The following is a 72089-nucleotide window of genomic DNA, read 5'->3' as shown; positions in this document are numbered from 1 at the left end:
GTCTTTGATAGTCTTATTGTTTTTTCATTTAAAAAGAACCTCTTCCAAAGTTCCATAGGAATAAAAGCAACACTTAAATCAAGATCTTAAAATAACTTCTTTTCCTCAAATTTTAAGTAATGTTTGTTATTGTTGTTATTGTTTGTTTGTTTTTAATTACCTAAAAGATGAAAGAAAAAATATTCTGGATAACTCATGGTAGAATGATGTTTGTGTACTTTTATATCTTGCATTTGGAAGAGTCTTTGGTTCATATAGAGAAAGACCAAGCATCCTCAACAGCTCAAGTGTGGGAAATGAATAACAGAAAACAGGACACAGTGATGTGAAGTGGAGCAGTGGGAATGAGCCCTCACCTCCCTAGGATGCGTCAAGCAGCGGAATGCAATGTGCACTCTTAAACAATATAGTCTTAGCAGCCACCAATGCACTGTAATCAAGTAGCAGCTGTGTGACAGTCAGTGTTAACAGTGGACTTTTGATCATCTTTATCTTATTTAATCTTTAAAACTCTGTGCAAAGTTATCAGAATGTTTTCCTTTCCTAACAAATGAGGAAGCTGAAGCTCAGAAAGGTTCAACAGCTTAGCGAAGGCTAAGTAGTAAATGTCCAGGTCAGAATCCACACCCAGGACTGCTTTCCATGTCCGTGTATGCTCTCTTTATGCTATAATTCCCACACTTATGCCTTGAGAAAAACAAAGTATGTTTTATAATTTCATTTTTTAGAATATTATATACTTCAAAATAATTTACAAATAGAGGGTCAAAGGGTATTTATCACCTCAAATGATGTGGAATAGAAGTAAACAGATATCCTGTCTATGACCCACTCATCCTTTGTCTGTAAGATGCAGGAGCCAAATTATAATCAGGTTTTTGTGGGCATTGAATAAGATTAATTAGCTCTGTTATTACTATGTGACCTTGGAAAATAAGCACTTTTTTTCTCAGTTCACACAACTAAAAAACGGTGATAAAATAGTAATAACGCCTACCTCTAAAATTGTTATGAGAGCTGAATGAGTTAATGCATGTAAAATGCTTACAATACTTTCTTGCACAAGTAGATGCATGACAATAAGATAACATTATTTGAACATTTGATGACATGATTTATAAGTTTCTGATGTATACAATACACAGCACAGTTATAACAGCCAAGAGACTAGAGCTAGTGGATTTATTTATTCATTCCTGTAGTCATTCCTCAATATGTATTAAGCACCTAACATAAGTCATTCACTGTACTTAGTGTTAATGATATAACAGTCAAGCAATCAAACCAATGTCTCCCATTAACATAACTCACAATCTAATGGGAAATTTATCAAATAATTACAACAAGATGTAATGGCTGTTATTGTTTGGAGCAGGATAGGGGGAGAAAACTTCTTCCTACTCCCGATATTTTTTTCAGCGTTTCTAACTAAAATTTAAAATAGCACCTACAACACTGTCATTATAAAGAATAATTGATTGTAGTGTGGATGCCAGCATTTATCTCCTTGACACTTTATTTGACTGAAAGCATTACAGTGGATGAGAGGCTATACCCATTCTAAATATCACAAATGGGCTCATAAATATCCCCTATATTCTGAAGCCTATCTGAGACATGTGTACGTTTAAGGAAAGTATGCCAAAAGGGAGGATTAGAAGAATTAAGGAATTCATTTTACCAACACAGTGACTCTAGACTGGAGAGAGAAAAATAAACAGTGGCTCTCTGTATCAGCTTGTCTTTTTGTAATTACAACAATCACTTTCAAGAACTGCCTGGATATTAAAGTGGTAAAACTAAAATCAATCTAATTATCCACAGTGAATCTTCCTTTCATCAATTTCCATTACAAAGGAAACAAAATTGGCCATTACTTACCATTTCAATATTAATGCTGGCTGCAGCCCCAGTAAGAGGTACTTAGATGCACACCATTTGTTAGAAATCTGAAAACAATTCCTTTGACTATTAACACATGAATAGCAAGAGAGAAGAGACAGGGAGAAATTACTAATTCATTTTTTTCTTTCAACCAGTAGGCAAGGGGCTTAGCCCTCAGACTATAAACTGAATTCAAGGAATTCTGAGTGTGTTTTGGAACAGAAACACATAAATAGATAATAATGAAACAATGCGGTAAATCCAATGATTCGGACAATACTGAGAACCAGTAATTAGCCAAACCAGGATTTTATAAAAATAGGGAGAGGGGTATTAGAGATATATGGCTGAGCCATTTCTTGGGAGAACCTAGAGGGAGGAAGAAAACATTTCCTCTAGAAGGGAAGATTTGAACCAAAACATGGAGGTGAGAATACTAAGAGCTTAATATGAAAGCACAAGAAATTTGCATTCTGTAACATGGTAAGCCCGGCAGAGGCTGCCACAGGGGTAATGAGGAAATACAGAATAGCTTGTGTTTCATTTTAAAGAACAGAAATTTTGCCTACCAGGAGATGGGGAAGTCCAAATATTTATAAGCAATGAAGTTACACTGTAAGATTTGTGTGCTGGATTGTTCTACTGTCTTCCTATATCCATTCTCTATTTTTCTCAGTTCTGTGCTCTGTCTAGAGACTAACCAGTACAGACTCTACCAAGGGGTTCCCATGCTTTCTGATTTTCAGTCGGGTTTGGCTAATAGGCACTCCAGCACGGAGTTCAGAGGGAGAGTGGGAATGAGAACAGGTTATTTATCTGGTGTGCTCTGAACGCACTTTGATGTGGGGTGTCCCTCAATCAAAGATCTCTACTTCTTTTAAATCAGCCAGCACTACCCACTTAATTTTTCAGTATTCTAGTAACAAGTCCCTCACCTCATCCCATGAAACTAAAAGGTGACAACGCCTTGACTAGATTATTATACCATCTGTTGTGTTTGGTTGTTACACACACAAACCTATGACAATTGTTCATTGTGAAAGAAAAACTTCCTTGAATTATCTTATTTTGAAAATGCCCATTATTTCCTGTTGGTACCTGCACTGATATACTTTGTTTTTAGAAAAGCCAAACAGTGGGCTGTAAATGAAATGGTTTTAAAAGAAGAGAGAGAAGGTGGTGCACCTGAGACATGGTGCAGGATAGCCTGAACCAATGGTCGCTGAATCAGAGAAGCAGAAATGTTTAAGAAATACATGGGGGTAAATCTGTTGAATGTATTGACTGAACGGTTGGAGAAAGGGGTAAAGTAGAGGAGACATTAAAGATCATTTCCAGTTTTCTAACTTACAAATTTTTAACTTTAGTGACTGAGTAGTTGATGGTGCTACCAATGGAAAGTACAGATGAAAGAGCAGGTTTGTGGGGAAAGATGATAAGTTAAGTTTTGCAAGTGTTGACTTTGGGGTGTCTGGGTCTGCTGGTTATATGAAAATAAATGGTCAGAACAGATATAATACCATTGAAAGCTGTCAGTGCATCAGTAGCTGGTACTTAAACCATGAAATTGAGAACAGTGAGCTGGGAAAGAAACTCTAGAAAGGTCTAACATTTAAGGAAATGGTTCTCAAAATTTAATACTTCTGAAGTTTCACTCAGAAAGTTTGTTAAATGCACCATCCAGGGTCCCTAATCTAGTGACTGATTGACCAGGTCGAGTGGTGGATACAGAGAAAATATATTCTCAAAGCATATCCCAGGTGATTCTGATTACATAAGTTTCAGACTATACTTAAAGATATATTCATAGGAGGTAGAAAAATGCTTAGAAAAAAGAAAAAATAGAATATACAAAATACATGGAGAAATTCTGCCACTCAACAATAACAAAAACAAGCAACTTCATTAAAAAATGGGTAAAGGACTTGAATAGACGTTTCTCCAAAGACATGTGAACAATTAATTAACACATGAAAAGATGCTTAACACATCACTAACTGTTAGAGAAATTCAAACAAAAACTACAATGAGATACCACCTCACACCCATTAGAATGGCTATGATAAAAAAAGTAAAGGAAAGTAACAAGTATTGAGAAGGATGTGGAGGAATTGGGACACTTGTACACTGGTGATGGAAATATAAACTAAGATAATTGCATGGAAAACAATATGGAAGTTCTTCAAAAACTTAAAAATAAAATTACCATATGATCCAGCAATTCTACTTCTGGGTGTACATCCGAAAGAATTGAAAACAATGTCCTGGAGAGATATATGTTTACCCAGTTTCTACAAGCATTATTTATAATAGCTAAAGCAGTAAAGCAACCTACGCATCCACTAATGCAGAATGAATAAGTATGTGATATGTGAAGTCTGTCCAGAAGGTACCCAGCATGTAATGTGAAAAATAGAGACATTTGTAGAAGAAGATACAAAAAACATTGTGCACAAGACAGTGATGCCTCAGTCCCCTCACACACTTCTCCCAATTGCCATCAGTTGCCCCACTGTATTTTACTGAATGTCATTGACAGTCTGAAATCTCTTCCCTTCCAAAGGTGATTTTAGTTTTAGAAAAAGGCAGACATCACAGGATACCAAATCTGGGCTGTAGGGGGCTGAGTCACTTGAGTGATTTGATGTTTCACCAGAAACTCTGTACCAATGTGATGTGTGAGTGGGCACTTGCTGTGATGAAACCATCAATCTCCAGTTGCCAATAGCTGCAACCCACTGAATCATCCGTATAGTTTCCACAGAGGGATGTTCAAGCTTAACATAAAATTTGATGCAGATTCATTACTCTACTTGCTTAGTCATTTTGAATGTGACGGTCACAGAGTAAACATGCTCACTCAGTGGCGTCTACCACCCCCACTTCCTAGTACAGTGAAGTCATCATTGTTCATACATCCACATTACAGTCCATTCTCCTTGTCTGCCAGATTACATTGATGCTGCACAAACCATTCCCATTATATTAACAATGGCTGGACTTTTTCTGGACATAATTCATATATGTGTATATGTGTGTGTATAATATATACATATTATTCTGCCTTAAAATTAACATGTTGTGTACCGGGGTATTTAAATGCTTTATAGAAGTGATGAGAATTCTCATCACCCATATGCAATGTGTTAAAGAATATTGTGTTATATTTTATAACATGGACAAATCTTGAAGATATGCTACATGAAATAACTTAATCTCAAAAAGACAAATATTATATGATCTACTTATATAAGATAGTTAGAATGGTCAAAACTATAAAGATAGAAAGTATATGGTAGTTCACCAAGGGCTGAAAGGAGGGGAAAATGATAGTTATTGTTTAAGGGATTAAATTCAGTTTTACAAAATGATAAGAATTCTAGGGGTGGATGGCAGTGATCATTGCACAACTACATATATATCTATATTTATATTTATATTTAATATATTTAATATCACTGAACTGCACTCTTAAAAATGGTTCTGATTATAAACACTATATTATGTGTACTTTATCAAAATTTAAAAAACTAAAATTAAAATTAATATAACATTTCCTCCCAAAGGAAGTGAAAAGAAAGGAAGAGAGAGAAATGGTCTGTGAAAACAAGAAAATTTTTAGATGGAGAGAGCAATCAACAATGAAATCAAATGAAGTAGATGACTATATGCTCTAAATGATTTACTTCAATATAAATAATAAAAAAGGCCCTAATTTCAACCGTTTTCTATATGCCTCCCAGTAAAATCTCATGCCCTCATTGAATACAATCTTAAATGTTGTTCGTGTTCCCAAGAATTAGATTTATCCACTTAGAAATTACATCTCTGTTCTTTATGAGTTAGGTGTTCATTGATTTTTTTAAAAAATAGGCATAGAAGAAACATTTTCTTAATATGAAATAAAACACCAGGACATAAAACAGCTTAAGATTACAGAATTACTAGTTAGCTATACGTCTACTCCAACAGGCCACATTCCCCCTGAGAATATGAAAATAATACATAAATAACGATAACATCAAGACTTTAAGCCTGTTTTCCAGAAACATATAAGATTGGTATTAGACAGATATGGTTTTAGACTGGTTTGGTAAGTCTCTTAACATCTTGGAAGCTTAAGATTTTTGAGAAACATGCTGAACTTACATTTATTTCACATTAAACATCCCCTAGATCCAGAGGTTGTATTTACCATTCATTTCTCAGAATCCATCTGAGGCATAGAAATGTAATGTATCACTGGGAATATTTAGTTCTTCCAAAGGCACTTATCTTCCTACGTGTTCATAGATCCACTTCCTCTACGCCTTTAAGTAATATTTATCTGTCCTCTATACAGCTTCATTTTTTGAGTCTTCAGATATTTGAAAATAACTACTCCTTGAATATACATCTTGCCATTTTCACAAGATTACATGTACCCAAGCAAATACAAATCTTAATTGTCTAGATATAAATAATGATGAGGATTATCCAAAAGACTGATTACAGCCCATTAATTTCTTTCTTCTTCTTCTTCTCTTCTCTTTTGGTTTTTATGCTTTCATGAAAGTGCAGATTTATCTCCCTAATTGTACTTATCCTGGACTGAAGCCAATTCTTATGCTGATTTCACTCCCTGGAAACAAATGGCATCCTTCTAACCTCACCACCCTTCTTACTTCTTTGCTATTGCTGAAATTGCTTTTGCTCACTGTGTATGTACCCTGACACAATCTGTTTCACATTGCCTGTTTTCACAGTTTGTCTGTATGGAGAGCAGGACCAATTAATGGCATTGGTCCAATCAAGATAGCATAAAGTATATAAAACAAAGTGGAGTCACTCGTGCCAACCAAGATGGCTGCCAGTCAGCCATAACACTTTGGGAAACTACTAAGTGAGAGCAGACACATCTGGAAAGGAGACATACATAAGATATCTGCACATATGATCAGAACAGCCATGTCTGCAAGGAAGGACCACCCATAGAGAGGCTCCTGGGGAAATTCCCCACTTGGCACCAGGGGTGCCAAGACACTTATCAAAAGACCCATGAGGGTGAAGTACACCACTTTCAAGGTATAACTGAGGTAGGTTCCAGTCCACTGCTGAGGCAGCCCAGCCCCACACCAGAGTGCTGCTCCATGCCACACTAATCTCCTTGGCATTAGCCACCGGAGGCTTTGCCCTGCTGGACTGAGGATGTCGCCTGCCCTGCTGCCCACCTCACTCTGTTGATCCTTCCTTGCAAGATGCTGCCAACTCCTTTGCCCACCATGCTGTCTCCCAGGCCTGCAGACTGAGACTCTGGGACTCAGGGTTTGTTATCCCCCACTGATTGCTCTGTGTGTGCGTGTGTGCGTGTGTGTGTGTGTATATTTCTCTTAAATGGTACAGTGTGAGCAGGATAGTAGGATATTAACATATGTTGATGTTCTACTTTGAGCGAACCTGTATTCAATGAAAGCTGAGTGAATAGCATAGTTACTGTGTGTGACTCTTGTCTATTCCTTGGTGCCGGGCTGCGCAGCAGGCAGCTAGCCAAGCAGTTGCCTGGCTGACTTATAGAAAAGATATATCATGAACCTACGCTTGTGACAGTCTGTTTGTTTTGACCTTACTCACTTATCCTCCATTAGAGCTTGGACCAAATGATTTTAAAGCTGTTGTCCAAACCGTTTGGCCACTTTGATATTCTATTTTGCTACCATATCAATCTTGTTTCCTGGAGTAATTGCTGTAAATAAGACATGTGGGTTGTATGCACTGCAAATTTAAATTATATATACTATTTTTTTTATTTCAGAGACATTATGTGGTTAAGTAGCCATGTGACAAGTAAGCTGGATCTCAGTAATCATCTGAATTTACTGAGTCTTCATTTCCTGATCCATAAAAGAGAGATAATAGAAGACGTCCAGGTAGCTGTGCAGTTGTCTAAATCCAAATCTCTCTCATCACTCCCCAAACTACACAGACAATCAGTACAACTCCTACTTTATCAACATAACAAATTGAAAATGATTTGTAAGTAAAAAAATTTTTAAATAAAATAAATACCAATTTACAGCATACCTATTTATCAAGTCCCTGATGGAAGTCTTTGCAGAGAAGTAGGAAAGTCCAAAAAAATCATGCAAAATAAAGAACAAAAGAGTGAAGTAAAACCACTTCCAGGAAAAGAAAGTCTTCCTTACAAACAAAAGTCCTGAAAGAGTTCTGGTCCACTAGAACACTGACTACAGAAAAGGGGTGTAAGTGAGCGCATAGGGCTCAAGGAGGCAGTCTTGAAAAGGTGCTACTTCTGGGACAGCGAAGGTAAAAAGAAAGGGAGACCGAGAGACACTCTGAAGACTGGGTGGTAAACGGTAGAAGAGGGGGAAATTTTTAGAATCTTTCAAGACATAAGTAAAGCTAAAGAATTTTTTAATGACCCTCTCCTCATTTATGAAAGAAAAGAAAAGAAAAAAGAAAAAGTCCTCTGCTAAGGAGACTGCAGTCTTTTAATTTAACAGAATATGTTCTTGAATTATAATTGCACAAAGAACCTTAAACTACTACAGAGGTCCAGGGAATTTAGAAATGCAAGCAATTTCCATTATACAAAGCTACTAAAAATAATAAAATAGAAAATGGGAATTAAATATTTATGCTACTAAGCACCTTCTACCCTCAAAACAGTGTAATAAAACTGTAAAACAACACTACATATTGAATTAAATATCTATAAAAATTCAGCTGAATATATGAAACTAAAAGACTGAAATCATACCTTCAAAAATTAAAAACAAAAATATATTTAAAAAACAGGAATAAATAAATGATAAATTATTGAACTCAGAAAAGAAATGGAAGAGAAAAACAAAATAATACAAGAAATGAATTTAAATTTACAAGATAGTTAAAGGAGAATGAATTCAAAGAAAATGCACAACAGTTACTGACTAAAAGGAAGAAAACAATCAAAAGGATGAAAATTAAGTCATTAAATATGTGAAAGAGAAAACAGAAAGAGAAAAAAACAGGACTATCAAACAAAATTCAAGACATATAATTATTTACTCCTGACAAAACAATGAAGCAGGACTAACACTTAAAAATATGATCTAAGAACTCATTTCAGAAATAAAAGAAGACTTCAGTTTATATATTGAAAGGTCCTACCACATTTCTGGGAAAATTTTCCTTCAGCAACCAACTCAGTGATATATACTATTAAAATATTAAATTTTAATGTTAAAAAATCTTCAATATGTGTGGACCACATTACCAAAGAATTTACAAGAAAGAATAAATTAGACTGGCATTAGACTTTCAAAGAAGCCTTACAAGTAAGTCAACAATGGAGCAGTGTTCTCAAGAAACTCAAGGATAAGAAGTGTGAACCAATGATTTTTGTTCCCAGATAAGCTGTTCTTCAAGTATCAAGGCCATAGAAAATCAATATTAAACATTCAGTAACTGGAAGATTTTTGTACCCATGAGCTCTTCTTGGGTAAGAGTAGAGACTGAACTTAATATAACCAAGAGAAAATTGGAGAAACTTTAGCAAAAGAAATTGTGGTGAAGAAAGCATATATTTAATTACATATCTAAGATAAAAACAAAGGCTGAAGACAAGCTTAAAAGAATAATACATAAATGTTAAACATTTTCAAAAGGAAATATTTCAACTAAAAATTGAGAAGAGATGAAAAAGGAAAAAGAAAGTTGAATAAATCCATTGATTCATTGTATAAGCAATAGGTGGACGTCACTGAAAATTGGCACTAAACACTAACAACCCAGAATGCAATTGGTCATACAAGAAAACATGGTAAAAAAAAGTTAAAAGCATACAAACTTCCAAATAGATAAAGAAATTCAGAGAACATAATATATATATATATATATATGAACTTATAAAATGATATGGAGAGGTCAGTTCAAAAATTTCAGTTATAGCAATAGATAAGAATCAACCTATACCATTGTTATGATCAAGTGGAGCAAAAATGTTGAAATATATGCACAATACTGATAATCATTAAAGTGTATTTTATAAATGTATATTGAAATTTATACTTTAATAATAAAGTGCACAACTTTGTCTCAAGAAATATTCATAAAGGTCAATCTTATATTATACCACAAAGAAAGCACTGGTAAGATTCATAAAGTAGAATTGCTACAAATAGTACTTTCTGAATATAATACAATAAATCAAGAAATTAATAATAAAATAAACCAAGAAATTAATAACAAATGAATGAGTGAATGGACACAAAGCTGATTAACACCAAACAATATCAAGAAATGTTATAGGCTATTTAAAAACAATAAGAAGAAAAGTGGCTAATGGATTGTAACCATTTGAAAAATGATCAAAGTGGGATAAGCGCTGAGGCAGGTGACTTCTTTAAGTCTCCTCTGTGTTGCTTTGACATTATGTAAATAAAGTATTTAGTTTGAAGGCTATTTCCTTAATCAGAATGTATTCCCATTGCTACATTTCTTTTTAAACAAAACACAAGACAAAATAACCAGAACTGAATTGAGGAGAGGGCAAGGAGTAATGAGGTAATATAAGATCTGACACCTCCAAAGAAGGAGCTGAGCTTACTCTTGATAACCCTGCCTAAAAGACAAAGTGCTTAAGAGAAAGCAGTTAAGGATGATTGGCAAGTATTCTATTTAAAGAGGGATCACATCTTATGTTCTGCAAACCTATCCCATTTAGAATGATGGCAACAGCATCTTTATCAAGATGAAACAGGAAAGATGGAGTAAATACAATCATAGCTAAAGGATATCATGTGCTTCCTTTGGGTATTGTTAAACTATTCTACCCTGAGGTGGGAAAAGTTTTCTAAATCCAGCAGAAAGACAGTGAAGGATGGATGATCATAGTTTGAGTATTTCCCTTTTTAGCACTATTGGCTATATTCCTCTAGCTGCACAGGAGAATATTGCTTCCTTCAGATAGTTATTCATACAATTTTATGATAATAGTTGTAACTTTTTACATTTATTTAATAACCTACTCATTGACTTTTTGATGACTTGAAGTTTTTCTTAAATATTCCTAGGAAGTAGATTTTCCTTCTCTTTTTTCTCATCAGCTGTCAAAAGTTTACAAGCCATCAAGAGAATGTTTTTAAGAATGCAAACTATGTCATGCATCTGCTTCACAGTTTCAGCTAACACATGGTAATTGATGAGCATGGTTGACTTTGCTTCCAAAGAAAGAAAGGCTGCGCAATTAGAACCAACAGGATCTGTGTCAAAGAAGCCAAAATCAGTCACTTAACACCTCCTACCTTACTTCTGTCCTGTCCTTGGTGCTGCCCCATACAGCTGATCAGGTTGTTCACTGAACACAGGAACTTGGCAAACAGGTAAGTGGAGGCTGAAATCTAAGTCATCCTCCATGCACCAAGGTATGTACTCCAAGGTATGTCTGCATTCCCTCAGCATACCGCCTTTTTCAAATTCTCACAAAGATACATGATGGGCTCACAACAGTTTCGCCTGTCCATTTCTATTATGAGATTGATAAAATTGTTTACTTAATGTTAGGCACCGGTGATCTTTCTTATATGAGAAATAAGATCCGTGTTGAAAACTGCTTAATGATGACCGAATATCCCTCTCTCCTTCCTAAGAAAACCTGTTTTTCTTTATGATGACAAGATGAACAAAGCGTTATTCTACCAAGGAGGGCTCATCAAGAAGATAAAAGGATCTAGGACATTACCAAGCATAATGAAGACATTTCACAAATACTGATGTCCCACCTTCAGACAGCTTGCTATGTGTGAAGAACAAACACTCTTGTTAGGCCTCTGTATACTGGTTACTGTTCTACGCAACAAAAAATGGTCCTACTGACATGTAAATCTGGCTGCTCCCTTAGAAAAAGACATATGGAAAGCTTTTACTAGCTTTCATGTCCAGAATACTTATTGTATATTATATTTATCCAGTTTAAAAGTTTCATCATTAATTACCAAGGCAAAATCTAATTTATGGTTTCTACCTCACAGACAAGAAATTTAAGTGGGTTTTTTTTTTAACAGCACAGATATATTGCTAATGATAAATTATGCTTTCCCAAAGTTTCAATAAGGATTCCAAGGAAAGAAGAATAACAGTTAATATTTGGCAGAGCTCTGCTGGTTATTTTTCTTTTCTGTTTACTGTGCTCAGGATGTGGAATTAAAAAAAATAGATTCTGGTACATGCTTAGTAAATAGTGAATAATGTTTACAATGGTGGCAAAATATCAACTGTTTTTAAAAACTTTCAAAAGAGCACTTTATAGTATAGATACAAATAAATTAGATAAAGTATAGGTCCTGATTTTGTAACTCCTACAATAGAACATCTTTCTTCTGCTTTACAGGACAGAAAACTGGAGTATTTTATCAGAAATTTACTCGTAGTAAAGTTTTCTATAAATCTAGATGATTATTTTTATAGAATAAAATTTTTTTATATCATTTAAAAGAATAGTTCTGCAGAGTAGATATTGATGCAAGATGTTTATGCCTTGTTGGCTGGTATTATGTGTAAGGAATGAATTAATCACCTAGCAGACATGCTCTGTGCCTTATTTTCTCAGAGTGTAGACTCCAGAGGACACTGGTTTTCACTCTATAACACTTTAACCCTAGAATATTGGCCATTCACCAAGGTTGGAATTATAATGTCATTGAATTTAAAGAAGATATTGATGACACAAGAAGGATGAGGGGCATAAGAAGGTGACTTCATCCATGGTTTATAGATTCTGGTGGGGATCAAAAGATTGTTGGAGTCAAGTAACTAGTGAAAGGAAGATAGAAAGAAGAGGAAGTGATAATGAGAAAACATATTTCAAATATTAATGCATATGAAAACATCAAGAGAAAAACATATGCAAACATAACTAAGTGTCAAAAAACTTAGTTTTTAAAAGTAGAAATAATGCATTTTCTAAAATAGATGATAAAAAGACATATTTCAAACCAACATTTAACACCATGTTGAAGGGTGATATCTAGGAGCATGTCTACTGCAGTTAGGAATAAAAGAGTTCTTTTCCTTAGCCTCAATATTATTTAACATTGTTCTGGAGGAACTATTTAAAGCAACTGAATTTTAGCTTCTGTCCCAGAATGTTTCTCTATATTTTAAATTCCTTTCACCACTCTCAATGATAATCAATTTTCCTCAGAGTTAATGACCTTTCTCTTTATCTCCCCAGACCTTTGCATTAATAGAAACTGAACCACCTCCAAAGTCTCAATTTCTTACACTATACCCTCTGCACAATTCTTTTGAGTCCTCCCACTCTCTTGCCCAACTACTGAAAAGAGACTTGACCAAGTTTAAAAACAACAATAATACACTGAATTACTGAGCTTAAAACATTTATGTCATTCTAAATCATAGTTTTGCTGTTCCTTTTCTCATCATTTCCTTTACCCTGAACAAAAAACTTTTGACCCATTGATATGTTGCAATACAACAGAAAACAGTAAAGCTTGCAAACTTAATGAATGTGAACATTAATATGCAAATCCTGTGAAAATCATCTCTCCAAGAATTAGACTTTTAATTTAATGTAAGTTGAAACAAGTCACGAACATAGCCCTTATGTACATGCATTAAATTAGAGAGCATTAATTTTTATTAAGAACATAAGATTTTTGTAAAAATCATAATCAATCTTAGTGGTTAAATTTATATTATGTTTAAAAACAAATTAATTTGATTTATTTTCTACTGTAAGTGCTAACCTGTCCAGGAAACCACCAGAGATCCAAAAACACTCATTGTGTAACATTGCTATAGATTTCTTGACATGTAACTACATCCTATAATCATTTCCTTTAAAAAGGTGATAAAGTAGCATGTTTATGTGGGCATATTGACATGAAATTATATAATATATGGATAAAAAACATGAACATATTTATATATGCAAAAAAGATACTAAATGATAAAATTGAATACTTCTGAGTGATGGAGTCTGGCTTTTTATGCTTTCCTCCCCATGTTATAGACTATTAAAAGTTATATGAGGTCTTTCCAAAAAGTATTCAGCCATGTAATATGAAAAATAGAGATATTTATTGAAGATAGAAGATACAAGAAACATTGTCCATGGAACAATGATGCCTCAGTCCCTTTTAAAGTGGGCACCTTGGGACTTCACACAGTTCTCCCAATCTGCCCTTTCATAGTTTTTGAATCTCACTGACAGTCTGAAATCTCTTCCCTTTCAAAGGTGATTTTAGTTTGGGGAAAAGCCAGAAGTCGCAGGGTTCCAAATCTGGGCTGTAGTAGGGTGCGGTGACTTGATGTTTCACCAAAAAACTACACCAGAAGTGATGCATGAGCAGTCACGTCATCATGATGAAGCTATCAATCACCAGTTGCCCATAGCTGGGACCTTCTGAATCATCTGAATAGTTTCCACAGAGGAATGTTCAAGCTTAATGCAAAATTTGATGTAGATTCATTGCTTTACTCACTGAGCCATTTTGAATGTGACTGCCACATAGTACACATGCTCACTCAGTGGTGTTTACCATCCCCACTGACTAATACAATGAAGCTGTCATTGTTCACACATGAGCTTTCCAGTCCACTCTCCTTGGCTGCCAGATTACAATGATGTCACTCAAACTGTTCTCATTAAATTAACAATAGTTGGACTTTTTTGAGACAGCATAGTGTTATATCACTTTATGTCCACAGTAAATACTTGTTAAAAGGATAAGTTAACAAATTGATGGCAAGATTTTGTTTTTAAGCAAATTTATTTATCAGCAAATGTGTAATCCCAATCACTTCCAAACTTCAATGGTCAAACTGCAATTGATGAATCGGTGCTTTTTCATAACTGATGTACCCTATGGTAGACTGTCTCCAAATACGGCCACCATTTATTCCTTTCCTCCTCATACTCACATGTTTCACATACATCAAATAGTTGAGTCTAATCACCCTCTTCTGGAATTAGGCCAGATTCTATTGCCTGCTATTTGGAAGTGATATTTGGAAACTTCTGAAGCTAAATTTCTTCCTGGGCCTCTTGGAATGCTCATTTTGGGTCTTATCCTCTTGAAACTCAGCTATTCTGCTATGAAAAGCCCTCACTACAACATTAGTCCATGTGCAGGAGGTCTGGTCTTGAGCAACCAATTGGCAGACAGCATCACCCACCAGCCTTGTGAGTGAGCCATCTTGGCAATCAAGCTTAGGTGAGGCTTGAATGACTCCAGCCCCACCTTGTGAGATGCCCTAAGTGAGAACTTTTAAGTTGGTCTCAGGCAACCCACAAACCTGTGAGGGATAAAAATAACATTTTATTTTAAGCCATTGTGTTTGGGGGAAATTTTTTACACATTAACAAAAAACTGAAAGATAATAAATATTCTTGTAAATTTTTATAAAACTAATATATTTTAAGGACCCTGGAATATAGTTTTTGCTCAAATATTTTTCTCAGCGCCTTCAAAGTTGTCTGTTGAAATTCATTATTTTTGTTTGAACTTAATCTTTTCAATACCTAGACAAATAACATATTGAACTTATTTTATGGTTGTATAGGAATTTCAATAAAGATACTTTGAAATTTTTAATCAAAGAGATAGTAGGAGTGAGTGATACAGGCCAGAGAGTCATTCTGGGAAAGTCCAGACATGAAGTTGCAGAAGGAAACTGTGCCACCTGTACTAGGGAGAGAGAGATGAAAAGGGATGGATGTGTGTGTGTTGAAAAAAGAAAGAGCCCTAATTAAACTAAAAATAGGATGACCCTTTAACTTTATACTCAGCTTGGGGATTTCTAACGTTTTCCATTATGTCCTAATATACAAATAGATTTTCTGCATTCTCCCATTGTTCAAGTTATTCAAAGAGTTCCTCATTCATTCATTTATTCGTTCATTCAAGTATTTATTACATACCTGCTTTGTCCAAAGCACCATAGCAGTGACAAATAAGATATTCAACTAAAATTCCTGGGATATGTTGAAAAAGCATCCCAAATGTTGGTTTTGGAGAATTTACATCAATAGTAGGATGGTAGTTTCATTCATGAAATGAAAGAGTAAGGTTGAGTGAGATATTAAGGAATAGCCAGGACAATATACTTCAGTAATATGATCAACAGCCCATCTAGACATGCTGTTCCAATCCTTGGTGTTAGACCTGCCATTTGAGCAACACTGCTTCTAGGTACTTGACATGAACAACCAATAGTAGAATGTTATTTCTCATTAGTTCTTCCTTGGGACTAGAGATTCCATAACTTCTAAGGCCATCTTTCGTGCCTATAAAACTGTACTCCTTTTTCTGGCTCAAGAAACATCTGAATCTCCCAGTTTATCATCTTATCAAGAGGTCCCCATTCCTCATCTTCCCTGGTCCCTTGCCTATGACTGTTTCTTTCTTTAAATCTTACAATTCAAACCTGCATTTAGCTTCCTTACTTTTAAAATAAAGACCAATTAAAAGTTGTTATCAGAAATAATCTTTAGATCCTAACAACATAAAATTTTCATTTAATTCTAGTCTGAATTTTACGTCAAAGAATGGGGAGGGATATAATATAAGGTGAGTAATTTAGCTGTAACACACTGGTTAAAAAAATATGTGCTAGAGTCTTCAGTTTTTGCAAAACACTAAGTTAAATAATGCTAGAAGAGTAAAGCAATCATATAAAACTAAGAAGAAACACTGATATAATAAAATATTTAAAACACTCTTACTCTTTTTGAAGTAAATACAATTATGTTCTCCTTTTGCTCACAACCATCTTAGTCCACAGAAGAGGTAATGGGAAAATTATTATAATTTAGACAACAGAGTCAATAAAGCTAACCTATTGTCTCTGAAAGCTTCCCAATCCATATAAACTAAGGAAATAAAACACTCAGAGCTTTTGGCTATAGCTGTAATGATAAACGAAACAATGACATTATGTTAAGTGGCTGAGGAAGAGAGAAAATCTAATCTTAAAGACTAGAAATAATAAAAATATACAAACTAATTTTTGTTTGCATATTTATACATAGAAAGAACAAAGAGAGGAAATAGATCCAGGCACTTTACCTGGAATGATTTAGTACAAATCTTCGTCACTGAAGACAGAAAGTCCCAATGTCATATATTACAAAAAAAAGTTTATTTGTGTATTTGTAATTAAATTCAATGTACTTCCAAAGAAGCACAAGAATTGCAGGCCAATGTTAATCAAAGGAGATCCTTATAACACCAAAATAATTAAATTACAGTATTTCAGGAAATGGAAGCTGAGGCATTTAGAAAAAATGGTTAGAAATAAAAGCAGTAGCTAACATTCTGATAAATTATAATTTTTAAGTGCCAGGGAGAAAATTAGTTTATCTGTAAAGAAACCCACAGAAAGCTTTGAAATTCAAAAACATCTAAGGTTCTATTCCCCATGTAATGTCTACAAGAAGAGAACAAAGGAAAGGAGCAAAACGGAGCCTAGTAACAAACAAACTGGGATTGGAAAATTTTTGTTTTTTGAGCAAACTCAGAAGTATGTAATATTTTTTGACATTTCTGGCTCACTACCATTACAAAAATACCCAGGTTATAAAATTTGATTCCATTTCCTGTCATGCTTTTTTTTTTTTCCTTCTCTCTCTTATTATGTCTATTACAATGAGTGAGTTCTACTTGCTTTGGCAGATACATTATAAGGAACCAAGAGTATATTTACACATTTTTAAAGGCACAGAATTATAACTAAATATTTATAGTTATTGAGCAATTGATTTACAGTTTACCCTTGCTATCCAAAAGAAGTGTTCCTATGAAAATTTTGTAAGCTGAAATGATATCATTAATTTATACGAAAAGCATTTTTTGAATGTTCCCAAGTCCAAAATTCAATACATGCATAATATCTTTTTTCTTTCATGATGACCATAACAATTACATCTGGTTTTTCACTAAGCATAACACCCTATGAGCTCTTAGGCTTTTCTGATACATTAGGATACAACTTGCTAACAGATGCATAAAATAAAACTAACTAAAGCACAGATGCTCACAGACTCAGTTCAAAGCTATGGTGGCTTGATGCTGAGATGATAAGTGTAATTGCTTTTTGCTTTTTAAAAAAAATAAAAGTAAAAGCCTTTTTGGATTTCTTTCAGTTAGTGAAAACAGGTATTAATGTAGGTCTTCCACTTAAGGAATGTGTCATAACATGACCTTTTGAAAAGCAGGGGATATCTATATTTATTAAGCTTCTAATATATTTCTTTTGCAAGTGTATGCATTTCCAAAGTCTAACTGATGGTTTTTCTTTAAAAAAAAAAAGAAGCAATAAAATTTTAAAACACATACTTTAATTTACAAAAATCTCTAGGCATTACACTAACGTATGCTAAGCTATATGAAGCATAGTTTTCAAATACAAAACTACAAAAATAACAATACACACATGCTTCAAGAAAATCAAGAAAAACTCACTTGTCAGGAATCTCAAACTTTAGGTTATTAAATGACAAAATTATTGCAAAGCATTAATATTACACCAAACTGAGGCTATCAATGGGTAAAAATGTGAGTTTTTAAAAACAAAACTTCTAATATTAGCAATTCACACAGACTTGAATCAAGATGAATAAATATTCTTCATCTTTAAAAAGTAAGAAACAGTGTGGTGATTGCCGTGGGGGCAGAGGGCATGGGGAGGTGGAGGAGGATGTAGGGGGTAAATATGATGGACAGAGGCTTGACTTGGGGTGACAAACACACAATACAGTGTAGAGATGACATGCTGTAGAACTGTGCGCCTGAGACCTATATAATTTTGTTAACCAGTGTCCCCCTAATAAATTTAATAACAAGGAAAAAAGAAAAGAAAAATTAAGAAACAGAGTCACAGAAGCCATGCTGCTTATGTGACTTGTCCACTAGCAGCAGCAGGGGCTTGACGTGACTCTACTAACCTCATTCTCTGATTCTAGAACATCCCTTCACTCTCCACCTTTCCCAGTCCCAGCCGTTTGTGTAACACACTTTTACTCGGCTCTAGCATCATCTCCTTAGCAAGTCTCACCTGTCCCCTACCCCATTGTTTCCTGCAAAACTGAGGGCTAACGTGACCTTATATTGTCTCATTTTCATGCTACTTATGATCCTGCATTATGCTGCCTGTGTGCCTCCAGGTGAGAAGTGATGTCTTAGTACCTTTCTCACTGAGTCATGTGCCTGACATTTACCAGGCCCTTAAGAAATAGTTGTTCTATTAAATTGAATGGAATTAAAGTTTTCCCAGTTCAGTTTAACAATTGTTAAAGCTCTATTAACATGGGCAAAAAAGTTGAGAAGAATCGAACATTGTTATGGAATATGTAGTCTTAATCATGGCAATAATAACAAAAAACACCAAAGCAGTAAGGCTATTTAGTATATGGTTTTAGTATGAATGATCAATCCTTCTACTAAGAATTTCTCTGTCCCAGGTCTGGTCCAGATCTGTTTCTGTTATTTTTATCTTTTTTTAAACCACCCACTAACCTTGTTCTGTTCCTAAACTGGTTCATGTCAGGCTAATTACTTCCCTTTATAAAAGCTTCTATACCAATCTCAGAGAATTCTCATTCTCTCCTGTACTTGACCCAAGCTGACTTTAATGTAGAAACTTTTTCAACTGTATTCCAATAACCTGAACACAGATATGTAGATTAGCAAAATTTCCATGTGCCGGCCTTCTCCTTTTCAGCCTCTGCCAAATGTCCCCCAGCCTCTGCTTGAAAATTCCCAGAAATAGTTTCTCTTCTTATTGCTGAAGAGCCCTCTGGTATTTGGCAGAATATTAAAATATCAGTAAATTACTTCTAAGCTAGCTAAAACTCTTCTCCCAATATTGAAAAAAATCTATTTTTACATGACATTTTAACATTCAAATGCCTCAAATTTATTAATGCTCTACATACATTTATGTTAGCTACTTATACACACTGCATTTTCCAGTACTTAGCATAGTGGACAAAACATTTATAATAAATCATATAGTTTCTTTCTATTTAGATATAAATTTTATTCAATGTTCAGTTATATTTTAATGTGATAATTTTATATAAGTTATAGGTATCAGCTAAAATAGGAGCCAACTCACATCATACATGTGTCTCCTGCAGACTTTTTGTTTCAAAACAAAAAGGCTTAAAAATACAGTGTTTTTACAGAGACAGTAGTAGCAACACTTACTATTGCAATTACTGTACCCTTTCATCATAGCTATTTATGTGGATACTCAAAAGATATTGCTTTCAATGCACTTGAAGGAATAGTTAGGAGAAGATACATTAATGATGTTACAGTCTGAAGAGCAAAGAGACTTAGAAAAGTATAATCACTAGAACACCCCAAAACAAGAATAGAGAGATAATCCATAGCCAAGTAAAGGAAAAGAACATTAGAATTTTAGTGGTAGAAATCATATGTTAAAAAAGCGCACAATTAAAATAGGAAGCAAAAACTTTTATGAGTTGGGTTAAAGTTATTAGCCAGGTATATTTTAAAATTAACTCAAAATCATGCACCTGATAAAAATAAATACAGGTTGAAACCTCAAGCAAAACCAGAGCTAAGCACACAAAATATCTGTCAGTAATAATACTGAGGAAATAACTTTCATAATATGGAAGAGCTAGCTTTTATAAAGTCAGACTTATAGCTGTTCTAACATAATAGATGCTTATCGAAAGTTTGAAAATTAAAACAAGTCAACAAAAACAAACACTCCTAATTCTATTTCTCAAAAAGAATTGCAGGCCCTGGCTGGTGTGGCTCAGTGAATTGAGCACTGACCTGCCAACCAAAGTGTCACCAGTTTGATTCCCAGTCAGGGCACGTGCCTGGGTTGCAGGCCAGGTCTCCAGTTGGGGGCACACAAGAGGCAACCACACAGTGATGTTTCTCTCCCTCTCTCTCTCTCTCCCTTCCCCCCTCTGTAAAAATAAGTAAATAAAATCTAAAAAAAAGAAAAAGAAAAAAGAATATCAGTTTAAAAAAAAAAGAATTACAGTTTTGCTTTTCTTTGCATATGCTTGACCATTTGAAATATATTAGAAATTTAAAAAGTATATGGTTTTTTATCATGTGATATTATTTATGTATTTTCTGTGTCCTTGATTGTTTTTCAAAGAATTGAGACCTTATTAAAAATGATTTAAGCAAATAAAGGTAAATTTTGGCTTGTATAAATAGAAAAGTTACTGAAAACACCAGGGATAAGCTTGTTTGGGCTTGCGTGTTCAAATGAGTTAATTGAAAATCCATCTTTACCCAATGCATTTCCCTGTGTTGTTTTCATTCTTAGTCAGTTCTTCCCACAAGATAGCAAAAAACCCCAAGATGCTTTTCATTTACTTTTCATTTAGAAACTTCCATGGAAAGTTTCTGCATCTCTAGCAAAACCGCCAGGGAGGGCTCTCCTTGGGATCTTTTGCTCAACAAAGGGGATATAGCATTGATTATCCAGCCCCTAATCTTCTAAAACACGGGAGTCATTGGCTTCAAGCTGAATCTAAAATTCCTCACTGGATGAGGTTACTGCCTTGGGAACAAGTATTAGCTACAGAAGGAAAAAGTCTAAAAAATTAGCTTGAGGTCATACAAACATATTTGTAAACAGATTAAAATTTGCTGCAGAACAAACGCCATGAGTTCTCTTTTATAGAAATTCCACAGCCTCAACAAATAGTCAGAAAGGCTATGGTCTGAAAAGTCTATGTATTCTAACATAGAGAGGTTAGGCCCAAGATAACAAATTTTCAGAAGAAAGTATTTTAATAATACATCACTGGGAAATCAATATCATAGTATCTAAATAAAGTATAATAAATGGTTAAATGAAAGCCAAATTAGTATCACAGTATACAAATAAAATTTAATAAATCGCTTAAATGAAAGCTTACATTCAACTTTTAAAAAATAATAATAGTGCCCTGGTCACATGGGTCAGTTGGTTGGAATGTGTACTGTACACCAAAAGGTTACAGGTTTGATTTAGGTTAGGGTACATGCCTGGATTGCAGATTCAGTCCTGCGTCAGGGTGCACACAGGAGGCAATAGATCAACATTTCTCTCTCACATCAATTTCTCTCTCTCTCTCTTTCCCTCTCTGAAATCAAGAAACATATCCTAGGTGAGAAAAAAGATGCATTGCTCTGTACTTAATGACTACAAATTCTTTCCTAGTCAATTAATGGAGTAAGACAGCCTGCTCATCTTCAAAATCAAGTTCAGTAATATGTGGCAAGCCATGGTAAAAGACAAACTGTCATCTAAGATTAACATGTACTTTGGCACTCAACATAAAACTGCCACTTCTGAGAATATTTGATGTCTTTTGAAAATTTTATCAAACTGCACAAGAGCAGAATTTTTTAAAGTATTTATTCATATTCTATAACAATTTTCAAAGAATTTGGTTGACATGACAAAAAACAAAATGTTAATAGCTTTACTAGTGTGTCCAGATCATATTCTAATGAACAATTTTTAATACTTTATTTGAAATTTTTAAATAATATAAAGCAAATTGCATTAAAATGTTATACGATATAAGTATATCTAAATATTTTTATAAGGTTTAGAACATAGCATGATGCATAATTTGTTATTAATGGAAGGATCCATAAACTGTACAGAAGAACTTATTCTAATTTTTTTATTTCTCTGTGAAAATAAAAAATTATTGTATATGTTTATAAACCAATTCTTGTTCTTTAACATCATATAGTCCCAATTTGTAAGACATAATCAAAATTTCAGTGTGATAAAAAACATGTCGTGAAGAATTCAAAAAAAACTTATTAATAATAGTTTTTAACCCCAAAGAAGGAACTGAAACATAACTTCCACATTTATTTTATTTTTTAAAATAATTTATTTATTTGTTTATTTATTTTATTTATTAGAGAGAGAGGAAAGGAGAAAGAGAGGGAGAGAAACATCACTGTGTGGTTGCCTTTCACTTGCGCCCTCAACTGGGGACCTGATATGCAACCTAGTAATGTGCCCTGACTGGGAATCGAACCAGCGACACTTGGTTCACAGGCCGACGCTCAATCCACTGAGCTACAGCAGCCAGACCTTCTACATTTATTTTTATATATGCTGATTTGGATGACTTTTAAGAAAAAACAATCTCCTTTTCTAATTATTTAAAAAGTAATTCGTAGTCTAAATGGAGTACTAGAAGGATATGTCAACTATGCCAAACTGTAATATGCAAAATGATCAATCCTGTTTCTTGATTTCAACAGGAAGATTACTTGAGTCTCTCCTTGAAATCTAATATAATAAAATAAGTCTAGGGCATGGCTACAGGGTTCTACATTTTGTGTAAGCAAACCCAGATGATTTGCTCAGGTTGTCTGCAGACCACTATTTTAAAACACTGATGATTGAGGAATATTTATATAATGCTATAGAAGAAGAGACTATTCTGAGCCTATTAGAAAAAGCGAAATCTAGTAAGACATGATGGATAGATTTAACAAATAAAAATTTAAACTAAAGTATATATCAAGAAACACTGATCAAAATTTAAAAAAACATAAATAATAAATTGGGAAACTATTTTTAAATATAAACCCATATTAATGCTGACATATTAAAATGTTTACATATCAATAAAAAATTAACATCCTAATACAAAAGCCCTGTAAAATTCTAAATCTCAAGAATTGTATCTGTTAAATACCAAGAAAAATTAGGCAATTAACCATGAGAATGAAAGCTGTTAACAAGAAGGAGAAGCCATGAAGATCAGATGGGACCAAGAAGTGTTTCGAGTTAGGTCCTTAAGGGTCAGAATGAGCTGAAGTTTTGAGACAGCTGAGTTAGAAGACAGAGTAGCGGAAAGAATACAAAAGTCAATACGAAGAACATGGCGCTGCTGTCAAGCTCCTGAGAATTCATGAACTTCTGCTGCCGAAATTATTAGTGCTGCCTTGGATCAGGTTCCATTTGTATGATGGCCAGCTGTACCACAGTTTCCATTCTTGGAATCCTATTTCATCTCTGTCTCTCTAATTGCCCTAAATGTTTCCTTACTATCAATCTTTCATTATTAAGACAACTTGAGTGAGTTTCTGTTTCCTTCAACTAAAAGGTCCTGACTAGAACATCTGCAGGTCTACCTAATATATCAATCTTGGTGAATAAACTAATACATATTTGGCCTTGAAAGTCAGAATGTTCTTCATTTTTCCCTAGGAATAAGTAACAGCAAGGTCATGATACACTGTTATATTTTATACAACCAACTAAATAGATTCATTCTAGAGAAAAATGGGAAAAAACTAGGTTTGCAGTTGTAAGTACATGAAACACAGAGTTTATTCTTATATTATTATTTATTTATTATTGTATTCTTTTACATAGGAACAACTGTAAACCTACCTTTGGCCCACTGTGCATTATAAGCGAAATTCCACCACATGAATTGTAAGTCTTTAAAGGGAAGGAGCTATGTCATTTTTCTTTAAACCCCCAACTCACACATAATTTTGTATAGTGATAACACATATACCTGGGTTTATCATGATCGCTCCATATTCTCTCCCTTGTCCTATCATCACTGGAATCAAATACACAAATTCTGAAAATAGGATATAAAATTTGCATATTTACCTTTTCTCTTAAATTAACAGTACCATTATTTTAAATCAGTACTCTCATTTTTTAAATGCTCTTCAATGACATAATCAAAAGTAACTTGATTTTATTCATTATCAGTGACACTCATGTAATAAATTACATTCCAGAAATGTTCCAGCATGTGTATATGTTCTTAAGTTTAAAACATATATATTTAAATACATATTTTTTATTTTATATGTACAAGTTGTTATCAATCATTGATATCCTATCGTGTGGCTATTATATCATGGTGCTTCATAACCCTTCAGTTGCTTCAGTTAATACTTCAGTGTGTGACTTTGAAAAAAGATAAAACATGATAGATATATACATACACACACACACAGATACACACACTTTGTTTGCTTCTAAACAATTGAGCTCATGTTCATGAATTAAATCAGAAACCACTTGAAAACGTTTAGTTGAAAGAAGTGTTCACCTGACAAAACAAAGAAACTGAAAAATAATCTTACATAAACTGGGACCCTCACCTCACACAAAAGCAGATCAGCATTTCTGTGTCTAATAAATGTTTTTTCTAAGAATCATTTAAATTTATAAACTATGTTTCTCAAGCCTTCCAGGTTAAACACTTGGAGTAGTTTTGTTTGTGTTAAAATCACTTGGTGGTTCAGGTTTATTTCTAAGGTTTATGGGGGGAGATTAAACCAGATTATCTTTTTCTGAAAATAAACAATTTTGTCAAATTCTACTGGTAATTCACACAAAAACAATCTTCTAACAGAGGACAAAATCACATTAAAAATAAAGGTAGTTTATAAAATGAGATTAAATTGAATATGATCTCCATTCTGGAATTTGAACAGAATTTGTGCTTAAAATAACAGTTTTGAGGAATATTGAAGAGTTTAGTATCAGTGGACCTATTCCCTAAACTTTGTATGCTAAGAGCCTCAATAATATGTCATAAAACATCTGGATGAAAAGTCCCTGGCTTGTGTGGCTCAGTGGCCTGCGAACCAAAGGGTTGCTGGTTCAATTTCCTGTCAGGGCACATGCCTAGGGTGCTGGCCAGGTCCCCAGTTTGGGGCCTGAGAGAGGCAACCACACATTGATGTTTCTCTCCCTCTCTTTCTTCCTTCCTTACCCTCTCTTTAAAAATAAATAAATAAAATCTAAAAAAAAAAAAAAGTCCCAAAGGGAAAAAACTGATTTAGGGTTTGTAGTTACAAAGTCTAAATATATGCTGAAATTAGGTCTTGCTACCATCTCCGTTTCATCTAGAACTAATAATTTGATGAATATGTGGATGATTGAAAGTATACTTCCTATCAGCACTATCTGGTATCAACAGCCTGCAGAAGATATGAGAATCCTTTGGCAGAGGAGTACTTTTAATACTATCCCAAATGGTTAGGTGGTGGGGTGGGCAAGGGAAACTCTGCATCATTCTCAATGGACATCACATGTGATCAAGCCAAGTCCTACATTTGTAACAGCCCCACTGAAATGCAGCTCACAAATTAAGGGAGCAAGTTCTCATATAAGTACTATTGATATTTCAAAGACAGAGAGATAGCTCGCCAACAGGGTCATCAAGACACAGGAAATGCGCTCTCTAAAAGGCATGCTGATCAATGCAGCGCTTCAGCTCTCATTCAGGCTTCAGAAGGTCCCTTCGATATTCCTTTGGCATACTCAGGAATATAGGTAGAGATTCTGCATGAGAGAGAAACACCTTAGACTGTGGTGGTTTTAAAGAATCATGATAGCCTAAAAAATCAAAGAATATGATTGTTCTCGTGGCATGTTGTCTTGTCAGACCAGACGGAGGTGAAGTTCAAGTCCCAGGTCTCTCCTGTTGTCTGCATCTCAGCTCTTACCTCTTTGTGAGCACCTGGTTACCACGCACCAACAAAGATAAATATCTCCATAAGAATATGCAAATTATTATACATGCAGTGCACTCAATACCCACGCATGGAAAAAAGGGACAAAATCCTTCCATTTCTACACTAAGTGACCTCCCCCCCGCCCCCCCTCCCAAATAACTACCAGAGCATAGCACTGACTTATCCAAAACAACAATTTTCATTACAGAAAGAGAACTTCCGGTTTAAAAGCGCTTATTTCTTTAGCTTTCACACAAATAATAGGAAGGCACTGCATGTAAATTTATACAAATAAAATACCTATACCAATTACCCTTTTTATTAAGAATAATTTGTTTCAAAAGGCTGCTGATGCCTCCAGCTCTGGATAGGCAGAAAATGTTTGTGAGTTTTATCTTTTTCCCAGCTATTACTTTTTTTTTCTTTTTGTCTCAAGGATGAGACACGGCACTCCTTCAAAGCACAGATCAAATTTTTATTTTATTTCTCATGAATTAGCACAGTATCAGTGATAATAACACAGTGCCAGATGTTTAATAAATATGCTTAAATGCATGAGTGAATAACTGAGAAAATGAATTAACCTTGATCAGGAAGCATATTTATTCCTGGTTCATTTTAGAGAAAAAAAGTTTGAGTTGCTGGTTAATAACAACCTAAATATCACCAGTAAAACAAAGTTAAAAATAATTGGCAACATATGTCAAAGAATAAAGAACTAAAATTGCAAAGCAAAACAAAAGTTGATTTGGGGTCTCAACAGATTCAGATCTGGGAGTCACGGATCCAGGACTACCCTGAAACGTGCTCCAGAGAAAACAAAAAAAGCTAGAGTTTATAAAGGCAGAGCATGAGCTGTTTTGAAATCTCTCTACTGGCTAACACAGCTTTCTTAGTAGTGTGAAGAAGGTTGGAAGGTCCAGGCAGGTGCTGGCATGGAAACAGGGAAGTAAAGAACTAGACTGTGGTCTTGTAAGGAGAAAAACAACCCAAAATATTAAAATCTCCAGCCTTATCCTGGTGTGAATATGAGTAAGCCTGACTTCCCCAATGGCCTTCCAATTCCATGTTAGGTTGAGCTCTTTGACATTAGTGACTCCATTTTTGATGTTCGCACATGCCTAAAAGGGGGACTATTACAAAGTCATTGAAAATGGGACATTGGAAATAAATTCTGTAACATGAACTAAGTGCATTTTATAATACTAAGGAGATTTTGTAAAATAATATACACATTTTTGCCTGTTACATGTATATAAAGGAGATTGAAAGGAAAAACACCAAAATCTTAATAGCGGTTTTTCTGCATAATGATATAAAGTGTGTTTTTCTCCCACACTTTGTTACTTTTTCTCTGTTTTTACGAGTTCTATTAAAGACATGTTTTACTTTTATAAAAACTGAGTTGCCACGAGAACCCCTTTGATATTGTAATTTACAAACTTGAAACTAAACTAATAACTATAGTTGTATGATTCTCCAGCTTTCCAGCAACTCCCTTAAGAACAAGTAGGAAATAAAGAGTTTGTGTTCACTTATGATTGTATGTAGCTAAGCAAAGCAAGTTAACTGAGGAATGAAGGGCTTAGGGAGTTGAGAATGTGAGACACCGATGTTGTCTGGCGTGGATAGAAACAAAAGTGAAATGTCTTGAGATGGGAAAATCATACTGAAAGAAAAAGAAAGACTTGAAAAACAGAGAATGTTAATGAATTTTTTTTTTCCCTCTGAAAATGGGACAGCAAAGCCCAGAGTGTGGCTGTGGTAGTGGGATGCTGACTGGAGAAGAAATGAAGGCTGCTACGGTCATTGAAGATCGCAGGGGATGGAGTGCCAGCAACACCATCCACATGGACATGCAGGCCCTTGGAGGAAAGAACAGGGCACAGGAAGGATCCTAAGTCCTCAGCAGATACAAATGGAGTCCCAAGGAGGAAGGGGTGGCAAGAAGAGAGCGTAGGCGTGGTTTGAGCGGCACACAGGATGTGAAGGTGGGGGAAAGATAAGAATGGCAGTACTGCCTCCAACTTTGAGTTCTCAGAATATTTCTCTTTTTAAATTAAAAAAAAAAAAACTCTTTGATTTTTAACATTTTTAATTATCATCACTCCTTACAAAAATTTGTTCAGATGTAACCAATTTTCCTGTGGTACCTTTATGATTACTTAGCTTCTAGAGGGTAAGAGGTTATAGTATCAGTTAATTTACTTCTTTGCTATCATTACAGTGATTAATGACTTGCCATACGGAAAAGTGTGCTTTCAATTTTTTTTCTCATTAAAATTGTGCTAGGAATGTTGACAGTGCCAATTGTACCTTAATAGGCATTTCAGGTTCAAGAATATTTGAGAACCATTCTGTGGATGGTTGCTCCAGTGAATAGATTTCAAATTATGTGAAATTGGTTTTATGTTAAAAGTGCAAGAGTTTGTCCTAAAAATGCATTCATTTTATTAAATTGTTTAGAGGCTTAAGTTTCCCTTGGGAGAGAGTCAGCAGACCTTTTGGGTAAGGACAGAATACAAGACTGCACTCACTACCTACTTTGTACTGAGCTAGTGCAAAGTAATTCTCTGAGGTGATGGTAATCTCTCCATCCCCAGGTGGTAAAATGTGTGCTGGGGCTTCAGTGAACAAATGAGCATAAAGGTACTCAGGGTTCAGAGGAGGGGCATCTGGGAAGAGACAGTACTACTAGTTAGAGTTCCCATCAACATATTCTTAAGGTAAAAGCTATCTGCCTGAGATATCTTCCCCATTGACATTTATAGCACCTCAGTGCTCTTTCCTGTCCTGTCTTATTCCAGCAGAGGGACTTGAACTTCAAGAGCCAGGAAGCAGGAGCAGTCATTTCTCTTAAAGGATTAGCTCGGAATGGGCACACTGCCATTTCTGCCATATTATATTGGTCAAACTAGTTTCAAGAAGCCCAGATTCAGGAAGTGAAGTAGCACTTGTATACAAATAAGGAAGGGAGAGTTGGCAGCAGTCATATTTCCTGAGAGATCCTACATGAGGGGATGAGGTGATGGAGTGTCATAAGGGGGGTATGAATAATAGTTGTTCTTAGCAGACTCAGAAAGAGGTTGGAAAATTACTTAAATAAATAGGTGACATGATAGAAGCAAACACTGACTTTGTGGTGAGATATAAAAATGATTATATATTGAAGTCCTTACCCTAGTACTTCAGACTATGACTATATTTGAACATACAGCCTTTAAAGAGGAAATTAAAGCAATATGAGGTCATATGGGTGGACATTAATCTAGTATGACTTATTTTCTTATAAAAAGAAGAAATTAGGACCTAGAAAATATAGACCATGGAAAGAACATGTGAGGATACAGGGAGAAGGCAGCCACCTGCAAACCAATGAGAGGTCTCAGAAGAAACCACATTTGCTGCACCTTGATCCTGGACTTCTAGCCTCCAGAACTGTGAGAAAATAAATTTCTGTTTTTGAAGACACCCAGTTTGTGAAACTTCATGGTGGTAGCCTTAGAAAACTACTATAATCAGCATCCTCAAGACACAATTCCACTGAAGGTGTAAGAGGGGTAAGCAGACTCAGGATTCCATGAGAACATGTAAAAAGGATATGGTATTCTCTTAGTCCATTAGCATGTCTCATGGCAATTTTCTGATGGTAAAATGAGACATTTTACGTAAAACATTACATTGTAGTAGATGCCCACTATATAATAGTTTTTTGGATACTTCTTTCATGCTTATTATATATGCATATAATGTTTTATTCTCCTTCTACCCATCAAAGGAAAAAAGTAGAAAGCCAGAGTGGAAAACTTCTAAAAGAACTCCATACACCAGAGCTGTGGTGGCGCCCTGGCAGTGGCAGCCTTAGGTCACTTTGGAGAAAAGCCATTCACAGCCAGATGGAGGCTACTTCTGCAGCTCTGTGAAGCTGTGCACATGACCAAGGATGGTTCTGATGATAATTAGAGAACATTCTGGATTAGTCCAGTGTGCTCAAATTAAAAAGAATCTTCTCAAGATTGGTTTAAACTATGATTGAGAGCAAAGATTAGTAAATAAGATTTCTCATTATTTTTATGTAGTAATCTATGAGATATAATGTCTAAGTGAATACTAATGGCTACTAAAATTTTTATTTAATTAAAGTTTCTAAATGATGAAAGGTTTATTGAGAAGAGTTCTTGACAAAGGGAACTTAACTTGGGAAATTTTTCTGGAAATGGTATTTCTAATAAAAACAAGTAAACATGAATGCATATCATTCACCATGAAGCTCTTTATATTTCTGATTTATTGTTTTAATTAAACATTGTTTCTTAATAAAACTCATGATTCAGGACGGATAAATAGCGTTTAGATTATTGGTAAGCAAATGTTACATCAGGCTCCATGATCCCTTGCAGAAAGACAAGTCCAGGGTCATATACAAATATATATAATGCTATTGTAGCCAGTGTTTACAAAGTTAATGCTAGGAATAAAAATATCCTTGCATAATTTATATATTTGTTAGACTCACTCCAGCAATCTCTCTGCACAAATAAAGAATATCAAACCTAGAAACACTAAACAGCATTTTGGGGCCTCTACAAAAATTTCAAAAGCATTCAAGGAAATTGAAAGTATTCTGTAAAAGCTCCTCCAAAACACTTGAAACCAGAACAACTTTGTTGTACTAGTATCAGTTTCTCTCACCTATCTGTTCAGTAAATGACCCTACTGGGGGGAGTTCAGAAAGGTCATTTATCTATAAGGCCTGCCCTTTTGATTAAATAAAAATGAATTCACTGATTTCCCCATTTTAAAAGGCAATGCAAATTGCAGTGCCCATTTACGTTTCAGCCAGGTACTAAGCAAAAGGATTTAATTGGTGGATCCTAGTTCACATGCCACCAACTGCCAGGGATGAGATAGAGAGGGTTTAACTGCCTGTTACTTTGGGAGATGGAGAATACTTACGAGAAGGAGATTTAGATGCTCGGTAGCCAAATAATAAAACTTCAACAAAGACCTTTCTTTCTAATAATAAAATTGTGTTAATTTTAATATCACTTAAATAAAAAATTTTAGCTGGCCTGACATGATTCCATTCACCCAAACAATTGTTTTTCGCCAAGTATGTATATCAGTTAAAGTTAATCATGCTTTACCCATAATTTTATTCATGGTATAATGGAAAAGGAAATAATATTTCTTATATCATCCAAGGGGATGTATAACAGCTGTTGTTAAGCTTAATTTATTGAGAAATTACTATATTCCAGATGCTGGGTTAGGAAATTTATATGCAACATTTATCTAGTCTTCACAAGGACTTTGCAAACTCTGTATCATTCACTTCATTTTCTATGTAAAGAAAATAAAATTCATAAAGGTGTAAAGTGGTCTGAAAGCCATTAAGCTGTTTCTTTACAGAGCCAGGGCTAGAATCTAGAACTTTCTTCTTCCTTCCTTTTTTCATTTCTCCTTTCCTTTCTTCTTTTCTTTCTTCCACATCAAAGTCCTTGTTAATAATATTATCACCACTTGTGTGGCTAACCAGAAATCTAAAAGCCCATGAACATTAATTTCATAAAAATCTATTTTTTAATCAAAATATATATTTTGTCACCAGCATCATGTAGTCTCCGTAACACAGCCTAATTGGCTTAAAAAGAAAGAAAGAAAAGAAAAAAAATTGTAACAGTGGGAAATTGTAACCCACCCTACTTTTTTTTTTTTTGACATTGTTTCTGTAAGCACTGACTCTGACTACAATGTAACTTGTAGATAAACAGCATATTTGTATAAGAACCCTAGGAACTAAATTCAAAAGATACAAATTCTCTGACCTTCAGTTATCCCAGCTCTAGGAGATCTACTGACCTTCAACGGTAAAACTAGGATGACAAAAAGCAGGATGATGCAATTCCAAACCATTGATTGACCGGTTTCAAGGTCCTTAAGGAATGGATCTTACTGGTCTGCACGTAGAAAACTTTTCAATCCCCTCTTCTTGATCTCATTGTTCTGCTTCTCCTCTCCCTCCTTATAAAAATCTCTGCCTGCACTGAGTTGTTAAGATGGGCTTTGGAACAAAGAGTCTACCATCTTCTCAAATTGCTGGCATTGATAACCTCTTTCCTTCTCACCAGCACCTGTCTCACGAGGTTGGCTTTTGGTGTGGCAGGCAGCCAGACCTGCGTTTGGTTGCACTATGATAGTGCAATTTACTGTATAATGATAACTGTATATTTGGTCTTAGTCCCCACTTCAGGTACATAGCTTCTAACCCTTAGAATTTCTTAAGTGGTAAAAGCAATAAAGATGTATTTTGTTATATTAATGAAGTGACCTTTGAAACTCACTTAAGGATGGCAGCTGATGGTCTGGAGAACCAAACATGTGATTAGAAGGTTGGAATTTTCAGTCCCAACCCTACTCACCACTTCCAGGGAGAAGTTACCAAATGGCCAATGATTTAATCAATCATGCTTATGCAATAAAGCTTCCATACAGACCCAAAAGGATGAGGTTCAGAGAGTTTCCGGTTTGGTGATAGGTGGGGATTTAGGGAGCGTGGCAAGCTCATAGAGAGCATGGAAGCTCTGTGCCCTTTCCCCATGCTTTGTCTTACACTCCTCTTCCATCTGAACATTCATCTGTATCCTTTTAAAATAAACTGGCAATCCAGTAAGTAAAGTGTTTCTCTGAGTTCTTTGAGTTACTCTAATGAGTTAATCAAACCCAAAGAGGGATTATGGGAACCTCCAATACATAACAGGTCAGTCAAGGTCAAAATTACAACCTGGTTTGGGACTGGCATTTGAAGTGGGCTGGCTGGGGGTAGATGAACAGTTTTGTAGGATTGTTAACCTGTGTAATCTAGTGCTATTCCTGGGTATATTGTATCTGAATTGAGTTAATTCTTGCACACATTCTGGCATCCATGAATTGCTTGTCGGTGGTATGGAAACGTTTCCCCCCATCCACACATGGAAATTTGGGTCCCAGAATATCCATTTAAAATCTTTTCAGACTTCTATTCAAAATTGAAAACTGATTTTCAAAGCTATAGATCTTTGATTGTGTCACCAAGAAACAGAATAGAAAGTACAGTGTTCCTAAAGAGAGAGAGAGGAAAAAATATTGTCAATGTGGTTTTACAGTTGGCATTCTTCACTGGGAAGCAGAGCAGAGTAGAAAAGCATCTGTCATCAAATGTTGAAAAGGCCACTGCCCTAGTTAAACTGTTGTGAACTGGGGCACTTGAATCTGAGTAATTCAGGACTTTTATTTTCAGCACCTGTCCCCAATCATTACTGTAGAAATGAAGGCCGCCTCTTGATTCCAAATGTGCCATTTACCCTTAGCACATAATCTGTAATTTTCATCCAACCAGTAAAGACAGAAAACTAGAAAAAATGTTACATTCTCAGATAAAATAAGTTGAAAACATTTGAACAAAATAAAAAGGGAAAAAGTTTGCCAGAGTCTATTAAACCAAAAAGATATATTTCTAGTTGTATATACTAAATGTGCTTCCTTTCACTTTATCTTTTGTTCTGTAACACACCATACTATCCATTAATAAATGTCACAATTTATTGAAAAAGAAAAATACAAATACAAAAAATGTACACACTATTTAGAAAGGGGGAAGTGGCCCATATTTTTGTGAGATTTTCTGTCCAAATGCTAACTAGATTAGAATATGCATAGCTTATTTCAACTAGAATTCAGAAAGGTAACCAGGAGTGATGTAAGCATCACTTTGTCCCCTTAGGATAAAATACTTAGATGTAAGCTGTGAAACCATAAAAATCCTAGAAGAAAACATAGGCGGTAAATTCTCAGACACCTCTCATGGTAATACTTTTGGTGATATATCTCCCAAGGCAAGGGAAACAAAGGAAAAAATAAACAAATGGGACCACATCAACTAAAAAGCTTCTACACAGCAAAAGAAACTATCAACAACATGAAAAGGGAACCCAGCATATGGGAGAACATATTTGCCAATGATACATCTGATAAGGGGTTAACTTCCAAAATATCTAAAGAACTTACACAACTCAACACCAGGAAGACAAACAACCCAATTAAAAATGGGCAAAGGACCTGAATAGATGAAAAATTCTCAGCTTCACTGATCATCAGAAACATCTAAATTAAAACCACAATGAGATATCACCTCAACCTGCCAAAATGGCCATCATCAGTAAATCAACAAACAGCAAGTGCTGTAGAGAATGTGGAGAAAAGGACACCCCAGTGCACTATTGGTGGGAATGCAGACTGGTATAGCCATTGTGGAAAACAGTATGAAGTTTCCTCAAAAAATTAAAAATGGAACTGCCTTTTGACTCAGTAATCCCACTTCTGAGAATGTGCTAAGAATCCCAAAACCCTAACTTGAAAGAATATGTGTACCCCTATGTTTATAACAGCATTATTTACAATAGCCAAGATCTGGAAACAGCTCAAGTGCCCAACAATAGATGAGTAGATAAAAAAACAGTGGTACATTTACACAATGAAATAAAATGCAGCCATATAAAAGGAACTCTTACATTTTGTGACAGCATGAATGGACCTGGAGAGTATTACGCTAAGTGAAATAAGTCAGTCTGTGAAGGGAAAATAGCATATGATCTCACTGATATGTGGAATCTAATGAACAAAATAAACTGATGAACAAAAGAGAAATGGAGGCATGGACACATGGAACAGACTGACAGCTGTCAGAGGGTAGAGGTGGAGGGGTTGTGTGAGAGAGCGTGAAGGAATTAGCCAAAGAACATACATGCATAACCCATAGACACAGACACCAGTGTGGTGATGGCCAGAGGTAAGGGAGGGTGGTGGCTGGGCAGAGTGGGCAGAGGGGAGAGAGGGGGACATCTGGAATAGTGTCAACAGTAAAAATAAAAACAAAACCAAGAAAAAAAAAAGAAATTTATACTCTTTTTTTGCCTTTTTATCGTACTATTTTTCCTGGAGGGTAAAGCTTTTTGGCCCTGTCTAGTCTTGTCCAAGGGCAAGGGGAAAAGATAAATATGAGTAGAATAAATAGTAGACATGTTGATAGTTATGAATACGTAATGAGGATTTTTATGTAGTGACATGTAGTGTTATGTTGTGGTTATGAACTCCTGAATCAAGCTTCTTGGATTCAAATCCTGGTTATTGGCTGAAAAACGCTAGGCAAATGATTTAGCCTCTGGCCACTCAAGTAGCCTCATCTATAAAACGGACATGACAGTAAAAGCACTCCATAGAGTCATTGTGAGGTTTAAGTAAGTTAATAATGTAGAGCATCTAGGTCAACCCATGGTACATAAGTCCTCGATAAATATCAAAATTATGATAATTTCATAGATGAATTTTATCATGTTATAATTTTCTCAAAATATTTTATATAGTTACTTAATATTCAGCCATAAAGAGGAACAATAATTGACTTTAACTCAGTGCCTCTTGTAATACAATTTTATTGTTTTCAATTTTTCAGTCACATATTTTCTTATTTTTTTCAGATTATAGTTAACATAATTTTGCTAAATTCTAAGAAAAATACTCCTAGAAGTTTAATTGGAATTATATTAAACCTATATACACTTATTTTGGAGAGTTTCTTTTACAAAGTCCAATTTTCTCATCCTGGGTATAGTACATTTATCTACATATTGTAGCCTTAAAAAGTGGTCCTCCCTGGCTGCTGTGGTTCAGTGGATTGAGCGTCAGACTGCAAGCCAAGTGTTGCTGGTTCGATTCCCAGTTAGGTCACATAACTAGGTTGCACGTCAGGTCCCCAGTTGGGGGCGCGAGTGAGAGGCAACCACACAGTGATGTTTCTCTCCCTCTCTTTCTCCTTTCTCCTCTCTCTAAAAATAATAAACTAAAATAAACAAGCAAACAAATAAATAAATAAATATTTAAAATAAAATGAAATATCTTTAAAAAAAAGTGGTCCTAATATTTTGTAATTATTTTCATAGAGACCATCTATACTTTTTTTAACATTAATTTTAGATAATTAATAATTCTGCCACTAGAAACTTTTAATTAGAATTTTTTTATTTTTCTTTTTAATGTATTTTATTGATTATAGTGTTACATTTGTCCCAATTTCCCTTCTCTCTGCTCCCCTCCACCCGGTGGCCCCCCTCCCTCCAGTTGTCCCCCCCTTTTAGTCCATGTCCATTGTTTGTGCATATAGTTCTTCTCAACCTCTCTCTGTCTAGTCCATTCCCTCCTACTATGCTTCTTAATTCCTGTACCATCTCCCTCCCTCTCCCCCTTCCCCCTCCCTGCTGACCTCCCCTCAATATGTTCCCCATACCTATAGTTCTTTTTCCACTCTTGTTGCCTATTCAGTTTGCCTTTGTTTCAATTCCCTAGCTTCTGTTGTTGTTTCTTGTGATGCAGTTTTTATTTTAATGTTCATAGTTTTGATCCTCCTTTTTCTAAACCAGTCCCTTTAACATCTCATATAACAGTGGTTTGGATCTAATGAACTCCTTCAGTTTTATTTTGTCCTGGAAACACTTTCTCTGCCCTTCTATTCTGAATGACAGTTTTGCTGGATAGAGTATTCGTGGCTGTGGGTTTTGGATTTTCATTACTTTGAATATTTCTTGCCAGTCCCTTCTTGCCTGCAGGGTCTCCCTTGAGAAGTCAGCTGATAGTCTAATTGGGACCCCTTTGTACATGATTCTTTTCTTCTCTCTTGCTGCTTTTAAGATTCTCTCTTTATCTTTAACTTCTGACATTTTGATTATAAAGTGTCTTGGAGTGGTTCTCCCTGGGTCCAGTTTTTTTGGAACTCTCCTTGCTTCCTGGACCTGTATGTCTATTTCCTTCCCCAAGTTTGGGAAGTTCTGCTTTATTATATTTTCACTTAATTTTTCAATTTCTAGTTCATCTTCTTCGCCCTCTGGTAAACCAATGATTCTTATATTGGGTCTCTTATAGCTGTCCCAGAGGTTTCTGATCCTCTCTTCATTTTCTTTGCTTTCTGTTTCCTCTCTCTGCACTGGTTGACTGTTTGCTCCTTCTCTATGTTCTGGTTTGTTGATCTGAACTCTGGATTTTATTTCCTCACCATCTGTCTCGTATGTGGTTTTGTTCCTTTCAGTATGTTTTTCAATTCTTTCTCATCTTTTTCCAGATCTTCTGTTAATTCTGTAAGCCACCTGATAACAATGGCCCTGAACTGAGTCTCTGACAGGTTTCTTATTTGTTCATCTGTCAAGTTCTTCATCTGTTGCCTGGTGAGCTGCGCCACCAGGATTTCTATAGTTGTCTGCCTCATTTTGACAGATGCGTTTTGCTTTCTTGGGCCGGCTATAGGGGGCAGTGTCTGTGTACTCGTCACAACCCAGCGACCGGCGGTGGTTCAGCAACCTTTCTCGCCGTGCTGTGGCGCTTTGTCGTCACTGCCCAGCGACCAGCGGCGATCCACAACCTATTTCGCAGCACTGTGGCGCTTTGTGTGGGGGCAGGGGTCCAAGATGGATTCCTGCAGTTATTCCGCTAGGAGACCGGGATCCGTCCTCCCACCCTCTGGGTCTCACTGTTAGAGGTGATGTAGTGGCTGCTTTTCCGAGCGTTGGGGTCACGAGCTGCCGGAGTTTGACTGCAGCCGGGATTGCTCTCCCTGCCGCTGTCCCTGGTGCTACCGCAAGCAGCACTGCCCACTTTCGCTCTTACCTGCCCAAAGAGCGCCGCTGGTCTATAACTTTGTACGTTGGGCGTCCGTGTAGTTTTATTTTCTGGAATTTCTAGTTATCTTTTGTTTTGAAGTAATTGTATTCCTCTCTAGTTGTAGAGGGCATGTCCATCTAAGCCTCCATCTTGGCCGGAAGTCTAGAATTTTTTTCTTAATTATTACTGTTAGAAAATATTTAGTATCCTGTTTAGTAGTTTTTATACAGATGTTATGTTTTTCATAGTAAAAAGAGGAGAGCTTTTTTGTGCAAGACTTTTTATGCATAGAATAGTCTCACCCTACATTCTGAATTAAGAGCAATTTATACCTATAACTTTTTTTACATAAAAGCACTTCCTAAAGGTAAAAGTTTTAAGTCCATAACATAAACATATCTAAGAAATAGGATAATATTGTAGAGAATCACTACAATAAACAAAATTCTTGCTTCATTTTCCTTAAACAAAGAGTCAGTAAGAGCAAAAGTTTAAAGAAACTTACATAAACAGCTCCATTAATGTATTGTATTATAAACTGAAAAAGTCTAATATTTACTACTGTTTTCATTTTTTATTCTACTCCTTCCTACCTTAACATTCTTCTCATACCTTTATAATTGTTTTGTTTAATTTTTATTTACTTCTTTAGCCTCTATTTTCCCTCCATTCCCATTGTAATTTTGATTAGGTTTGCAGCCTTGTTTATATAGTTACTTATTGTATCCTTAGCATTATATAGTTACTTAGGTTGACTGGTTTACTACAATGATAGATACCCAATCACAATTTCATTCATCCATTCATTCATTCATTTGCTAAATGTATTAATATTCTTTCTTTATCAGGAACTGTTGTATATAGACAAGGTCTCTGGACTCCAAGTATTTAAAGACAGAAAGAAAAAAGGAAGTTAATAACATAATTTTAGGTAATTATGGTCAAATGTAGCCAACCTAGATTATCTCTGCTTGGCAATCTCCAAGCCCAGCAATAGTAGCAGCCAAATTACCTTGTTTTATAGCTCATGCCGGGTGGTTCCAGGAAAAACACAGGTGGGTGCTAACCTTGGTATGTACCACCTAAGAGACTCCAGAGCCTGTGCACCCAGTGGACAGCTACAGACCATATCAGAGCACCACTACCTTGCCCCTACAGAACTGATTCACCACGGAAGGCAGAGATTGTTGGCCAGTGGTCACAGCCAGTCCTTGAAGCTGACTGGCCTGGGGGAATTCCTCCCATTGACCTGCCACAGTAATCAAGGTTCATCTACAGTAGGAAGGAAGGGTGCACATCAGATACCCAGCTTGGGTGATAGGAGAAGCTGTGCCACTGAACCCTACTACATTAGACCATGCCACCAAGACATGGAGTCACAGAAGCTCTACTTGATAAATAGAAACAAACATATGGAGGCTGTCAACATGAGGAGACAAAGAAACATGGCCTAAATGAAAGAACAGATCAAAACTCCAGAAAATAACTAAATAAAATGGAGACAATCTATCAGATGTTTATAAGGATGCTTGAGGAACTTAGTGAGGACCTCAGCAGCATAAGAAGATACAGTCAGAAACAAAGTCTTCTCTGGTTGAATTAAAAAACAATTTACAGGGAAACAACTGTAGAATAGATGAAGCCAAGAATGAAATCAATGATATGGAACACAAGGAAGCAAAGAACAAGCAATTAGAACAAAAAGACTAAAGAATCAAAATAAAAATGAGGATAATATAAGCAGCCTCTGGGAAAATTTCATGTGTTCCAACATTTGCATCATAAGGGTGCCAGAAGGAAAAGAATAAGAGCAAGGGATTGAAAATCTATTTGAAAAAAATAATAAAAGAAAACTTAAGTAATTTGGTGATGGAAATAAACATACAAGTCCAGAAAGTACAGAGAGTCCCAAACAAGATGAATGCAAAGAGGCCCACCACAGATACATCATAATTAAAATGGCAAAGCTTAAAGATAATCTTATAAGCAACAAGAGAAAAGCAGTTAGTTACCTACAAGGGAGTTCCCATAAGACTGTCAGCTGATTTCTCAAAATAAACTTTGCAGGCTAGTAGCAATTGGCAAGGGGTATTAAAAGTCATGAAAAGCAGAGACTTACAGCCAAGATTGCTACACCCACCAAAGATGTCATTTAGACAAAGGGCAGATAAAAAGTTTCCCACACAAGAAATAATTAAAGGAGTTTGTCATTACCAAACCATTATTATATGACATATTATAAGGCCTTAAGAAAAACATCAAAAATATGAACAATAAAATAGGAATAAATACAAATCTATCAAGAATTGAATCTAAAAAACAAACTAAGCAAACAAGAAGAACAGGGACAGAATCATGGGTATGGAGAGCCTTTTGAAGGTTGCCAGTTGGGGGAGGAGGGAAGTGTAGGAGAATTGGTGAAGAGGTGAGGGATTGAGAAATCTAAATAAGTAGTTACAGAGTAGCCATGGGGATTTGAAGTACACTAAAGGAAATGGAGTAGCCAAAGAACTTATACACGTGACCCATGGACATGAACAATGGTGTGGGGATTGCCTGAGGGACTGCGAGCTTCTGGGTGGAGGGGAGCAAAGGGGAAAAACTGGAACAACTGTAATAGCATTATTAATAAAATATAATTTTTTTAAAAATGGGTGGTGATGAAGTGGAGGTGGAGATAACAGACAAGTCTTTTAATAATTTTTGCAATAGAAAAATAAGCTATAACCAGAGAGTAATGTTGAATGAAACAATTTTTGTTTTATGATAGGAGATATTGAAACATATTTATGTACTGATTTGAATAATAAGTCAAGAGGAAAGTGATGGCTATGCAAGTGGCAAGGCTGGCTATGTAGAGGAGGAAAGACAGGGACAAGAAGCGATGTGAAGTATGTGTATATATATATACATATATATACACATATATACGTATATATATGTGTATATATATGTGTGTGTGTGTGTGTGTGTGTATTATAAAGATGCAAGTAGATTGGTAGCTCTGTTGGTGGAAATACAAAGCATTTTTCTTCTGGATGTTTTTATTTTTTCAATAAAATAAAAATTAAATTCAACAACTAACAATAAGGAAGAAACATTAGCAATTTGAGCAGTGAAGAAATGGTGCAACATAATTATCTCAGAAACTGTGAAAGCAAATTCAGTAGGGTAATGCAGCAGGATTCAAAAGATAGTACTGAGGATCCATTTAAGATATAGTAATATAATTGAAGTAAAACAAGTGGAATTTCCTCCAGTTATATTCATCTATTTAGCAAGCAAATGTCAAGGTTGCTAAGGATATATACAAAGCAGAAATAATTGCAGTTGCTAAAGCAACTGATTTAGAAGACAGGAGTTATTCGAATCTCAGATAAATAAAACCCTACATAACCTGTCCTTACAATTCTCTAAAGGGACTGAAGAGTGAGACTTGAACCATTTGCACACAGCTTGAGCCATGACGAATTTTTCCCAAAAGGCTATCTATCCAGTTGGCATGTGATTTTATTTACTTACAGTTTCTCAGAAATGCAACTATTGAGAAAAGCAAGGTCCATCGGTACAACGTTATCCCTTTTATTTTAAAGTATGTTTAAATGTTTTAATGCACCAAACTGAAAAGCAAAACATCATTCAAAGCAAACATGCTATTAGAACATCATCCTTAAGTGGCTTTTTGCTTATTATTCTCTCAATAGCAATAAAACAGAAATCATGTTTCCAGATCTGAATGCTAATAAATTTCCTGAATAATCTCAACAGCAAATAAATCAAATTTTGTAATGTCATCTCAAATATCCTTCAGAAAACTGTTAGGAGGGCAAAAAGCCCATAAAGTAAGGCACAAGGGTAGGCAATCAGAAGCTGTTGTCCTTCCATGTCCAAGGCTGAAATGAAGATTTTGGAAGCTGAGAGACTACACCAGCCAATGATGAGCAGTGCCAGCACAGTTCCAATTGTGCCCCTATAGCAAAGACAAAAGAGATAATTACCTTACATTGGGAGAAAAAGAGATTACTGAATCAGACCTTCCTCTGAAATGTCCTTGGCACAATATTTATAACTACTTTCTCCATTTGGAAAATGAGGATGAGGAACCATAGGAACTCAAAGGCCTTGGCCAGTTAGAAAATATTGAGGTTACATTTACTATAAGAGGGTAATTATTTCATACTTCAGTAAAACTAGAATTATAGAAACAGAAGAATTCACTTACAACAGTCTCATATGTCAACATTCATTTCACAACTCCTGAAATTCTTTTATATAAACTGTGTTTAGAAACTTCTTTTACAGCTACAGATTTCTTTCCCTGACACTTTCTTCCTAAATTTACCCACAGTATGAGCAGAAAGATCACTGGACTTGAATTTCAGTAGAGTGCCTAGTCCCCACTGCTTGCAAGGTCACTTCCCAGGTTTTTGTCTGAGGCAGCAAAGCCTGACACAGCTCAAGCAGAGAACACATGGAACAGGAACACACATATATGTGTTCCTTCCACTTCATCATTAAAGCAACACAGTGACTTAACAGAGACTGCACAGTAAAATGGGCATTAGGTCAAAATCTCCCAACTCCTGGCACACTGTCATCTTCACCATCAAAGTCCACTGCCTCACCTGACCCTGCTTGAATCTGAAGTTGAGAATTGAGTTCATTACTTGTGAGAATGACAGGAATACCGACTTTAATATCTGAACTAAAGCCAAACACATGAAAAACTGTACAATACAGCATATAATTAAATCAAAATATTTTTAAGCATTCTAAGAATGCATTCATCGGTTTAATTAGTATTATTAGGGATAATTTATAGAGTGATTTAATTTTCAGGCTTTTGTGAACAAGAATATAGAATTATATATGATTAATTTGAATGATATAGTAATATGGCTGAAAGGGCACTTCCAGTGCAATGGTCTTAGGAGTCAGATGATATATTTCACTTTAACAGAATTAAAAGGATTTCTAAACCATCTTTCATAATTTTATAATAAAAACCTAATAAAAAGGTTCTCAAAATTGAAGAGTTTTAGTTTTTATTTTCTCCCCTTAATTATCGGAAGTCATTTAAATTGCCCTAAATCTCAATTTTTCTGGAAATAAGGTTTCAAACTTAGACTTTTAAAGTGGTAAATCATTAGAATATTCTTTGGCAAAGACATTTGATAAAATAGAAGTTGTAGAACTGAACTCTATTAACTTGTCAAATGTTTGTAACAAACAACATAGTACACGGAACAGCTTGCTTGCTAAAGAACTTGATATGTAAAAAATGGATTTTTTCCCATAGATAAGACTCAATATACTTGCAATTACATTGTATTTATACATTCAAAGTATTCATTTCCTCTTTTATTCCTTTTTTCAAAGGTTGAAGGTACTTGCTGATAAGAGTTTGCTCTAAGTTATTTCAAGAATATTACTATAAAAATAAGATCATATTTTAAAAGCATTTCCAACTAAGTGATTTTCAATACTGGTATAAAAATATTCCATGAGATTATATCTGAATAAAAATATTAAAGGCTTTTCTAAAGTATCTTGGCTTTGGTGAATTCTTTATATAATACCTTATCCAGTATAGGGTTAATAACCTAAAATATGTATCATCCTAGGAAAAATGCAAATTGTGTTTCATCAGAATGTGGAACAATGAGCACTGATGGCAAATGTTTATTTCTAATTGGGTTTAGAACATGACAAGTGACAAAGGACGATGTAATTGTTTGGTCTCCCCAAGGTGGCTGTGAATCCAGATTCCCCAGGAGGGTGCCTGGCAAAAACTTATCTACTGTATCCTTCCTAGTAGTTTTGAATTGCAAACATTAACTGCTCAGGAAGTAATAAAGAAAAAAAAATCTTGACTGAGCATATATGCCATAAAATTCTCTAGCATCAATATCCTCATCAGGGTTCCTGGGAATTCTGCACCGCATGGAGCCCAGCTGAGAAGAACAGTTGCTTCCAGCCGAGAAGACAAGAGTGCCTGGGAGGAGAGGCAGTTTGCCAGCATTCGCCAGGCACTTACTTTTCCAAAATCAAATAAGTGAGTTTCCTGTACTTGTTATATTACCCATGACAATAGTTCATATTGAAGAATGTGAAGAATTACTTGTTTTAATCTATTTCTTAAATCTTTGAGATAGAAACAGCACCTTAGCCAAAACTTACCTACTTTCCTGAATCTGCCTGAAGCTTTTAATAGTCGTTGGATTCCACAAGTTTACTCCCAAAATGATCAGAAAGAGGTTAACCCTTGCACTGGGGTGGCAAGCCTTAGTGACGATTGTGCATGTGGGGTCAATTAGGGAGCACAGGAACACAGACACTCACTGCAGTGAAAAGAAGATGGCACAGCTGGACAGAACGACCATGGGGAGCAGGCAGTAACCCAGCACACTCGCCACGCAGCCGCAGGACACTCCTGAAGAACTCATCAGGTTTAGTAAGGCGTAAATCCCTAGGCAGCCAATGGCACTCATGCCGTATAGGTAACCAAACTGAACTTTTCCTGCCTGAAACAACGAGAAGAAAACACTCTGAACACACGAAAAACATCAATAGAAAAACCAGAATGTCAGCAAATCGGGGAGCACTTTAGAATCAATCAGCTGATTGCTGTTCCATATCTTTGTAGTATGTACGATTATCAGGAGACTGGGAGTTCTGGAAAAAACGCTGACTATAATATGAAGTCAGGTCCTGAAAACCAACACCCATGACTATACTTGGGATGACTCAAGCATGCTACAGAAAAGATGAAACATTTCATCTTATCACTGATCGCCTATTAGAGAATCAATGCATTAGTGTGAATGTTTTCTCTCTGTATTTGTCAAAAAATTAAGTAAATGAATCAACTGATGAAAAATATTCCAATTTAGTCTTGGAGATTTACAAGGCATATTAGTAATATTAGCAAACATCTATAGAGTTTACTGTGTTAAGCCTATTCTGAGCATTTCACATCTGTAATTATTTAATTCACACAACAATCCTATGAGATAGCTATCATTATTCTACCAATTTTACACAGGAGAAAATTGAGGGGGCAGAAAGTTTAAGTAACTTTCCCAAGATAAAGTAATTGGTGGTCTTGTCTTTGAACAAAGGCATTCTGGCTCTAAAATTCAGGTCCTTAACATCTATATGAGCTCTAACAAGTCCTAAAATAAAGGAGCTCATTTAACCTTTAATAACCCAGCACATTCCAAACTTATCTGACCACAGAAAATTTTGTTTCCATAATGCTTATTGGCAGTTGAACTGAAGACACCGTATGAAAAGCTGATCTATATAAACTACCTGGTAATGAATCATAAAAGAGGTACTGTTAAGGGAATCCCGTGGTATTCCGGATATACCACTCATCTTCTGAGAACTTATAAAAATAGCCACCACTCACTAAGTATCTCTGTTGAACTCATCTAGGGCAAGTCCCAATCTACTATTAATTCAACAGAGACTATTTTAATATTGGCTACCTGAGGATGCTGAAGCTCCAGTAAAGAATGAAGTTCGTTTTTACATTTATATTAAACTAACTAACACTTCTAGATAAAGGCTGGAGAAGCTGACTGTGGTTCTCATGGGAACTACGCAAAAACAGCGAAGGATCTGGTAAATTGATTCAGAAAGAGAGCTTTTCGGCTGTCATTTTTTCCCTCTCAATGGCTGTTAGCTATGAATCCTTCTGTCTTAGAGAACAAAGAGATATTTATTTTGTAATTAATGAAGGGTAATGGAGAATGTTATGACCATTTCAATGTTCAAAGTTGTCCATCTATTTTCATCTCTTCTACCTTTGCAGTTAAGGAAGTTAGGCACTACTAAGATTTTTCACAAAATGTCCCTGGGCTATGCTGGCAGAATTCTCTCCTGCATTAGCCATAATAAGTTTGTATTGAATATCTTTTATATTCTTATGGGTATTTTGTGAAATAATGCTAATAATGTTTTGCACTGCACCATTGGTTGGGTTTATTCCACTTGGAAAATAGTGACATTTGCAAATCACTTTGATGTATTAGAAAAATATTTTACTTAATATTTTAACTGGATGTGATAATTCTGAGACAGTGATGGTTGCCATGGTGAAAAACAACTTCCTTACACCTAAAGGACACATAGCTAGAACTTCCTGGTCCCAAGAAGTTTTGAGAAGAGGGTGGGGTAAATAAATTATTAACTAATAAAGAAAAAAGTTTTGCTAATTTAGTAGCAAAATTATTTTTGTCCCTTTCCATGTTACTTACTGACATTTTTCTTTATCTCTTTCTCTTGTTATTTTACTCAATTTAAAGTTCAATTCCACTTGGCAAGGGCCATTGCCATTTTTTAATTTGTTTAGAATTGTATCAAGGGCTTGTAATTGAAATGAAAAATAAATGTTCCATTTTTTAAAAAAATACCTACAGAGAACAGACAGACCACAGATCTGGGCTACCAGAAAGGCAGGGTAGTGCGGGTGAACTAAAAGGTTGAAGGGTGTTAATTCCATGGTGGCAGTAACTAGACTTTTGTGTGTGATCACTTTGTAGTGTATATACAGATGTCAAATTATAATGTTGTACTCCTGAAACATATATAATTTTTAAAAAGAAAGAAAGGAAAAAGTTCCATTTTTTTAACCTCAGCATTTTCAGAATTCTCCCTGTACCAGCTTTATTCATAAATCTTTTTACAAAATACTCATTTGTGTGATTATGCTTTTATATTGGCCATGTATATTCCTTTTTCAGATCACTTCATTAAATTTATTTTTAAAAAATAAATAAATGGAGCCATAGCTTTAAACAAGTTATCTTCACTGTATTGGCAGTGAAAATAATTTTGAGAGAAATAATAAGTAAAATTATATTTGTGTTAAGTGTTTGAAGCTGTTCTTTTTGGTTTGACTCCTTCAACATGAAGAAAGTCCACTAAAAGTTATTGTGCTTTATATCAACATAAGTCAGAAAAATGAGAAGTATGTGACTGTGAGTCATATACCTCCAGAGACAATGAACAGATTTGGACATTGTTTTTGGATTTACTTTTGCTTTTCTAGTACATGTATGTTCCAGCCCATACCATCATCCTTTCCATTTTAATTTGAAATACCCGGCAGCATTAACTTAACTTCAAATTGGTTCCGAGTTAAATCTGACTTTACTAACGTCCACTTTATTTGTTTGTTTTGGTCCTTTTAGCTCTATATGTATCAGAATAAACTCTGAAGTAACCACATACTAATGGTAAAATTAAAGTGATAATGTTTTCCTAAAAAGTTTTAGAAAATATTCATTTTCAAATAGTCCCCAGAATTTCAGAACTGAAAGACAGCTTAAGGAGCCCTTTAATAAACCACTTTTGTCCTCAAAATTAAGAAACAAAGTCCTAGAAATAGGAAACAAAAGATCAAGATCACACCTAGAGGCAAAGTTAGGGGTAGAATCAATTTTCTTATTTCCACTTAAATTCTTTGCCTATATTGGTTAGTACTTTAGACAAAGAGAGAATATTTAAATAGCTCTGACTAACATTGTATACCCTAAAAAGATCTTATTTAATACTTTTCTTTAAAGGATGGTGATGGCAGTATTTCTACAGAAAGACAAACAGCTGTACTATTACAAATTACTTGAAAGAGAGTTAATATATTAAATTGATTGTTCCTGACTATTTGATCAGTAGACATGGTTTTACTTAGCAACTTAATCTAAGATTATCAAATTACTCTGACAAACACAGAAGGGAAGTTAGAGACTAAATTAAAATTGAGTTCATATGATGTTTGATTTACAGAGTATTTGTACTTGGTGTAGTTCAAAGGAAGAAATAAAGTGCTACTACTAAATACTATTGTACTGGATAAATATACTGTGAAACTAAATTGCTATCAGTGTTTTGATACTTGTGTTAAGTAGCTAATAAACAAAAAATTGAAAATTTATTTAATTGCAAATAATATTTTAAAGCTACTTTTCAAAAGTATAACTTACATTCCTCCTGCCAAATTTATCACTTTGTGCCTTAATAAAACTTTATTTTCCAGACTAGCTCAAGTATATTTTTCATCCTCTATTTTTAATGTTTTATCATTCCCTCCTTGGCATAAAATCATAGATCTTTTTTTCATTTTCCCCCTTTTTTAAAAAATGAAACACTTTTATAAACTATAAGCTAGTATGTTATCTAAACTTCACTTGGGGGGGTGTATTTTATTTTTGGGGTGTCTTTAAATATCATTACTCCCAGATATAAAGGATGAAACAGGTACATTTTCCACAAGGAAAATGATAAAGTGTAGGGGCAAAAATGTCTTCACTGAAAGCGTAAAACTAAAATAACAGGGGCAATATATTGATTAAATAAACAAATCATAGATTATCATTGTAAGTTAATTTATCTGTAGTAGCCTAACCAGAAAAAAAAAAAGGAAACCCATCTCATACATCCCAGAATCTTAGGAATACTGTAGAGATACACCCCAGCAAAGAAAATAATGAACAAGGAAAAAGGATTTCTCCAGTATTTCACAGAAATCAAGAAATAAAATTGAAGCTTTATATTTCCCATGTCCATGTGCTCCTTCAACTATTCGAGATTGACAGTCTTTTCTTAATAACAAGAAAGACATGAATGATTTCCTGCTTTGTTGAAAATTTTGATTGGCAGTTTCTCTTTTGTTACTGTAGTTCTATTAAATATGCCTCTTTACCCACCACCAAAAAATGTAGTTATAAATTAAACAGACAGTTTTCACTGTATAAAGTGACATACTGCTTTCTGTATTTACAAAGAGCTCTTCAAAAATAATGACATTGGAAAGGACACACATTAAAATCTGATGCTGCTCTCCATACCAGAAGCAGGGTGGCTCCCAGGGCGACACAGAACAGGATGGGCCCAGCTAGGTCTGTTTCATTCATAATGCTGCCATCTGCTGGCTTCAATGGGTTTAACACTGTCAAGGTTTTTTGCCATATGTGATCAAAATTAATTCCAAGTTCTGCAAAAAGGGGGAAAAACAGAGGTAATATAAGTATTGAAAAATAAACATCAATAATATTTTTGAATTTAACATCTGATTAATTTATTTGGTACTTTAATCGAATTGTTATACCTTCGTAGTCTAAAATTCTATGTAAAAAATAAACCATAAATAAGTAAATAAAAATAGATTTTTATGCCCAATGAGCTAAAAGAAATATCTTAGATAAAAAATTCCATAAGGAAAAATATACATGATGTATGTAGCAAATATAAGCTTAAAATCTAGCTGTAATTTTGGGAATGGATATTCTCCAGTAAAAAATAAAATAAAATGGCAGCTAACTGACCCAAAGCCCCATCCTATTGCCCACTTAGATATTTCCATTTTGCGCAACTTCTATTGCTAACGCTGTCAAAATATTTTTATATCAAACATAGCATGAATTTTCACTTATCAGAATTATCTAATGTAAAGATATTTATCCCTGGTCTGGGATTTTATTTTCACACAGTTTCATGAGAAGAGCAATTTTATATTAATAGCCTGAAATGCTGCAGAGGAGAAAAGGTGATGGGCCTTTCAGCAAGTAAACGTAATCATGATGTGCATGCATATTTTAATAAGTTAAGTACTCGATGTGGTTGAATCTGTGTATTTAAAGATTAAATTCTTGAATATGAGAATATGTTCCTTTTTATGAGTGATGGTGGTAGAATAAAATACCCTGTCATTTGCAGTAAGATGGTTGGGCCTTGAGGGCATTATGTGAAGTGAAATAAGCCAAGAAAGACAAATTCTGCATGGTACGAATAATATGTTGAATCTAAAAGTTAAAAAAAAAAAAAAAGTTGAACTCATAGAAACAGAGTAGAAAAGTTGTTGCCTGGGGCTGAGGGTGGGGGGAGATAGGAAGTGGTTGGTAAAAGGGTACACTTCCCCAGGCAAAAAAAAAAAAAAAAAGAGAGAGAGAGAATCCATGCTTTTAATCAAATCAATACATCTAATCTGATAATGTTTTTTTTTTAATTGAGCTCAATTTTCCCTTGTGAAGGACTGTCTCCCTAAATCTTCACTTTGTGACATTTGACTTCCCTTCCTAAGATTTAGTAGCTCTCTTTGGTCAGATATAGAGTATAGTTCAACTTCTTTCATGATGGCTCATGTCGCCTAAATAACTTGGAGAACTGACATTCTATACACAGAAGACCAGATGGACTTTGACAAATTGCCTTGACACAGAGGGTCCTAGACATTTTTCAGGTCGGGAAGAAGCTGGACTGAATTAGGATAGAAAGCATATTCTTTCACTCGTTCCACACCCAGATTGACGAGAGCTATTCCAAGCTTGAAGAGGAAAAAATTCAGCTGCTTAAATTAATTGTGAGAAAATAAGCTATTATAACATCCAGGTTGCAACCTTTTTATATTTCTTAATGAACATAAACTTCGGAGACTATAAGTAGTTCACCAAGCTTAAAATTAGGTTAGAATGTCTAATGAAATTTTTTAAATAGCAAACCTTAAAAAAATTGAGAAATACTGTAGTTAGATTAATTTCACCTGAGACTTACATTGCTTTCAAACTTTATTTTCAATTTTGATATTTATGCTAACAATGTTTTCAGTATTTACCACAATAAAATAGCCTTTAATTCAAAATATCTTTTTTTCTGAAAAAGCATAATAATTATTACTGAAGAAACTCAGACGAAAAATACTTTGAGACATTGTTAGTGATTTCAATAATTTATTTGATGGTATAATTAACTTCTGCACATGTTTCAACATTGAGTCATGAAACAGTGAATGAACCATTTATTTTCTTAAGGAAAAAATTGCTTGTGTTTTTTTCCAAAATACATTGCAATAAAACAAGGTAGGGAAAAATTAGGTTTACAATTGTGGGTATGTGAAACAGAATTTATCATTGCACTATTGTTTATTAATTATTGTATTATTTTCCATACAAGCAACTATAAACCTACTTTTGCCCCATCCCATATGTTGTTTTCAAATTTATTACAAGGTATGCAAATGAGATTATAAGTATTTATTAATTGTAGACAATGTAATATAATACCTTACTATGAAAAACAAAATAAAATTGCTGTGAAATTTGAATAGAAAATTATTGTCTTACTGTCATCTAGTGGTAGTAAATATATAATATAAATGCTGTAAAAATCAATTAATATATCTCTTTTCTATGCAAATTGTGTCATCGGCCTTTCGAATATAAACATCAGACAATGCCACAAATACAAATATCAAATATCACAGTAATTTTTCTGATCTGATAGGTTTAATTGACTATTAGTTTTCAAGGTGTATTTGTTAACATATTGATTATACATTATCAAATAGCAAAAATTATTTAAACAAAACCAAACAAGTCTTTTAGACAACAAAGTATTTAAGGAATAAGTAAGCAGAGTTTCAAATAGCATGTTTTTGTGCAGAGTATGTTAATTATTATAGATTCATGATTTTATGGGTTGTTTTGGTGTACACTAAATAAAATCTATCGAGTTATTTATCACCTTATTGTGAAATTCTGCCTGTATTTTTCACATCTTTTATAGAGATGAAGCTTGAGACTCACAAAGTTTCCCAGCCTGGAGAACATATTAGATCAGAGCTTAGAAATTTCATAGATTCAAAATGCAACACGGTATTAAGCACTGTCTCCTCTAATATACTATACATTTGGTGGGGATAATCACAAAGGGAAAAAAGTCGAGAAATTTTCTTTGAGCTACATAATATAGGAGGGGGAATCTAGTATATTTTCTATTCAGACTTTAAGAGACATTAAGGGAAGATGTATTAGAGCCATTTCAGATAAGTAGAAAAGAAAGAATTATTTTCAATAAATGTTACATAAAAAAATGGTTAATTTTTAAAGAAAATAGTTAAATCCCTACTTCACATACTAACCTAAATAATGTTTAATGATTCAAAAATTTAAATGCAAAACCAAAACTTAACTTAAAAATTTAAAAATCTATAAGAGGTTATAAACAGTATCTAGAGTCTGAGAAATATATTCTGAACAGTAGAACAATTGGAAGTAAAAGTTATCAAGGAAAATATTGTGAAGTTAAAAACAGAAATATTAGAATTTCTCTACCCCCTAACATCTCATAAACAAATTAGAGGGTAAACACTGTCTAGGAAAACATGTTTGAAATACATATTCCAGAAAATAATATCTTCATTTTGTAAATATCTCTAAAAATAAACAAAGAAAATCATGATTCCAATAGGAAATCTGACAAAAAACATCAAAAGCAGATAGAAGTAAAAAGCCAATAAACATGAAAAATGTCTATCCTTTCTACTAATGAAGAAATACAAAACATTAATTTGTGCCTTTTTGCTTATCAAATTAACAAAAATATCTGATACTCTCCTATTAGGGTGAAGTAGAAAATTGTTTTCCTAGATTTGTTTTACAATCTAAATACATGTTGGCCCAATAATCCCACTGTTATGGATCCATCTTAAGGATATAGGTCAAAATTGTTTACTATGAAGCTGCCAAAGTTTTACATTTTATTGAAAAAACACCCTTTCAGATAAGGTTAAATTATGGCACTTTTTTGTGATAAACTATTATGAATCCATTCTATACTATGTTTTTTTTTTTTAATTTACTTTGTTTTTTAAGATTTCACATATAAGTGATAGCATATGATATTTGTCTTTCTCTGATTATTTCACTTACATAATGTAAATATAGAGTATATTATCTATCATTTTTTCAAATAATATTTAATGATTTTAAAGACTTCATGTAAAGACATACTCATGATATAAAGTAACTACAAAGATACAAAACTTCTTTAAAATAAAATAAAATGTGAGGACTTTTTTAGACAAAAAAAAAGATACAAAACTTCATATATATATACACATTCATAGGAAAACATAATAAAGTCTGAAAAAATGCATAGTATTGTTAATGAAAGTCATGCCTCAGATAAAATTTTAGGTGATTCTTCTATTTTTATTCATTAATTTCTATTATTTTCCAAATTTCCATATTGAATATTGATTAAGTTTATAATTTAACAACTGTCAATTTTTAACAGTGGAGATGTTGGTCAAGACAAGGAAAATATTTAATAAGAACAGCATATAAATTTCAGGTGTCGATTATTAATAACAGGCAAAATAGAATGAATTGGTTAAGTATAAACAATTCAAAACTGGCTTCAAATGAGCCAAAAATATCTACTACATAGTCTTCTGTGCTTTTCTGAATGACTTAAATCTTTCAACTTCTAAAATTTTTAAGGCAAAGAAAGAAGATTTTTAATGCAGGTGGCTGGCTGTGTTCATATGAGGCAAGCAAAAATCTTATGATGCAAAATATGGGGAATTTTAATCTATCCCTTTTCACTTAACAACACATAAAGGATCTGGAGCCATTAACCCATGACTATTTCTCCTTAGCTCTCATGTTTTAGTTTTCTTGCACCTATACTTTAAGCATCATGTTGACATCCTTTAGGAACAAAAATGATAGATGTAGGCAGGGTGTCTGGAGAGACACAGAGAGAGACAGAGGGGGAGAGAGAGAGAGAGAGAGACATAAGTGTCTCTGGGTTTCCTTGTACCCAGTAGAGCTATTTACTAGAATCACATTCCTCTCCATTTAGCCATGCTTAGCTGAGATTAGTGGCTCGTATGAGCCAGGTTTGTCTTCACGAAAACAAACAAACAATAATAAGTTCAGAAACAGCACCCTTTGCTTCCAGGCAGATAGAGAAGAAAAGAAAAGAAGCTGTTATAACAGTAGTTTCATTTACAAAAATTAAGTAGTTTCATTAACTGGGGTTGCAAGGGTGGTTACTTTGATATGAACACTTTCGAAAAGATGTCTTCACTGTTATTCAAATTTAAGAAACAGTGAGGAAACATTTAACAACTGCAGCAATAGCACATACCTACTTCCAATCCCCCCCCATACACACACACACACACAATGCGACAGACTTCCACTAGTTTAAGTGTCCTGAATTGGCAGACTTGTTTACACGTGGAACAATCACACATAAAACATTGTATACGGCAAGCTGACCAGCACACGTTAAGTGCTGATTATTGTTATTATTCTCGAGCTATGCACACATTAATAGCACTTTCTTAACTTATCTTCTAGCAAAGGAGGCTCTTCATCAAAACTGTCTACGTAAGGAGATTGTGAATAATAATCCGGGTTGGACGCTGGCTGAAAAAACTGCCCAGTGTAATCCGTTGACATAAGCGTCTCTGGTGGGACAAAGGCAGGCTGAGGTTGCTCACTGGCTTGTTGGCTAGAGAAAGGAAAACTGGTACTTAGACACCAAGAAAGGGGGATATCATTATAAATCAAGGAAAGAAACCGCAATTTTTCCTTTCATGAATTATCCTAAGTTTTATGAACCTTTAATCATGCAGAAAATAACTTGCTTAAGTTTTAACTTTAATCAAAAGAAAGTGAACTACAAGAAAAAAAAAAAAAAGAAAGAAAGTGAACCACTGGTCATGAAAAGACTTCTCAAAGACTGATCCATACCAGCTCAAGTTATTGATTATGTACAATATGCTGGACACTTCTTCTCCCATTTTCCCATGTAATTAAACTCAGTAATGTAAAAGATGTAATTTTAGTCCCATTTTATGGAAATAAAATAGAAGTTCATGGAGATTGGATGACTTGCCCAGTACCACCCAACACAGCAGGTGGCAGTCTCTGAACTGAAGTTGTCTGCACAACTTCATGCACTGCTTCTTACATGTGCTGCTTGTCTGCTGGTTTTCAGGAGCAATCACACAATATGACAGTCCTTATAAATGTGGGGAAGCAGGAAGGTGAAAATCACAATTTTAATAGTATAATAAATTCATAGGAAAAAATAAATACATAAACCGACTATTGTTCATGAAGAAATAGACTTTCTAGCTCTGGCCATTCCCAGACAATTATTACCAATCAAATAACCTATGAGGACCTAACTAAAAGTATTTGATAGTTGGCTTTACTGTTCCTCCTTTGAAGTATGCAGTTTAGTTTGTCCCAACGTGTTCCTTGCCCAACACGATACTTCTTTGACTGTGCTTTTGTTTGTTTTTATTTCATCATTTGTGTGAGGCAGCTGGAAAACAACAGTCTTATTAAATAATTTCTCGCAAAAGCTAGAGAAAGGAAAAAGTAAAAAGAAAATGTGTGAGGTCATTTGGTCCTTTGTAGCTGTTTTTTCCTGAAGAAAGGGGAAGAAATACAAGGAGTTGCCCTTATTAACATGTGTTAAGTTTCTTCCATCAAAGTCTTTTATACTAAAACTAAGCTAAAAATACAGTCCAGGATTCTGAATTTTGTAGCTCTCTGTGATCTCTTTATCTTAAAATAAGTACAAAATGACTTTTCATACTTTTCTTCCAACATTAATCTTAATATGTAGTCTAAGAATAATATATTCACCTTCCCTTATATGAGTAAGCCTGACAGAGACAATAATCATTTTTGAAAGGTAAAGCTATGGAATAGAAAGAGATATAACATTTACTCATTCACTAACTCAGCCACAAGCTCATTAAGAGCTGGGACTGGGTGTAATACTTCTTGAGTCTCCCACAGCAGTGCTTTCAACCAGTATGCTGCAAGACCTTTTAAAACACACAATACCTGAATATGTCATCAAGGGTACTGACCTTTTTTCCCTTGGATTATTAACTATAAAAGTGACAAGAGCTAACACTACAATAGATATCCAGTGTGAATGAATCAAAATTATTACTATTTTTTTTGTAAGATCAGCAAAAAATATAAAATTTTTGCTGTGCCACAGAAACTTAACAATTAGTTTACGTGTGCCATAAGATGAAAAAGTTTGAAAATCACTGTCCCACAGCATATGCTGATTATGGCATTGTTCATTTAATCTTGTGGCATATTTCTAACCTTTTTTTTTTTTTTCCAACAGAATAGCCCCACTATCAAAAGTACTGGTAGAAACACATCATAAATAAGAAAGTAAATGGCTTGTTGATCAATAAAGCTTTCCCTAGATATGTATTTATTTATATTTTTTAAAGAGTTTATTTATTTATTTTTAGAGAGAGGGGAAAGAAGAGAGGAAGAAAGAGAGAAAAACATCAATGCTTCCTGCACAATCCCCACCTGGGGACCTGGCCTGCAACCCAGGCATGTGCCCTGACTGGGAATCGAACCAGCAACCTTTTGGTTATCAGACTGGCACTCAATCCAATGAGCCACACCAATCAGGTCAATATGTATTTTTTAATGTAATCATTTATAGAAGAATAAAAGGGGAGAATAGAGATGACTCAATGGACCAGTGTCTAAATAAAACAATTTATTTGACATATTTTCCTGGTCTCACCAAAACCCAAGCCATAACCAGGCTTGAGGAAACATAACTTTCACAATTACTCCAGGCAAGTAGTCTCTGTGAGTGAGGGGATTTCGTACAGGACTCACACCCACACCTGCCAAGAATAAAAGACATTTTTACAGAAAAAAATAATTGCCCGGTACCAGCTAAATCCTATCACTTTTCTCTTTCTCTTATTCCTCTCTGCTACTTCATCCAACAAAACAGGTTCATCAGGAGTTTGGCCTCTGTTGACCTTGTTATAATGGAGGCGTAATGTAAAAATTTCCCCACCCTTATTTAAGAAGTAACATTTTTAAATTTTCTGTGTAAGGGAAAACGCAAAGTAATTTTCTTCTATAATGATTACCATGGTCATTTTCTATCAGAGTCTAAATTAAAATGTTCTCTTTTTTATAACTTTGTACGTGTTGGCTGTAGTGATTAACCCTGTATCTCAATGAAGAAAAATGTAAGCAATAACAAAATAATCACATTATGTATCTATACTCCCATCTAAAGAACCGTAAATACCCAATTACCATGTTTTAGGCCCTTCTCTGAAAAATGACTTGGAACAGCTATCATTTTAACAATATATCTTGAATCGACACCTAGTCCCACAGTTTCTAGTGTTATCCCTTTTTACTAAATGGTTCCAATTCTGAATGACAAGGCCAATGACGTTCTTATATTTTTAGTGATGCCTTTCAAGCTTACACTATCCTTTCATTAAAAAGAATAAAATTCAGGAGGAATGGGACTGGACACTTCAGTAATTGCTCTGTCACCCCTATGAATTTAGTAACCTATTAAAGACAATTGCATGAGTCAGGTTGATATAGCCATCACTTCTAACAACTGTGAGGTGATTGCAAAATTCTCCTTTCGAACTGGTAGCATTCTTGGTCATATCTCCCTTCTATTGCTTCCTGACTCCATGGAGTTATATTTCTGCCTGCAATGATAGTCCAACGGTAGGTTTATCCTGAACTAAGTAGAGTAGTTAGCAAACACAGCTTCTGGAGTCAGACTGCCTAGAGTCCAATTCCACTTTTATAATGTTAGGCAAATTACCTCCTATTCTGTGCCTCAGTCTTTCATATGTCAAATGAGGATAATAAAAGAACTCATAAAGTTGTTGTGAATTAAATTAGCTAAAATTACTAAAGCACTTAGAATAGTGTCGGGCATACAAAAAGTGATCAATAAGCATTTGCTAAGTATGTGTATGCTCTTTCCTTCCTGGGACTTACACTAAAGTGTTCTAAACATCTTTCACACACGCTGGAAGAACATTTTCTGTATTTGTAATAGTTGTCTTTCAGTCAGTCATTTTCTCAAAGGAAACAGTATTAATAGGAGGCCAAGAAACTGTATCCCTTCTGTGCTAATTATCTTTAGCTTTTTTTCATTTTGGTTTCCCTGAAATATGCAAAGAGACTTTGACAGCATCCCAGACATTCCGTGTTTTCCTACCAGAAGAACCACCATTAGACTAATGTCAGGCTTTCTGTCTCTGAGCCACAAAGCAATGGCCATACACCTGATCCATATAAAAACCCTCTGTGGGCTCACCAGTTCTTTAATATTTCCCTTTTACTCCCCATACCTGGGGCGCTATTGTTCCAACTAGCCTTCAGAGGCTTGTCTTCACTTACCCGATATTGTGTTAAGATAATGCATAGTCTTTTGCTGGGGAAAATTTTTGACCTGTTTCTGAATCAACAGGACATAACATTCATTTTCCAATGCAAATATATAAGGCCATTGTTCAGACTCAGTTATAATTTCTACAGTTGCAGATTTGCTTGTCGCACATGGTTTCCTGAACCCCATCACATAATCACTAGCTACATATTTTATTAGGGACTTCGCTTTTTTAAACTATAGGTTTAGACTTCTGTCATGATGGTCAGCTGAGCTTCTTCCTTTGTCAGTTGGGTCCTGGCACATTGCAGGTGGTGAGCTCATTCCCAGTGTCATCTGGAGAGCCAGAGAGTAAATCAGCACTAAAAAATGTGCCATCAAGTAAGTCCCATCCACTGGAAGGGTATCTCCACATTTTGAGTCCCATTCAAGTATATGCATATTTTATACAATCAGATGACATTGTATTCATTCAGGAACCTGAGACAGCAAAAGGTTTCAGAATTTGAAACACCATCAACTGAAAGAGCATAAGACAACGATAGGACAGATCTATAACACAAAATATGATGTTGGCTAAAAAAATTTAGTCGGAACCCACAGAAACATTTTACATATGTAAGTCTCCTACTGGGCCAGCAAAATCAGGCATTCTAAGTGTTCTTAGTGAGAACACACCAGATAGCATCAGTTGGATAGTGGAGTGGTTTAGGGAATTGTGGCTGAGGGAGTTAGCTTATGTAACAGCGAGGGCACAGTAACCATGTCATTGAATGTCATTAGCTATGTTTAAACACTAGAGAAAACTCAGGTCTGGGGATTCCAAAACAGATGATGATTCAGTATTGGTCTGTTAAAGTCGTACTCAAATGTATTCTCCACATTCAAAGGGAGATTTCTAGCTGTCACCTCCCCGCAGAAATATCCATTTCTTCCTCTTTTTAAGTTGAATAGATTTTTCATTTCAAAAACTGGAGAAATATGGTGAGAAAATATAGCCTACATTACTGACTACCAGCAAACAGAAATGATGCCTACCCGAACGACTAGATAGTAGTTTTAAAACGAGAAAGCTCCTTCTTGTTCATTCTAAAATAAGAAAACTTGTTTTTACATATAAATGTCTTTATTGTCTTAGTAAGTGCCATACACCAGCCTTCAGATTATTGTGCCATTGAGCCGAACAAGATTTTAAAAACCAGTGGGAGAGGGGACAGGAAATGGGGGATGAACAGACACTGAGAGAGATTGATTATAACCCCCCTCTGGATTCCTATGTCTTTTGCCAAGGTGATCAGCATATTATTTGACTCGGGGTGTCTTTTAATTGAACTATTCACTGAAAATAAAAGGTCAGATCTCTGGAGTTTGTTTGATGTACACTAGTAAATCACTGGTCCGAGTCCATGTTTTATGCACCTCATAAAACCACCACAGCCAATATGCCCTTTTCTAATTCCTGAGACCTGCAGTGTGGGTTAGAATTTAAATGTTACCACATCCAAATAAGGACCTGGATTTAATTGCTGAGCAGGCTAGGCCATCAACCTAATACAATATAATCAAGAGGTTTCCTCATTTGGTTATATTGATCCTCATCTCTTGGTCATCTTGGTTTCTGGGCAACACTCACATATAAAATCAAATGGAGAATAAATTGGGCTTGGTGGGGTGGGGGCGAAAATTGTGATCCATGTGTCTCTTCTTAAAGGACAAAGCTTTATCTCCCTCTTATTAGACACTTCCGTCTAATTTAGCCTGAAAATACAGGTTGCAGGTGCTGCCCTGGTGCTTACCCTATATGCAGCAGAGAAGGGAGAAAAGAAAGAAAAGTGCAAGGCAACTGGTTCCTTTCAATAAAATGAGAGAACAGAGCTGAAAATCCTTTTAGGTGGCTTTCGTTCTGGGTTGTATGTTTTGAGTTACTATCCTGTTAATACCTCAATGCTCAAACTGCTACCTCTGCCTGAAACACTTTTCTGTTTTGTTTTGTTTTTTCCTTGACCTTTAAAGGTATACATCATCAATAAAATAAAATGAAGTTCTTTTACTGCTGTTGGTTTCTACAATGATTGAGCCAATTCTGCACAGCCTTGTCCTCCTCCCCCCATTTTAAATAATATATTAACAATATTTTAATTTGCCGACTCCTAATATTCAGATGATCGATAGATGGATAGGTAGATGCCTAGATTGCTTTCCAATTTAAGAAATTCTTATGTTAATCTAACTGATGCTGGACAACATAGAATAAGTGCAGGCATGAGATAAAATTCCAGATGCTTAACTTTTACAGTTTTTAGACCATCACACACCAATACCTTTCCCTATCAGAAGAGCAGTGGTTCTGGATGAGTAGCTAGGAAGCGCTGTGTGTGAAGGCAGCACCTATCTGACTACATTTGTAGCAGTGATCAGTCAGTAAAAATGGTGTCTAAGTCTTCTTGGGCACAGTTGAAGCAAAAGAGTCCCCACTGTATGTAGTATTTACTCTGTCTTTTCTTCCTACATCCAAAGCTTCCAAGGTACTTATCTGTGTTAAGAAAAATAAGCTTCAACAATTAATAAATTTGAAATGCTTGTGATGTGGTTATTTGGCCTAAGCTTTTTGGAATAGCATAGTGATCACATATCCCAATTTGCCCAAGGTGTTCCAGTTTATTCATATTTTACTAATATTATAGTCAATAATACTTTCTTTAGTCTTAAAAATGCCTTGATTTTACAATAAATCATATGCCCACTCTAGTTATGGGCCTAATCACACAGCTTTGGGTTAAAACCTAATGTCATTTCTTATTAGCTGTGTGACTTTGGAAAATTTTCTTAATTTCTCTGCATCCCTGGGTTATCATGTGTAAAAAGAATAATAACTAGTAAATAATAAGTTTCAAAATGTAAATTTTGTTTGTGTCTGAGAGCATATGTGTATTTTCTGAGCCTAATTAAATTGGATTTGTTTTTCACTTTAACAGAGAAACCTAACTCTTCAGCACCTGTGTATTTTGGCAACTTTGTCTTAGTAGCATCATTTAGAGCCCTTAGGGAACGCTGTTGCTTAGAGACACATTAAAGAAATCTTTAAATGTTACATAATTAATAATAATAATAATAATGGTATTTATCTCAGGGTTATTTTGAGGAGTCAATGAGTTAATATATGTAAAGCTCAGAATTGTTCCTAACACATAGCAAAGGCTCAATAAATGTTAGTTATTATAGAAGTTGAAAGGTCTGATCCTTTTCACAGTTCACTCATGTAGACACAGAAAAGACATCAAATAAGCAACTATATAACCAAATACAATAAGTTTAGTTGACTGTAGGCAACAGAATGTCAATTTGAAAACTAAAATTACATAAATAAATAACAGTTATATAGCAGTTTTACTTTAACACCCACTTCCCTATACATTATCACAAATGCTCTTCATGACAAGTTCACGAACGGGGTATTATTAACGTCCTTATTTCTCAGCTAAGACACCCGCCAAGGAAGTTATATCTTCCCCAGTGTCACAAAGAACAAATGCAAGAACAGAACTTGAACCAACTTCTTCTCCTCTAAGTGCTGTATTTTGAGCACCAGTACTGGGTGAATATTAAATTCTTAATTATTTTTATTTATTTTCAACTCATGTTGAGTTGTCAACTCAAATCGCTAACACATTCTGAAATCCATTTATCTAGGTTCCATTTAGGAGTCTTCTTTCACACTGTTATAATGGCATATTTGATTGCCCACCTCAACAACATAAATTCTTAAATGTTGTGAGGTAAGAGATTATGAATTTCTTCTTTACATTTGGGTTTATAGTTGTTCTTTTTTTATTCCTGACACATAGCAGGTACTCAATAAATATTTATTAAATTGAATAAAATATGTTTTTCAAGCAGTGTCCCAGGGAATACAGTTCCTATATTTAGGTTCCCTGTTAAGAGATTGATATTTTGAAAAGAGAGTGAAACCACTTAACTATAAATGAGTCTGAGGGGATCAAAGGGATTCATGGAGAACTGAATTCATTTTTCTGCCCTTCTCTGACCTTTCTTCTTGGACATTTTACAAAGATATGCTTTTGCTTCCTCCCAGGAAGCTTCCCTAGCTGGGACCCCGTGCCATAACACTATTACTTCTTAAAATGAGATCATATGTTCTCAGTATAAAGTACTCACTTTCTAGATCCATAAAGATTTCCATAGGCATCAGAATCATTATAACTCTCATCCTGATTATTAATGGTATAGTTAGATTGGTAAAAATTGGAATCAAATTTTCCGAAGTTTGACATCCTGAAAAAAAAATTATTTTTTTACTGAGAGGGTTAGGAGTCAATAAAACTTCTTTAGAGATATTACAAAGAGGAATTGACAATGAATAGGTTCCTATCAGAGAACAAAGTATTCTTTGGGTGGGGTAGATTAAGTATTGGGGGAAGGATAGGGAAATGCATGCTAGAAAATTGTTTATAAAACACGGATCTTCTATGAACTTTTCTGAGGTTTTCACTCACCAGGACTGTGACTTTGACTAAAGAGACAAACTGATTGATCTGAAAGAGCAAACATTCTTCCCAAAATACCTTGTTCTCAGTTATTTAAGAGAAAAAAAATTAAGCATTGGTACACATCTAGAAGGCATCTAGAAGGCTTATCTTAAACGATGTTAGTTCCTCATTTGAATTTTATGTAATAATTTACATTTAAGTTTTTTGCATTTATACCTATATATTCTTGTTGCAAGTCAGAAAGCAAATGGCTGATAATAATAATGCTATTTCATTTTGATTTTTTCTGGAGCTTTAAAGTGTGCTAAATGCCTCCTTGTTCCCTTCTGGCTGAATCATAGGAAAAGGCCCAGCTGGGCTAAGGGAACAATCTGTCTTCCTATACACTCTACACAGTTTCTGCTCACTTTGGGGAGTGAAGGGAGTATATGATCTTCATTTGCCCTAACAAACACGAATATCAGAGGGAAGAAGACCATCAGAAAGAAGGAAAAGTAGGGAAAGAAAGTAATAGGAAGGAAATGGTGGCTTTTTGGATAAAAATTGAAGAATGGAGTAGAGAATCTTTTCAATTGGACAGATATGGTTATTCAATTCAGCATTTTAATTTTTGTTTTTCTTTGAAAATTTTTATTTCAAAAGAGTAACTTTTAAAATCACTAGGAGTAATCCATATACTTATGATAATCTATTGAATACTACTTATAATACATTTCAAATGCATTGCATAAACATCCTTAGCTCTAAAAGCCTCATTAATCAGAAATATTCACCTAACAATTGTTAAATATATCAAATTTTCTTAGTTCAGTAAAAATACAGAAGGGTTTTCTAAAATTAGATGCAGTGGTTCATACATTTGATTAAATAAATCAAGATTTTCCATAGTAATATGTATAAAAGTAACTATAAATTATGTAAGCTAAAATCAGGACTAGGAGAATGTTAAATCTTTTAACAACTTATAATTTAAAGAATTTAAAATTTAATAGCATAACTTCCTCAGTCCATTAAAAAGCTATTATAAAGCATAGAGAGTAATTTCACTGGAGAATGCAGTAAGTTTTCACAACTTGCAAAGCTTTACGTAATATGACTATTGGTATTAGAGTCCTTACATAACCCAGCCTTATATTGTCTTTAAATGCTAAGTTCTTTTAGAAGGATCAGACACATACCTTCGTATTATTTTGTGTCAAAAGATCCCCCAACAAATGTTGCCCTGCTTGAGAAATTTACCGCAAATCAGTTTGTGAAAAGATGACCTGCTAGTTATAAATAGGTTTCTAAATTTGACTCTGACACTGAGCAGATGGCTTGCCAATAGCCAAAGTCAAACACAGTATCTTATAACACTTGTTAAAGTCTACAAACACAGTAAAAGGTGTAGAGACATACAATTTGATAAAGTGAAATGTTAGATTCAGTTTCCTTCCGGGCATGTCCCATTAAACTCTGACTTAGGGTCATTTATTTGAAAAACAATGGAAAGTGAGAGGAAAACACTTGTGATTTATAGCCTGTAAGAATCAAGCTAGGCAAGACTTCCAATAACATGCAGTACAAATCAAAATACGGTACATGATCTTAACAACTATCTGAGAGTTGTCCATTTTATCCAAATCTGAACTATTCAATTTATATATACAACATTTAGGAAGGCTAAATGTTGTATATATAACATACTTATCCAGCATGATATACTAATGGGATCTAGAGTACTTTTCACTTGTGGGCATGTTATGTTCCATTTTCAAGCCCATCCTGACTACTGGAAGGCATCAGACCCATTTGTACCCCAGGAAAATACCTGAGTTGTTTTCCTCTACATCAGTGAGTCACTTCCAGAAGCCTTCTCCATATTTGGACCCAGGTAACCTGGCTTAAACTCCCAATTCCTAGCTGGACTTGGTTGTCTGTCCCCAATAACAGGCTCATAGCTGGAAATAAATTTCCCCTATAATCTGCTTCATGCTGATTCTCCTTCTAGGACTTGAGACTTAGCATATGTCCAGATATCAGTAACTAAAATCTGTGGTTCAAGAGTAAATTATTTGGCATTCAGGAATTTTCAGCTAACACCAAAGATAGAATGGTAAAGGATTTTTTCTACATTATTTAAAACATTTGGAATTTGAATTTCTTTAAGAGCTGTCCTTTACCAGGTCACTAATCAAGCAACAGTGTTTCACACACTTAGTAAGAATCTACTTTTGAGTACCAAACTATATTCTAAATGTCATAATTACAGAAGCAGACAAACTAAGCAGATCTGCATTTTAAAAAGTTATATTTTAGTATTGATTCTACTATATATACAACAAATAATACTGACTAGCCAGGCATTGTTCTATGAACTATAGGTTTAAGTCATTTAAGATTTGCAACAACTTTATGAAATATTATTGTTATGTTTTACAGTAAAAAAAAATAGAAATTTAAATTGCAGATTTTTAGACAGTAATAAAATTTACTTAATGAGGACTGCAAAAATTATAACTTTAATGGCAGAGTGACTTGCCAAAATCAGGAAAAAAAATTATTCTGTGATTACTTACTGCAACTAACAGAGGGAATAAGAGGAAAAAAAATCTCCTTCTGTAATTTCTCAGATTCTTTTGGTGACCTGTCAAGTGTTGAAGAGATTGTGGGCTGATCATATCTGTATATATGAATTTGTCCTGACTGGGACAATTATGCATACATATATGTATTAAAGGATGAATAAACTAGATGGATGAATGAATAACCACTATTTTTAATATATTTAATACTGAGAATCCCTTATTTATATTGGTTTGTAACAATCTAAGAATCATATAAGATTATGACATCCATTACTGTAATTGTTTTAAATAAAAATAGGAACTCAAAGTGGCTAAGTGACTTTTGCAAAGTCACACACCTAGTATGTAACAGAACCCAGTTTGGAAAAATAATTATTTCATTCAGCCTATTTTCCTTTCATTACTCAGACTGTTTCTTCCAAAAGATTATTTGGTTGTCCAAAATATAGGGATTAAGAATGTACCTGTTTGAAAACATTAATTAATATTTACTCACAAACTCCAAAGCATATTTTTTAACTGAACAAAGCTGCCAATCAACGAAGAGAAAAATATGTCATCATTTTCTACCTCTGCTGACAAAGAAATGGGTTGTTGTTACCAATGTTTAGATAGGACTTATTTGGGCAATATGTATTGTAATTTAATGTACATTGATTTCATTGTACCTTAAATCACTACTCATATCAAGACAGAAAAAAATATCATGCATTCTGTTACATTCGTGTATTTTAAATAATTTTAATCAGTATTCTATGCATGCTTCTTTTGTTCATACCACATGAGGTTTGTTTCTGACATCTGACCTTTAAAGACCATGCTGCTTCTATTTTATGAGCCTAAAACTACAGCTCTGAATATTACATAGTCATATGAAAATGGGCATAAAATTCTGTTTTAATACATACATTTTAAAGAGCTTACTGTGTCCTATGGCAAGAAAAAAATAAAATTGCAGTATTTTCTTTCATTAATATGATGATAATTATCTTTGACTTTTTCTACCTCAAAAAATTAAAAATGTTTATTGTATTTTTTCCATTATCATTTAGTCCCCTCATACCCCCTACCACCTAGAAATTACCACACTGATGTCCATGAGTCCTTTTTCCTTTTTTCTCAATCCCTCTACCCCCCAACATCCCCCCTCCCCATAGCTGTCATCCTGCTCTCCATCTATGAGTCTGTCCCCATTTTCCTTGTTAGTTCAGTTTGTTCATTAGATTCCACTAGGATCTCACTAACTACATAAAGCTTAGAGTTTTAACTTCATGAACATTTACTCAAACATTGCCTTGATACAGGCAGCTTTTTTAAGGATAACCCTATACTTTGTAGTATTTATATATTTATTTATAAACATGAAATAGGGAAAGTAGTGTACAGAGGAACAAAATAATATTTTGAATATACTGTATTTCATTTTCTCTTAAAAACAAGTTGAATATCTAGTTTAAAATAGCACTAGAATACAAAGTTGTATGACAATTCCTAGAAAAGTAAACATGGGGGTTTATAAAAAGATAAATACTCCACAATCTAAAAACACTAATCCTTGGAGTCAGCCTGCTACCAGAATCTGGGCACATTTCTATGGTACAACTGATGAGCCTATAGTGAGAAAGTGATTTTTGACATCACATTCTTTCCTTAGTGCAGAAGAATAACTCACTTATAAATATAGAAGCAGTAAGATTTGAGAGCCCTGGAGAGTTAAGTTTTACACTAAATAGAAGAAAGAGCAGCTGTCCCTCTACTGGAAGGATGATGCTTTTGTAAATATCAGTGCACTACAATGATCTTTTATTCGATGGCTTTCTTCCTTCAATTGTGAATCCTTTCAGTAGCATGACCAGACAGTTTTCACTTTTGAATCCTCACAGTTTAATACTGTGCTCTTGAACACTTAGGAACATTGCTGAAGAACTGTAAACTCTCCTCATCCGTGCTGTTCTGTGCTTGTGGGGCCTCTTTCTCTCCTTTCACAAAAGGTGTGTCTAGTCTTTTCTCAGCTATTTTATTTTGTATTCTCTGACATCAAAAACTCACCCAATAATACAATGTTAGTCATTTTTTTCCCATATGGTTTCCAACCCTCTAAACCTTTTTCCCAGGCACTATGTATAACTATCTGTTAGATATTGAATATCTAAATGTCACATTCTGGTAAATATCAATTATCCTTTCCAATCTACCAAAACTAGAAATTTGGAGTTATCTTGTACTTCTCCCTCTCTATACATACATCAAAATAACTCTGTTTATTTAAATTTCTAAACTGTTTATCACTCACTCCTTCACCCCTCTTCTCTGTCAGTGATTCATTCAGACTCTTACTGTGTTTCACTTACATTACTAAAATCAGAGACTCTCCTCCCTCCTTCTGTCTCCTCTCTCTCATCACTTCATTCACTTTCCTCTCCAGCCCATGTACACACCATGGTGAAAGTAAGCTTCCTAGAGCAAAAGCCTGGTGTGTTATTTCCTCGCTCACAGTAGCTTCTGCACGGATAATGCTGAATGAAATACTAGTTAACAAGACCCTATTCAAGGCCCTTCACAAACTGGGCTGAAATTGTATTTACTATATAATAACTCCTGCCACTTTTCTCATCCTTTCCTCAAGAAATTTTTACTTTGTGCTATAAAGACACTTATAAATCCCTAATTCATCTCCAAAATTTGAAAATATAAGAAAAAATTACAGAAAATTTACAACACTGGGCTAGAAAATGAATTTCAAGCTGTATTTTCCACTTTAGACACACGGTGGCGCCATTTTAACTGCCTTCGCAGCCGCACAGGAGCGAACCTAATGTCAATATGCTTTAAATTCGTGCAAGTGCTTGTGATGGCTATCACAATGTTATTTTTAAAATTTATTAATGGTGTGCTAGTGTTAAAAATGTTCCATAATATCAATAACTTCGAAACAGAATTTAGAGTTGACTCAAAAGTATACAGTGTGAGTACATAAAACAGTTTATTCTGATACCATTTATTAATTATTGTTATTATTTACTTGTATCATGACTGTAAACCTACTTTGCCCACCCCTGTATATATAGTGTATACTATTTTTTTATACATATATACATACCTTTTTACTTATAGGGAGTACTTTGGGTCACTTGAACACCAGCGCTGTGATACCAAGGTCAGTTGATCTGATAACCAAGATGGCTACTAAATGACTAACAGGCAAGTAGGGCATACGCAGCGTGGATACCCTGGACCAAGGGGTCATCCACATTCTGGGCAGGACAGAGCAAGACGCCTTGAGATTTCATCACACTACTTAGGAAGGCATGTAATTTAAAACATGAATTGTTGTCTCTGGAATTATTTAATATTTTTCAGACCACTTTGACTGCAGGTGCAGAAAGTGAAATAGTGGATAAGCGGGGTTGAGGGGTGGGGGACTGTATATTCTCGCTTCTAGATGTTCCACTAGGCAAACCATCCAAAATATAAATCTAATGGATTTTCCTTTTCTATTTAAAATAAAACAAAACCCTTGGCATTTTTCACAAAACTCCCTAGTGATTGCAAGTTTATTCTTTGGTATGGTGGTTTTTCCAGCTGTGAACATCAAACTGCTTTCAATACTTCCAAGTCAACCATTTATCTTGACATATTACTTTACTTGCTACAAAAATCTTATGACCTTAAATATAATAGTAAACTTGAATACAAATAAAACCACAAAAATCTTTATTATGTTTGCAACCATCTCTGTACCTTCCAAGACTTTCTAGTACTTGAAAACCAAATGTGGCCATTCTTTTAATTCCATTAGAAATCAGAGCTAAATTAGAAGCAGATCATGGGAAAATTTTTCCTCTGGATGAACTTAAAGCTGAGATGGTTGAATGGCTGTGTATTGTAGAAGCACTGAAAAAGGATCATGGTGGGTCAGTAACCCTTGTTTACTTCTCTAAGTACTACTTGACACCCATGTAAATAATTCTTCCAAATCACATCAAGTAAAGATGTACTCTTCCAAGTTACTGGTATCAACAAGTATGTTTTCAAAGAAATTTCTATTAACAGTGCCTCTCTCCCCTTGGCAAAACCTTAAATTAGAAAAATTGTTCTAGTAGCCCAATTATAGAAAAGGCACAGATATATCTATAATTTAAGGCTAGAAATTTTCTGGTCAAACATAGGGATTAATTAGTCTTAAAAATTTAGGGAAACCACACTGTATTTTGGGTCTGGTGGGTATCTTTTTATATACTTAGTTTATTACTCAGAGGACTTTGCTGTTTCTGCTAGGGTGGAGATGGATATTTGGAAAACAAATGGGTTGGGATAGGGTATCTCTAAGGCCCATCTCTTACCTCTCAAAGTTTTTGATAATGGTATATGGTGATACATACCCTAAATGAAAGTTAAGGACATTTTCTGCAAAGGCCCACTAGTTAAAACAGATCAAAGATCAGCTAATCTAACTGAAGTGAGGATGAGTTTTCAGGTGCTCTTCTTTTTTCTCACTATCTCCTATGGCCTCTACAAGTATTTAATGGAATATGGAATCTGGTGTAAAAGCAACTACCAGAGACCATGTCACCCCTGAGCTTGAATGTACCATTTCTGCCCCCATACTCAGTTGACATTGGATACTTTAGTAAAAACTAGATTAAGGTGAATAATATAATGTATTTGTAGTTTGCATAGGACTTTTATAAACATCTCTTAGATGGAAATAAAAATTTATCTTAAGCAGCTACTTAAAAGATTTTTTGCATACATATATCATACATAAAAAATATTTGAAATTTATACATGTTTTTTCCTTGAATCCTTTAATTTATCTCTTCTGAGCCCTGCAATTTTTTCACAGATTCTACAATATGCATATTGTACACTGTAAGTTCATTCATTTAGGAAATAGTTACTGAGCACCAACCATGTGCCCAAGAACTCTTCTGATTTCTTGATTTTGACATTATAGATTTTTGATACAAAGTGTGCTCTATCTAATACACAATAATCACATATACAAATTTCCTGTAAGGTACTCTTAAACTAGCTGTAGGATGAATGAAATATTTATGATTTATGTATATTTTAAAACATATGAGATACTTTAGAAATCTTGACTCCCTCTGGAAAAATAAAATGGATGGCAATAATTTAAATTAAAGAAGAGCATCACAGGAGAATGAATATAGATTTATATATTTTGTTGATACAGAGAAATACTATACAGTGTTCAATGATAAAAATAAATGAATTATGGCTATGTATGTCAACATAATTAATCTAAAATATCTTGGAGGCAGGAAAAGTAAGTCAAGACATGCATACAGTATTATTTCATTTACATAACATTGAAAAGCATACAACAACAAACAGTACATTGTTTCATGATATATTTGTATATGTGGTAGAATTAGGAGAAAAGAAACACTAAATACTGTACAAATTTTCTTATGAAGGAGAGAAGGAAAATGGGATTGAGGAAGGAGGATCTCTTTTGGGTATTAGAGGTACTGGTAATATTTTATTTCCTAAGCTGACTTGGAGTTCTTAGGTTTTTTTCTTTGTTATTATATTTTTATAGCTTACAAATACATAAATAGTCTTTATATTCAGTATTAACATGCAAAATGCATAAAATAAGTCATTAAAAAATTGAAGGAGATTGACGTGGCCAAGGTGGCATGGCATTTTTCTAGGTGGGCTGGTATCTTTCAGATGAAGTCACTGAAGCTTGCACAAGTTCTCCTGATGAAGTCCATATAAATTACACCATCCTGATTGCTCTCAATACAGACTTGAGAACAAGTAGCAAAAAATTCCTCCACAGTGAGTGACACCAGTGCAAGAGAGATAGAAAAGCTTGAGGATCCAACTGTTTTGCAAATTCAAAAAATTCACCATGTTGCTGTGTCAAAGAATAACGGAGAGTCTCAGGATGCTCCAAGAATGCTGCCTCTGCAAATGATGGATGCTCATCTAAGTTGCACAGCAGTAGAAAATACTTATATGTCAAAAATAAGCCTGAATACATCACCTGGAATTAAAGTTAAGCTCCCAGGCATTGTGGACATAAAAAATGGATTCCTGCTCTTGAATGACTTTAACACCACAGTTCTAGGTGTCAAAGTGGTACATCTTACTGAGAAATGGGAGTTACAGGGAAGCTTGTCAAAAGACAATAGAAGAAATACTGAACCTGAAGAGAGACTCCCATGTCTTTTGAACATAAGTGTGTATCTTGTGTCTAAGTGGATAAAAGACAACTTGATGTAAGAGAGACATTTCGTGTTACAATGCCCATCAAAAGCTCTAAATGATAATTATGGATTTGAAAAGGAAGGCACTGCTGCTATTGCAGAAGTTGCAAAGGGCAAAGAAAGCTAGACATTCAGAGGAAATGTTGGTAGTGCTGGAAGCAATCTCAACATGAGAGCTGCTGGTAACTGGAATAGGACAATTTTACACCCTATTATGATAAAATATTTTAAAATAGGGGGCCCAAAAGAAGATATTGGCCATTTACCCCAGAAAATGTACTAGAGTCACCTAAACCTGGCGATGAATGTTTTGTACTTTATTGGGTAGATATTAAATTTTACTGAGCATAAGTTGAAGCTCCTCATTTGTCAGATATGATGGCAGCTGTTAAATTCATTGATTATGGAAACTATGAAGAGGTACTACTGAGCAACATCAGGTCCATTCAAACAAAGGCATGGGAGAAAGAAGGGACCTATGACCAAACTCTTGAGTTCCATAGAGAAGCTGATGGCCAGCCAAGACAATCCACTTAGCCAACCCAGCAGTTTTACCAACTTCTCCAGGTGTGGAACTAATATGAGAAGAGTTTTTGTGAAGAAAGGAGCCATTGACTGAAACATCTCTTGACAGACCTTCTACTTTTCCTTCAGAATAAGATGCAG

The 72089-nt window shown here is 34.7% G+C and overlaps 1 protein-coding gene and 1 pseudogene across 2 annotated transcripts; one reads left to right on the top strand and one right to left on the bottom strand.

Annotated features, from left to right (window-relative positions):
- Positions 1-41171: 41171 nt before the first annotated feature.
- On the bottom strand, positions 41172-63865 carry YIPF7 (Yip1 domain family member 7). 2 transcript variants are annotated; one of them, XM_090266923.1, is made up of 6 exons: positions 63790-63865; positions 62280-62396; positions 54232-54392; positions 48941-49083; positions 44427-44608; positions 41172-42054 (listed from the first exon to the last, which is right to left on the bottom strand). In XM_090266923.1, exons 2-6 carry the CDS (start codon positions 62393-62395, stop codon positions 41892-41894), a joined length of 765 nt encoding a protein of 254 aa, XP_090123049.1. In that variant the 5' UTR covers position 62396; positions 63790-63865; the 3' UTR covers positions 41172-41891. The 2 variants fall into 2 exon arrangements, with proteins under 2 accessions (XP_090123049.1, XP_090123048.1); XM_090266922.1 differs by having other exon boundaries at positions 48941-49088; positions 54234-54392.
- A 3752-nt stretch (positions 63866-67617) lies between these two features.
- LOC150020181 (tudor domain-containing protein 3 pseudogene) lies at positions 67618-71706 on the top strand (annotated as a pseudogene).
- The last annotated feature ends 383 nt before the right edge of the window (positions 71707-72089 follow it).

This window comes from Furipterus horrens, unplaced genomic scaffold (genome assembly GCF_987537825.1).
Source record: "Furipterus horrens unplaced genomic scaffold, mFurHor1.1.pri manual_scaffold_2, whole genome shotgun sequence".
Lineage (NCBI taxonomy): Eukaryota > Metazoa > Chordata > Mammalia > Chiroptera > Furipteridae > Furipterus > Furipterus horrens.
The sequence above is the reverse complement of the archived record's forward strand: the minus strand, read 5'-3'. Positions and strand labels throughout refer to the sequence as shown.

Bases quoted from the DNA above. Each gene is read 5' to 3' on its own strand.
- YIPF7 (XM_090266922.1), bottom strand. From the start codon at position 62,395: ATGTCAAACTTCGGAAAATTTGATTCCAATTTTTACCAATCTAACTAT. The intron at 44,609-48,940 runs GTATGGAGAGCA...TCGTTGTTTCAG, and splicing joins TGGGAGCCACCCTGCTTCTG to GCAGGAAAAGTTCAGTTTGG. The intron at 42,055-44,426 runs GTGAGTGTCTGT...TCTTTGCTATAG, and splicing joins GCCATCTTCTTTTCACTGCA to GGGCACAATTGGAACTGTGC.